The sequence below is a fragment of the Trichosurus vulpecula genome, chromosome 1 (assembly GCF_011100635.1).
Source record: "Trichosurus vulpecula isolate mTriVul1 chromosome 1, mTriVul1.pri, whole genome shotgun sequence".
Lineage (NCBI taxonomy): Eukaryota > Metazoa > Chordata > Mammalia > Diprotodontia > Phalangeridae > Trichosurus > Trichosurus vulpecula.
This window is the reverse complement of record NC_050573.1, coordinates 437,180,891-437,252,979: the sequence shown is the minus strand read 5'-3', so window position 1 is coordinate 437,252,979 and position 72,089 is coordinate 437,180,891. Positions and strand designations below refer to the sequence as shown.

Sequence of the window (72,089 nt, the reverse complement as noted above, 5' to 3'; positions counted from 1 at the left end):
ACGTTCTTGCTTTTTATGAAAGGAGGTGGGAAGTGAAGAGAAAGGAGTCTGTCCCCTCTTGGCTGGGCCTCTTAACTTACGCTCTCTCCCACAGTTAGAGAAAAGAGGTGGGGAAGACCAGCTCGCTTTATGATTTGTTCAGTGTTAAAATTTATCTGGTTGGCAAAAGAAAAAGAGATACAACCAGCTGTCTTCTCTCCTGGATAATTAACAGATTCATGATTTGCTGGCTTGGTTTTTGTACAAAGGTTAACCAGCTTACATTGCACTAAAAAAAAAGGCCTGTCTGCATTAGTCACTCTAATTTTAAAGCATAACATTTTCTATGATAAATCTTTAACAGTAACACTATAAATCACTTGAAATGGTAGGGGGTTCCACCCTCATTCCAATTAAGTCAATGGAAGGATTGAATCAATCAATCTTGTGTATAAACTAGGTATCAAAAGTCATTATTTGTATAAACCAGGTATCAAAGGTCTTTAATCAGTTTTATAGGAATAAAGTGCTCTGGTCATCAGATAAAGATAGGTGGCCCCTGGAAGTAACTTGTGATTGGCTGAAAGAATAATACACACAAAAGAGGTGTTCCAGCGAATTCCCTGAGAGGGACCCATTTGGGGGAAGGAGAAATAGAGAGTTTCTGCCTTACAATCGTGGAAATCTGAGAGATCCTCAGAAACTATCAGAGGTCCCATCAGTAATGAGGGTCAGTAGCAAAGTCCACCAGACCTGACAGCAGGAGCCACCAGAAGTGAGGACAGGCCAAGGCACCAGCTGTCTTGCCTAAACAGAGAGAGTCACACCTATTGGGCTGTTTGTGAGGATTCCAAAAAGGGAGGAAAGGACTCCCAGTAGAATAAGAGCTGTGAATTTAACCTTTGGGAGTGATAACAGTGGGAGTAGAAAAGAGGTAAGTGTCTGGCCAAGTTGGCTGCCTGAACTAAGCAGAAAACCCCTTTCCCACAAACTGACTCCAGCAAAAACCTGAAAATCACAACAGACCAAATAATTATTGAGAAATCCAATAAGAAGCTGCCGTAAGAAAATGTTTCCACTCCAGAACTGTTAGTCAAAAGTCCACCAGCAATGGGAACAGGGGCTGCCAATCTAGGCAAATAAGCCCTCAGCAAAGAGAGAAGTCAGAAACACTTGTAGCAGCAAGCACCCTAGCATACCCAGGATGGCCTGCTAGCACAGCTTCTTAGATCTGCTTTTAAAGAAAAACAACTTTAAAGGGGTCAACAATCTTCTTTAATTACATTCACTAGTTCAGGGGGAAAGTCAGCTCCCCCTAATGTTAGAGAAAATACAAGCAGAGAAATTAGCATAAAGACCAACAGACAGGGCTCTGACTGCCTTATCAAAGCAATATTGCTATACACTTTACATACACCACTGGATTGAGAGAGCCATTACATCTGAGCACTCGGGGGTCTGAATATATGGCTACCCAGAGTCTCAACCAGGGAATCAAAAGGTCCTACTCATAAGCGAACACCCAAAGCAAAACCTCACCTCAGAGTATATATATACTTTTGGCTAATAGGCTCAGAGCCAGAGGGCATCACAACCCTCATGAATCAGTGCCTAATCAACTTAGTACCAAAAGGTGTAAAAGCCTTCCTACAAGCAAGCCTCCCCTAAGCAAGCTTCTCTTAATGGGCTCCAGGTGAGGCCTATTAATGGGTGGAGAAGATCTTCATATCCCATTAACATTACAACACTCGAATCTTCAAAGGTTCTATATAAGGGGAAGCAAGAATGAAGGACCCCCAGAGAAAGCCCCAAGGCCCTGGGGAGTAATATCAATCAGAATCATGTAGGAGCAATCACACTGGGACAATTTAGACTCCCAGGGCCTTTGAAGTCTCTAGCGCCCTGACCTGATGTGATTTAGAGGGTCTTAGAGATCTGGCACTCTGAACCTCAAAGATTCAGGGTAGGGCACCTGACTCCAGGAGGTAGAAGTCAATATAGGAATCCAGAGGATCCAAATTAGGACCAAACCAAGATGACTACCCCATTCAAAAGCACAGCAGGGGCAAAGCCTGTACCTGGCACAAAGCTCCAAGTCAGGAGAGATGAGCAGGCCAAAGAAAATGCCAACCAGTAATAATAATAGCTAACATTTATATAATACTTTGAGTTTTTGCAAAGCACTTTACACACATTATTTAATTTTATCCTTATAACAACCCTGAGAGAAAAAGAATATATAAACATGGAAGAAGGGGTAGGGAAGGCATCGAATGAATCTCACTCTAATCTGAAATGAACAAAGGATAGTTGAACACAGACACACACAGACACACACACACACACACACACAGTCTGGTGTAGAAAAACATCAAACTCTACAGGTGAACAAACAGTCTTTTACACGAAGCCCTTCCTGATCCTTCTTAATACTCAAGCCTTCCCTCTGTTGATTATCTCCAATTTAGCCTGGATATGTCTTGCTTGCTGTTTGCATGGTGTCTACCCCATTAGACTGTAAGCTCCTTGACTGAAGAACTGTTTTTTATCTTTCTTTGTGTCCCTAGCATTTTGCCTGATGCATAATGAGTGCTTAATAAATGTTTATTGACTGATTGACTCTTTCTTGGATATCATGTTATTACCCAATAGCCTTACCAAAATAATAGTGCTCTTATAATAACAGATTTTTGTTTTAGAGAATCTCTTGAAAGAATCAAAAGTGTTGCAAAATTTTGCAAAAATAATCTAGCCTACACTCTTCTTCCTATGCAATTCCCTATGCAAGTCTAGATCCTGCCCCACCCTGCTGAAAAAACCTACTCAACACTGGAGCCAGCACTGGGGAAGAATGATTGACTGATGAGTAGGGGTAGAGGTGAACAATGCCACCACTCCTAACCCTCCCTAACAGAACCAGGCTCCAGGACTCAGGCCAGACCAGACACCAACCAATGCTTCCTTTTAACAATCAGATAAGACCAGGTATAGGTCATCTCTCCTGGTACTCATACTACCTTACACTACCATCACTACCACCACCATCCCCTCTACCTCTTGCTTAGGGAATGATAATTTACCATTTTATGACTGCTTTTAGAATCCCTGTAATTCAGAGTCAAAGGTTACCTAGGCAGATGGTCTCTTCTTTTGCTACTATTCTCACTTCTTCCTACCCATCTATGTCAGTCCCATCCCTCCCTTATCCCCATCCCATTGTATCCTACCCTTCCATTGTGCCCTATAAACTTCTGTTGCATAGCTAATAAACTGCCCTTCGTGTCTGATTTATTTCTTTTAAGTTTCTCCCAGCCCCTACAATCCCAGAAATCTGACTCCCCAAGATAACACTGAATCTCCAGCCACTCTCTCCCATATTGGATACACCCCTTCCATGACTCACTAAGGCCAGGAGAAGAAATTCTTGCAACTTACTGCAACTTCTAGACTCTCCTCCTACCAGCATTGCTTAGCAACCTTTCATTTCGCTTTCTCAGTTGACTCTAAACAAATATAGCACTTCCTTCAGGTTCCGATGGCTATTATCTACTGATCTTCCTAGGTCCTCTTCCTCCTTTCTCAAAGAGTTCAGTGCCAGCCTCACAGTCTTCTCTATCCCCACTCCCAGATCTCAATATACACGTCAATGTCTCTTCAAATGCCCTTGCTTCCCACAGGATCAACTTCTTCACCTCTTAAGACCTTTACCTTTTCTCAATTTCAGCCTTAAACACACACACACACACACACACACACACAGAGAAAGAGAGAGAGAGAGAGAGGAGAGAGAGAGAGGAGAGAGAGAGAGAGAGAGAGAGAGAAACCGAAAGACAGAGACAGAGAGACACAGACACACAGAGACAGAAAGGGGGGGAGGAGAGAGGGAGAGGGAGAGAGAGAGACAGGGAGAGAGAGAGAGAGAGAGAGGGAGGGAGGGAGGGAGGGACAGAGACAGAGAGAGAGAGAGAGAGGGAGAGGGAGGGAGGGAAGGAGAGAGAGGGAGAGGGAGGGAGGGAGAGAGAGAAAGAGAGAGAGAGAGAGAGAGAGAGAGAGAGAGAGAGAGAGAGAGAGAGAGAGAGAGAGAGAGAGAGAGGCATACTTGTGATCTTATTATTTCCTACAAGCATTCCACCTCCACCACTGATAATTGTGAAATTCCCCTGTCTCACATAACTCCCCCTCTTTCCATCTCTCCTTGTGTTTCATTCCTTCTAAACCTATTCTACATCCTCACTGAAACCTTTTGCCACTCCACACCTCCCTACTTTACCAAGACATTTCCTCTGCTCTTACCTCACTTTCTTCCTCCTTAAAATCTTGACCTTGTATTTCACAAGCTCAACTTTATAATATCCTTTATCTTTGAGTTCATTGTCACTTTCCATCCCTGTCCTGGTCCTTTTACTGCTTATTTCAAAAATTGTTTTTATAAATAAACAAATAAATGTTTGCTATTTATTTAAACAAATAATTTAAATTTAAACAAAAAATTTAAACATACAAATTTTTTATCACCTAAATTTCCCCTGCATTCTTCTCCCTTCCTGTTCCCTTATCTTGGGAACCATGTCATATAACAAAGAATACTTAAAGAAAAAGAGAAAGAAGAAAAAAATCGGCAAAACAAATTTTGAAATATCAAAAATATGTGCAATGTTCCATTTCCATTTACCTCTCACTTCTACAAAGGAGTGTGGGGTGATGTCTTCTCACATTTTTTCTTTAGCGCCAGGCTTGTTCTCTGTAATTTTGCAATATTCATATTCAATTATATTGTTTTCCCATTTACATTATTATAATCATCATACACATTGTTTCCTTGGATCTATCTACTTTGCTTTGCACCAGTTCTTTTAAATTTTTCATTCTTGTCTAGATTTATGATATTCATCATTTCCCATAGCACAGTACTATTCCATTACGGTCACATACCACAATTTGTTTAGCCATCCCTCAATCAATGAGCATCTCTTTTCAACCACAAAACTGCATTATACTCTGTGTCTGCCTTCTCTACCACTACTCAGGAGTTGCTGAGTACCAATGAGAGAAATCACAAAACTGTGCCTACTAGGTCCACTACAAATATTTATTATGTAATCTCGACTAGACCCTCGCTGCTTCATGCCAGTCTGTTTACTTTACCCTGGATGACTATCTTTCCTCCTCCTCAGAGAGTCTTCTCTCCCTCTTCAAATCACCTATAGCACCATCATTCCTACCCACTCCCATTCCCCGATGGAAGAAGACCTCATATCATTCTTTATCATACTTAAGGTGATTTTTTTAAAAATCAAGCTTCAGGAATTCAACTGTGTACAAACTACTTTCACACACATTACCTCATTCAATCCTCACAAAAACCATAAGGAAGAATCAGTCAGTGGAAGTAGAATTATCTTCATTTTAAAGGTAGGGAAACTAAGGTCTACAGGGACTATGAATTACCTATGGCCATAGAGGTAATGTGTGGCAAAATCTGCTCTTAAAAAACAAACACTTTGGGGCAGCTAGGTGGTGCAGCGAGTAGTGCACCCACCCTGGAGTCAGGAGGACCTGAGTTCAAATCCAGCCTCAGATACTTGACACACTTACTAGCTGTGTGACCTTGGGCAAGTCACTTAACTGCAATTGTCCTGCCTTTCCCCCCTCCAAAAAAAATACAACACTTTATGATTAAAGACTTTCAGAAACTTAAAGGATGATGAATTTTTTAAAAAAAATTCCAATATGCAGCAATGAATTTTGATCACGATAGTGTTTTCAGCATATTGCTTCCGAATCTCATTTTTATAGAAATTCAATCTAAAAATTTCCCACAGAACAAAAATAATATTAATGTCATAAATTCTACTGTACTATATGTATATACAATATATTGTATTTATCTTTTGAACTGTTCAAAAATACAAAATACATTGTAGAATTTCAGTGTGACACCCTAACTCACAGAATGGGTCCCCCAGACGGTGAGTAACTCACATTCATTCTGCAGGTCCATAGCCCTAAAACTCTAGCTCATGAGATATACCCTCCCCACTCCACTGCTATCAGTTTGACCATTAATATTCAAAGGACACAGCTCAAAGTAAAAGTATTTAATGTTATGGTATAAAAAAAATAGCCCCAAATCTTCCCACAAGCTTGGTACACACTCTCCAACAAGTTTACCAAGAATCATCTGAGAGAGTAGATACAAAGAGAGGATACAAGTTGAGATGCTCATATGTATGACCAATGTATAGGCATAGAGGAGCACACATGTGGGCAACACGTGGGCAATGCAGATGTGAAGTATAACATCTAATGCCTCAAATTCTTTAGGATTATGGAGCTGCTGATTCAGGTTGCTTCCAATGGCCTTGGTCTCATTGTCTCCACTAACTGCTGCTCCACTGCTCCTGACGGATATCATCTTGTGGTCTCTATCACCTCCAGCTTCTGACTGGGATGAAATCTTATGGCATTGCTATGCCTTTTTTAGCCGTCTCTTTGGCAGCCTTATCCTAGGACCACCAGAAGCCTCCCCTATTTTGTACCCTCAGAATTTTGATTTTAAGGTCCTCAGAAGGAGAGTCTCAACCCCAGCAGGTGCCAAAGCTCTTTACAACAAAGAATAAGGTCATCCCAAGGAAGCTAACAGCCTTAAACCTAGCCTTTCTTCTCTAGGACTCTTCCTGGAACAGGGTTTGGTCCCCTAGATTCTCAGAGAACTCACCTCAATTGACAGTGACTATCCAAAGACTTTTCAAATTTTCTTCTCTGCAGGCTAGGCCATAAACCAAAAATGGTTGTTTGCCTTATAATTATCAGATAGTTCTGGGTTTTTGGTCTCCCCAGTTTTTAAATTGTCTCCTTCATTTAGTCATGTAAATAATAGGGTAGAGAAGTTACAGTCCTTATCTATTCCCAAGGGATAAAGTCATTCTTTCAATTAATTGGTCAGACTCTTTCCTGGCCTTTTCATATTCAAATGCAGCAACTCAAAATCTGAAAGGACTTGTTGGTCCTCTGTATATGACATGTGACTGTCTAATATGGGGAACATGGGAAGATGACCGTCAATCCATACACCCTACAAATCTGACCACATGGAGTCTGACGGAGACACACCCTTACATCACAAATGAATTTCATGAAGAATCTGAGTTATCAAGGGCTGATGCTGATCAGGTTTAGGAGGTTAGAGATTGTAAGTGAGAAGTTCCTACAGAGGAAGGGATCAGAATACGCGAGGGAAATTCAGGAACAAAGGGGATGAATTATGAAGCTAAAAGGAACACTGGAGGGAGGAGGTGTTTGAAGTAGAAGAGTAAAAAACTGGAATGACAGCAAGAACAGAGCTAATGGTGAGATCCTGGCTTCATTCTGCAATTAAGTAATTCAACAAACAGGGCAGCTAGGTAGCTGCAAGAACAACAATTCAACAAACAAATTTAATAAACATCTCTATAAAGGCTCTATGCATATTTTTTTAAAAGCCAAAATATTCCCTGCTAGAAAGGACTTTACATCCCCCTCAGAGAGGGAAGACAAAGCATAGGAACAGCTTGTATAAATTGAGAAACCAATGCCAGGCCCACAGGGCTGGGCTACTACGCTTACTCCCTAAGGGATCTATTTTGTCTGGTCCCAGGCCTGTGGTCTGGACTTCATTCAGTTCTGGGGAGTCTGGTCTCTAATGAGAACAGGGCTAGACTTGTTGTTGAGTCTTGGCAGAAATACTGGAGTGGTTTGTCATTTCCTTCCCCAGCTCATTTTTACAGATAAGGAAGCTGAGGCAAACAGTATTAAGTGAATTGCTCAGGGCCACACGGTTAGTAAGTGTCTGAGGCCAGATTTGAACTCAGGAAAGGAGTCTTCCAGGCCTAGCATTCTATCCACTGTGCCACCTAGCTGCTAGATAGACTCACTTTTCTCAAACTCTGTGGCTCATCAAACACCCACTCCAATTCCCCAACAACAAACTGTTTAAAGCTTGGGTTTAGATTCATGACTAGGATCCCCCACCAAAGAAAAGAAAGAGGAGAAAGAGAAGGAGGAGGAGGAGAAAGAAGAGAAGAAGGAGGAGAAGGAGAAAGAGGAGGAGGAGGAGAAGAATGAGAAGGAGGAGAAGGAGGAGGAGGAGGAGAAAGAGAAGGAGAAGATGAAGAAGAAGAAGAAGAAGAAGAAGAAGAAGAAGAAGAAGAAGAAGAAGAAGAAGAAGAAGAAGAAGAAGAAGCAGAAGCAGAAGAAGCAGAAGCAGAAGAAGCAGAAGCAGAAGCAGAAGCAGAAGCAGAAGCAGAAGCAGAAGAAGAAGAAGGAAGGTCTTGACTTATGCATTCCCAGCACCACATGGTTGATCAGAACTAGTAAGGGCTACTCTGATCATACTTCAAGGGTTAGCCTTCATTGCACAAAGATAAATAAATATCATATAATTTGTAGAAAGACCAAAGGGACATTCAGCTAGACAAGCAATTATTTGAATTTACTGCCCTCACTTTGTCTATATATGCCATACATGGTATAGACCTATATGCACTTGGTCTATATACCCAGTCTTCTTCCTATAGCTATCACTGTCCTTTAGTCCCTCAGCCAAATAGCTCCTTCCACTATCACCCTCATTTTTCACCACAGGATTCATGTAACAATGGGCCAATATTTCTTTCTCCTGCAAGTGAATTTTCTTATAGTTCTGACTCAAGCATCTTGAGCACATGCACAGCAAGTAAATATTGGTTTAATATTTTGTGAGACAGAGATTCAAAAGTCTGGCTCAAAGTTCAGTTATTTAGGTGCTTGCTTTTAATGGCTGTCAGCAATGAAAAAAAAAGAAAGGATGACTCACAAAGATAGGTAGATCCAAATGGAAGGAGTGCATCGTTCACTGTCCTCATTAAATTGCAATACTCATTTTTCAGTGCAGCTAGGTGGTACAGTGGATAGAACCGCAGGCCTGAAGTCAAGAAGACTCATCTTCCTGAGTTCAAATCGGGCCTCAGACACTTACTAGCTGTGTGACCCTGGGCAAGTCACTTAACCCTATTTGCCTCAGTTTCTTCATCTGTAAAGTGAGCTGGAGAAGGAAATGGCACACCATACCAGTGTCTTTGCCAAGAAAACCCCAAATGGGGTCATGAAGAGTCAGACACGACAGAAACAACTGAACAAGTCAACTCATTTTTTCAATTCCATTCATCAATTATGCAAAGAGTTTTGCTGAAATTCAGCTAGTAAACTTCCTTCTCGGCAGCTAGGTGGTGTGGACAACTAGGTGGCACAATGTGTAAAGCTCTTTCTGAGTTCAAATCTGGCCTCAGATACTTCCCAGCAGTGTGAACCTGGGCAGGTCACTTAGTCCTGTTTTCTTATCTGTAAAATGAGAAGGAAATGGCAAACCACCCCTGTATCTTTGCCAAGAAAACCCCAAAAAGGGTCATGAAGAGTTGGACATGAACAACAACAACAACAAAATTTCCATCTCTTCTGATGTCAATCGGTTGTTCTTGCTAACTATTTGAAAGGTGTTACATTTTCATATTTTTTAAATTGGTTAAAAATCCAATGAAACTCTTTAGAAGATTTTGTTTAAAGATTAGAAAGTTCTCGTTCCAAATCTTTTAAGTGTGTGGATATGAGCTTTTGATGGGTGACACATCATTTTTGGCAACAAAAGCTTATTTTTAAATGTCTTGCTAATTGTGATGGCTTCATACTGTTATTACCTAGTCTCCCAAGATACAATATACACTTAAGGTGAGATTCATCTTAACAATAGTGAGTATAAATCCATACTACAAATGATCTTCATAATTTTGAATGTCTTAGATTATCTTGTCAGATCTAGATTGTTTATCATTGCTTTTACCTCTTAATGTGTCTGATGAAGAGCTCGTCCTAAAAGCAGAAATGTTAGCCCTGCCATTTTCTCCTATAGTGCTCATATTGTCGGGATTATCTATATAATAATCCCATGAACTCTGTGTCCCAGAGCAAGGCCAATTCTATCTCTCCTAGGTGTTCTAGAGTAGACCTGAAGGGGTAAAGTAATTCTCTAATGCAATAGCCTCCAGTCTCCATTCAGATGTGTTTCCCCCACTGGTAAGTACCAATACTTAGCACCTTGGTTCCAGTTCCATTTAACCAATTAGCATCAGCATTCACAAAAAGAAATTTATTACCAAAGACAGAAGTACAAAAGTTTCTCCTACAACACCTAGGGGTACATGCTCTCCTCTATAACATCTTGGTCTCTGAGGACATTAGGCTCAGACCTAAAGTATTTCTATATATCATTCACCCCAGCAAGTTCATTTCATAGCTAATGGATGGATGGGTTCACATCTCTCCTAATGCTGGACTGGACCAGGTAAATCACTCAGGACTTTGCTCCTAATGGTCTGGTTTCCCAGCAAATTCCGGCATGGACTCTAGCTCCTGGACTTCTGATGGCTCCTCTCCTGAGCTTTCAAATCTCACAAGATCATAGGTATCTCCAATGTCCTTCACTCTAAAAAACAGGGAGAGAAGAGGAAAAAAACCATGATAGAAACGATAGCAGCGCTTTGCACTATTTACAGGATATATGGCCCTGTTGGGAATCTAAAGGCTTGAGACCTCTCTCACTTCCTTATTTGAAGTACAAACCTTCAATCCAGTATTTCTTTTGATGAACCTTTACTTGCTCATTTCATAAGGGTTAGTTTAATGAAAATTAGGTATCACTCATAAATTCACTTAACTAGGTACATGGAAGCTGCAATACATTGTAATTTACTGAAAGCAAACAAATGAGGAATAATGCCACTGTCACCACTCTGAGTTGTAGAAATCCTATTCTTCCTCTGCACATCTCCTCATGTGCTGTATATGAAGCACGACTGTCTGACATATAGACCAAGAATGCAATGGCAGATCATATATTAAATATTAGCAGAGCTAATTGATGTTCTATTTCCATAAGATAGAAGTTTCTTTTATTTTTATATTCCCAATGTGGTTGGTGGTTGTTGTCCTTCATTCTCGGAGAGGACCAAAATGACATCACTATGCTAGGATCAAGTTACGGTATGTCCAACTGTGGCTGACCAGACCAGTATGAACTTGCAATATTCTACCACAGGTCAGGCACAAACATTCATGTGAACATTTGGGGTGGTTCCTCTAAATTTGCACATCTAGCATTTCTTTTGAGCTACTTCAATTTTGCTTTGCTCATGGAGCTCAGCACCTTCTCTGATGTGGGCACACCATGCTGGGTGGTCCTGTGCCAGTGTCTCCCATGTCACACAATCAATTCCAAAGTTCTTAATAGAGACCTTGAGAGTGTCCTTGTATCGCTTCTTCTGACCACCGTGTGAATGCTCGCCCTGTGTGAGTTTTCCATAAAATAGTCTTTTCGGCAAGTGTACATTTTGCATTATAACAACATAGCCAGTGCATCGGAGTCGCGTTCTTTCCTCCTAGGAATGTCTATCCTACTTTGGGAGCCCCAAATCTAATCTAGTCTCCTTATTTTTACAGTGAGAAAAATGAGGCCCAGAAAAACGAAGACTTGCGCAAGGGAACATAAAACTAGAGTTTTACAAAATCACATTGTATACATTTCAAAGGCTAAAATATGTCATTATTAGAATGCCTACTTAAATAAGAAATATAATGGGAAAATAATTTTTAAAACCATGTACACTGGACTCAATTCTAGGAATGTGTTTAGATGTACTTCAGAATAAAGTCTAATGTAGGGGCTTTTTGCCAGCAGGGAGGTGGAGTGATTCTGTTTTTTTCATAAAATGCAAGATTTGCAAGTGGAACAACTTAAAAAAGAACTGGCTGAAGCTAGTTCATTCCAGTTCCACAGCAGATGTTGACTATGTTTTTAAAAATAAATAAATAAATGGAAGTCAGCACATAATCCTCTGATAAAAGCTGCCTTGCTGATAATGTCAGGAACTGAGCCCTGTCAGTGACTTATGCAAAGATGACCGGCAGTGAGCTGAAGAGATGAGTTGAAATAAGGGGTGAAGGTTAGCTAACAAAGAAGATTCCTGCCTCATAAGAGTCCTATGCCATTGCCCTAAGTCATAAGCCAAGTTAGGCAATCATTTTGGCTGAACAGTGGGAGCTGTTCTCTAAGCCAAACACATCCCTTGTTCAATCAGTAATGAAAATGCCTAAGAAGTTTTTGGAAAGGTACTATTTTATCTGAAATCATCGTGTGTGTGTGTGTGTGTGTGTGTGTGTGTGTGTGTAAATATCTAGTATGTGTGTGTGTGTGTGTGTGTGTGTATGTGTAAATATCTAGTATATAATGATATTGACAAGGCTAACATTTATGTCAGCATATTTAACCAGGGGAATAGGAGCAAAGGAGACAGCATCCTAATTGAGATGGAATTTCTTTTTCTATCCCATTTGTCCCAGCAGGAGGGCTGGTCCTTGGTGAATTGGGGTAAAAATAGTCTGTCTTTAGTGACTCTTGAAACCTTTTTTGTTACCTCCAACTCCCATGCTGTCTCCGTTGGCCCAAGTTCTCTTATGGAAGACTTCTTTTTTCTCTTTCCTTCCTCTCCCTTTCTATCTCCATCACCTGACATTTCAAAACTTCTGCCCTTCCTTCTGTCCTCTTGTGTCCATGTTCTCTGCTAGCTAATTTGATAAGCTCATTAATAATAAGGTTTACTTGAATGATTTTGTGATTTACCACGTCATCTTCCCAGAGAACGTATCTGTCTGTTAATAAGGGCCTTCAATGTCTTAACTTTCAAAAATCATTTTGCACCCCTAGTCCATTACGTCTTTGTCAGGAAGTAGCTGATATAGTTCATCATTGGTTCTCTGGCATCACGGTTGGTCATTGTGTGGCTCAGAGTTCTTAAGACTGTCAAAGTTGTTTGTTATATAGTGTTGTTGTTCTTATGTGAATTATTCTCCTGGTTCTGCTCCCTTCACTTTACATTGGTTCATACAAACCTTCCCAGGTGTGTGTGTGTGTATGTGTGTGTGTGTGTGTGTCTGTTGCTCATGTAGGATATGTGTATATCCACATGAGGTTTTTTTAAATATAGCTTTAAGGGAGGTGTGAAGTGATATCCCTGGGGGCGGAGCCAAGTTGGCCATGTGAAAACAGCATCTTACCAGAGCTCTCTCACAAGCTCTGCCAGATATCTATAAAAAAGTGAATCTGAGCAGATTTGAGAGAGTTAGAAATCTCTAGCAGTCTGAGGGGGGCAAATTTGCAAGCCAGGAGAGTCTGAGAGGTCAACAGGGCGGATCTGTAGGCTGGGAGAGCGCTCAGCGTGCTGAGCTGCCAAGACAGCACCAAAGCGGAAGCAGCTGCGAAATCCAGCCAGCGACTGAGGCTGGGAGAAAGCTGGGTGCTGGAAACCGGCGGAGATCCTCAGGCCTCCCAACACAGGACAGGAGTCTGTAGAAGCAACGAGGGGCAGCAACGCAGGGCCACCAGGCCGTGAGACATCAACTCCTGAGATTTGCAGCCCAAAGGTATGAAACTCATCTTCTTGAACTTCCAGGAGACATAATGTCCAGGTAAATGGCTCTAATCCCTGCCCCACCCCACCCAGAGAATTCCTTGGGGGAAAAAATGCTGGAATAGAGGAGACAGAAGTGAGGCTTCAGTGGCCAAGCAGTGGGAGTTCCTGAGTCCCAGAGGGGCAGAGCCATCAGGGGTCAACACCAGGAGCCCAGATGTACCCTTGCATCCCCAGGGGAAGTGGCAGACACCAGCACAAATAACAAACAGCTGAGACCATTGCTGAAGAGCAGCAGTGCTGGAGAGCAGCCCCAGGGGAAGAGGAGACTTCAGGCAGCCAGACCCCTCCCCCACACCTCAGGAAACTGAAGGCTATAATACACAAAGCCAGTAACTATACTCACAATCCCCAGAACAAGAAATCTGAGACAGAGAGCCCTGAGCCCCTAAAAGCAGAAATTCACTGCAAATCCAGGAAAAAGCTAACCAACATGAAGAACACAAAAAAACCGAGGACCATTGATTCTTTTTATGGAGACAGCCATGATCAAAATACTAATTTGGAAAAGAACAGCATTGACACTATACACACATCTGATACCTCAAAAGGGAATGTGAACTGGTCTCAAGCCCAAAAAGCATTACTGGAAGAACTAAAGGAGGATTTTAAAAACCAAATTAGAGAGGTAAAAGAAAAAATGGAAAAAAAAAAAACCACTGATGAAATCAAGTCATTAAAAAATAAGATTGGTGACATGGCTACAGAGATTCAGAATCTAAATAGAGAAAATTACACCTTGAGAGGTAAAAATCAACCAATTGGAAAAGGACACCCAAAAGCAAAAGGAAGACAACAACTCATTAAAAATTAGAATTGAGCAAATGGAAGCTAATGATTCTATGAGGCATCAAGAAGTAGTAAAACAAAAGGTAAAGAATGAAAAAATAGAAGAAAATGTGAAACACCTGATTGGAAAAACAACTGACCTGGAAAATAGATTCAGGAGAGACAACTTAAGAATTATTGGTCTACTGGAAATCCACAATGAAAAAAAGACAGTATTTTTGTAGAAATTATCAGAGATAACTGCCCAGAGGTCCTAGAACCAGAGGGCAAAATAGTCATTGAAAGAACCCACCAATCACCCCCTGGAAGAGATCCCAAATTGAAAACACCAAGAAATATTATAGCCAAATTTAAGAATTACAAAGTCAAGGAGAAAATACTGCAAGCAGCCAAAAAGAAACAATTCAAATATCGTGGAACTATAGTCAGGATCACGCAGGATCTTTCAGTTTCTACATTAAATGATAGGAGAAAGTGGAATATGATATTCCAAAGGGCAAAGGAGCTGGGTCTACAACCAAGGATCAACTACCCAGCAAAAATGAGCATAATTTTTCAGGCAAGGAGATGGACATTCAATGAAATAAGGGAATTCCAGACCTTCCTGATGAAAAGGCCAGAACTCAATGGAAAATTTGATCTTCCAATACAAAACTCAAGAGAGACACAAAAAGGTAAACAGGGGGAAAAACCCCCACAAGCCTTATTAATCAATAAGGGCAAATTATTTACATCTTTATACAGGATTATATCATCTTATGTATGTTTTATATATATATATATATATATATATATATATATATATATATATATATATATACATGTCAATCTTGAGAATAGTACAGTTATTCAGTTATTATGACAATTGAAAGGGATACACATAGACTGTGGAAGGCTGTATAAAACAACTGATATAAGGATAAAAAACATAATTAAGAGATGTAAAGGGAGAGTTCTGGGAGAAGAGGCAAGGAGGTAGTAGAAAAAGGTAAATTACATCAAATGAAGAGGCACAAAAACACATTATAGTAGAGGGAAAGAAGGGAGGGAGAAGAGCAGTATTTGAGCTTTACTCTCATCAGATTTGGCTCAAGAAGGGAATAACATACCCTGATAAGTATAAAAATTTAACTTGTCCTACAGGCAGTAAGAAAGGAAAGGGGGAAAAAGGGAGGGGGGTGATCAGAAGGGAGGGAAGAAATAGCAAGTGGAAAACGGTAAGATAAGGGAGGGGAATCAAGAGGGAGAATTAACTGAGGAAGGTGGTGATCAAAAGCAAAACTCTGTTGAGGAGTGGAAGGGGAAAGGGAGAAATGAAAGCATAAACAGGGGGAAATAGGATGGAGAAAAAGACACAGATAGTAATCACGACTGTGAATGTGGATGGGATGAACTCTCCCATAAAACGGAAGTGGATGGCAGAATGGATTAAAAACCATAATCCTACAATATGCTGTTTACAAGACATGCATTTGAAACAGCAGGATACACACAGGGTAAAGGTAAAAGGCTGGAGTAAAATATATTGTGCTTCAGCTAAAGTAAAAAAAGCAGGGGTAGCAATTCTAATCTCAGACAAAGCAAAAGTAAAGATAAATTTAATTAAAAGAGATAAGGAAGGACAGTACATCCTGCTAAAAGGCACCATAAACAATGAAGCAATATCATTGTTTAACATATATGCACCAAGCGGTATGGCAGGCAAATACTTAGAGGAGAGGTTAAGGGAGTTTCAGGAAGAAATAGACAGCAAAACTATAATAAGGGGAGACCTCAACCTCCCCCTCTCTGAACTTGATAAATCTAACCTCAAAATAAATAAGAAAGAAGTTAAAGAGGTGAACAGAATTTTAGAAAAGGCCTATATGATAGACCTCTGTAGAAAACTGAACAGGGATAAAAAGGAATATACTTTCTTCTCAGTGGTACATGGTGCATACTCAAAAATTGACCATGTACTAGGGCATAAAAACCTCACAATCCAGTGCAGAAAGGCAGAAGTAGGCAAAGCATCCTTTTCAGATCATGATGCAATGAAAATTATTTGCAATACAGAGCCATGGAAAAATAAGCTAAAAATTAAGTGGAAACTAAATAATGTAATTCTAGAGAATGAGTGGGCCAAAGAACAAATCAGAGAAACAATTAATAACTTCATTCAAGAAAATGACAATAATGAGACAACATACCAAAACTTATGGGATGCAGCAAAAGCAGTTCTTAAGGGAAGTTTTATATCTCTAAATGCTTACATGAATAAAATAGAGAAAAAGGAGATCAATGAATTGGGCATGCAACTGAAAAAGCTAGAAAAAGACCAAAGTGAAAATCCCCAAGTAAATACCAAATTAGAAATACTGAAAATCAAAGGAGAGATTAATAAAATTGAAACCAAGAAAACTATTGAATTAATAAAGAAAAGAAAGAGCTGGTTTTATGAAAAAACTAATAAAATTGATAAACTTTTGGTCAATTTGATTTAAAAAAAAGAAAGAAGAAAATCAAATTACCAGTATTAAAAATGAAAAGGATGAATTCACCTCTAATGAAGAGGAAATCAAAACAATAATTAGGAATTATTTTGACCAATTGTATGCTCACAAATTTGGCAGCCTTAGGGATACAGATGAATATCTACAAAAACACAAATTGCCCAGGTTAACAGAAGAGGAAGTAAAATTTCTAAATAACCCCATCTCAGAAAAAGACATTGAGCAAGCCATCAATGAACTCCCTAGGAAAAAATCTCCAGGGCCAGATGGTTTTACATGTGAATTTTGTCAAACATTTAAAGAATAACTAATTCCTATTCTTTATAGATTATTTGGGAAAATAGGTGAAGAAGGAGTCCTACAAAATTCTTTTTATGACACAAATATGGTACTAATCCCCAAACCAGGAAGAGTCAAAACAGAGAAAGAAAATTATAGACCAATTTCCTTAATGAATATTGATGCAAAAATTTTAAATAAAATATTAGCAAAAAGATTGCAGTAACTTATCATGAGAATAATACACTATGACCAGGTAGGATTTATTCCAGGAATGCAAGGCTGTTTCAATATTAGGAAAACTATCTGCATAATTGATCATATTAACAACAAAACTAGCAGAAACCGTATGATCATCTCAATAGATGCAGAAAAAGCCTTTGACAAAATACAACACCCATTCCTATTAAAAACACTAGAAAGCATAAGAATAAATGGAGCCTTCCTTAAAATTATAAATAGCATCTACCTAAAACTATCAACAAGCATTATTTGTAATGGGGATGAGCTAGATGCATTCCCAATAAGATCAGGGGTGAAACAAGGATGTCCATTATCACCCCTACTATTCAATTTGGTACTAGAAATGTTAGCTGTAGCAATAAGAGAAGAAAAAGAAATTGAAGGAATTAGAATAGGCAAAGAAGAAACTAAATCATCACTTTTGCAGAGGATATGATGATTTACTTAGAGAATCCTAGAGAATCAAGTAAAAAACTACTTGAAATAATAAACAACTTTAGCAAAGTTGCAGGATATAAAATAAACCCACATAAATCCTCGGCATTTCTATACATTACTAACAAAGCTCAACAGCAAGAGATAGAAAGAGAAATTCCATTCAAAGTTACCGTAGGCACTATAAAATATTTGGGAGTCTGCCTGCCAAGACAAACCCAGGGCCTATATGAACATAATTATGAAACACTTTTCACGCAAATAAAGTCAGATCTAAATAAATGGAAAAATATCAGTTGCTCATGGTTAGGCTTAGATAATATAACAAAGATGACAATTTTACCTAAATTAATCTATCTGTTCAGTGCCATACCAATAGAACTACCAAAAAATTGTTTTACAGAGCTGGATAAAATAATAACAAAATTAATCTGGAAGAACAAGAGGTCTAGAATATCTAGGGTATTAATGAGAAGAAATGGTAGGGAAGGTAGCCTAGCCAAACTAGATATTGAACTGTACTATAAAGCAGCAGTCATCAAAACTACCTAGTACTGGCTAAGAAACAGAGTCATGGATCAGTGGAATAGGATAGGTACACAAGATGGAGAAGTCAATGACTATAGCAATCTACTCTTTGATAAACCCAAAGAATCCAGCTTCTGGGCTAAGAATTCACTATTTCACAAAAACTGCTGGGAAAATTGGAAAATGGTAGGGCAGAAACTGGGCATAGACCAATATCTTACACCATATACCAAAATAAAGTTGAAAGGGGTTCATGATCTAGAAATAAAGGCTGATACTCCTAGCAATTTAGGAGAGCAAGGAATAGTTTACCTATCAGATTTTATGGAAAAGAAAAGAATTCATGAAACAACAAGAGATAGAGAGCATTACAAAATGCAAAATGGATAATTTTGATTATGTTAAATTGAAGTGTTTTTGCATTAAAAAAGCCAATGCAACAAAGATTAGAAGGGAAGCAGAATATTGGGAGGAAATCTTTACAACTAGTGTCTCTTATAAAGGCCTCATCTCTAAAATGTACAGGGAACTGGACCAAATTTATGGGAATACAAGTCATTCCCCAATTGAGAAGTGGTCAAAGCATATGAACAGGCAGTTTTCAGAGGAAGAAATTAAAGATATCTATAGGCATATGAAAAAATGCTCAAAATCACTACTGATTAGAGAAATGCAAATCAAAACAACTCTTAGGTACCACATCTCTCCTGTCAGATTGGCTAAAATGATAAAACAGGAAAATGATAAATGTTGGAGAAGATGTGGGAAAATTGGAACACTGTTACATTGCTGGTGGAGTTGTGACCTGATCCAGCCATTCTGGAGATCAATTTGGAACTATGCCCAAAGGGCTATAAAAATGTTCGTACCCTTTGACCCAGTAATACCAATGCTAGGGTTGTATCCCAAGGAGATCACACAGGTGGGAAAGGGACCCATATGTACAAAAATATTTATAGCAGCTCTTGTTGTAGTAGCAAAGAATTGGAAATCAAGGGGATGCCCATCAATTGGGGAATGGTTGAAAAAGCTGTGGTATATGAAGGTAATTGTGTGATAAGAAATGGGGATGATACAGACTTCATAATAACCTGGAAAAACCTACACAATATAATGCTGAGTTAGTGGAGCAGAACCAGGAGAACATTATACACAACCACAGATATATGGATTCTGTGATGACTAACTCTGATAGACTTTGCTCTTCTCAGCAATACAAGGTTCAAAGACAACTCCAAAGGACTCACGATGGAGAATGCTATCTACATCCAGAGAAAGAACTATGGAGTCTGAATGCAGATCGAGGCACACTTTATGCTCACCTTTTCTTTTTCCCTTTGTTTTTTTTTCCTCATTTGTTTCTTCTTTCTCATGATTCATTCCATTGGTCATAATTCTTCTTTACAACTTGACTATTGTGTAAGTGGGTTCAAGGCAAAGTTAGATTTAAAAGATATATTGGATTCCATGCCATCTTGGGGAGGGAGGGGGGAAAGGGGGGTAAAGAAAATCTGAAACTCAAAATTATGTAGAATCAAGTGTTGTAAACTATAAATAAAAATATAAAAAAAAAAATAAAAAAGAATACAAAATTAAAAAAAGAACAAACAGAAATTACAAACAGAGAAAATACCAACAGACAGGCTTCTAGGTGTCTGACCAAAGCTATACATACATAGTTAACAGAGAGAGAAGCACCAACATCTGGGTTTTCAAAGCCAGGGAGCTCCTTAACGGCTACCCAGAGTCTCCTCTGGTCAAATCACATTACACTCTTGTAACCAGAATGGCCTTTGTTTTCTTTGAGTGACTCAATTTATCTCAGTGAGCTTTATACTAGGTGATAAGCCCCAGGCCCAAACCCCATTAGGTGTTAATGTAATCCATGTGGATGTGAACATCCCAGGGTCCTGAGGGGAGGGGCCAACTCAAGAACCAATCACCAGAGCCTGAGCTCTGGTGATTCAGATGATGTTTGATGTCTGAAGCCCTGTAAGAAGGGAGGACAGAGCCATTGGTGTGGGGCTCTGGAGATGGTGTTGATGAGGAGACTCCGGGCAGCTGTAGTTAAGGAGCCCTCCAGCTTGTAAACCCGGATGTTGAAACTTTGTTGAACTCTGGTAACTATCTGTTGGGACTTGAATCAGACAAAGTCTGTTAATGTCTGTAATTTGGTGGCATTTTGTTTGGAAGTTCAGGATGCTGGTTTTTTTCCCCTGAACTAACTGAATGATATTTGAATTAAAAGTAAGCTTGTCAACCCCTTCACCTTGCTTTCCTTAATTAAGCAGATCGAAAGAACCTGTGCTGTTGGCAGCTTTCTGGGTGCTGGCTGTGGGTGAATCTTATACCCCCACAGAAGCTGCTAGCCAGGTTGTTGAAACAACTCTTTCAGTGAGTGAACCCTCAAACACAATGCTAACCTAAGAGTATATATGCCCTTTTTCAGGGTCAGAGCACTTAGCACCTCTTGAGGGTTTCACACCTCTCATGACCTAATTAGCAAAAAGGTGTGGGCCTTTCTACAAACAAAGGCAACACTCAATCAAAGGCATCATTGCCTTAGTGCTAAGAAGCACTCCAAAACAAAAGAGAACAAAAGTCCCACTTTGCTTGCCCTTACACCCTCCTTCCTTCTTCCCACCCCTCCCCACTGTGCACTGTGGAAGCTGTGAACCTCGTCCACAGATTCACTCTGTGTATTGTCTGGTATATTTTAATCTGTATAACTTTTCAGAATTCTGTTTGGTATTTTCTTTCTGTGATGATCTTTGTGTAATAAGCATGTAGTGGAAAGGGAATCAAGCTTTTAGATATAGTTTGGGGTATTCCATCCCTGTTAAGGGATAGTGACATGAATCTCAGATTTTCCTCAGCCTAGCTATATTTAGGGAGGCAGATAGATATAATTGTACTCCTGGATTCTCTCTTTGGGGAGAGTAGAGTGGGCCAGCCTCATGATCCCAAATCTCCTGTTCCCTTCTAGGCAGTAATCAATCTCCTCTGGAGAGGTGTGGATGAAATTTCAGGGATATCATTTCTTTTTTTTTTCCTGAAAACTGCCTGTGTGATGATAATTATTAAAGCACCAATCTGTGACAGAATCAGGAATGACTATCATGTCCCTAAATCCAGAGTAATACATCTCAGGTAGAATTTCAGGTTTGTAGTCACCAGTGAACTAGGAGAAATGCAGAGTCATCTTGAAATACTCTTTTTTTTAAACAACAGTTTTTTTTATACTATAAAACAACTGAAAACCAAGAGGGTATCCATCAATTGGGAGACAGCTGAACAAATTATATGAATGTATTAATACACTATATTGTTATATGATGAATGGGACAATTTTCAAAAACTATGAACCAACACAGAGAGAAGTGAGAACTAGAACAATACAACAAACAGTATAAAGACAAACAACTTTGAAACACTTAAGACCAGCCATGATTCCAGAGAAGCAATGATGATGAAGCAAGATACCCACCTCTGAATAGAAGTGATTGACTCAAGGAGCAGAATGAGACATATAATTGGACAAAGCCACTGCAAGAATTTCTAACAAGTTGTTGTTGTTGCTTTCCTTTTTCGATAGAAGGGGGAATAACATACTACTGTTATTTTGTTATTAAATTTTAAAAAAGGCACGGCTCCAATTTCTATTAAGATATAGCAGCTAACATTTACATAGGTTTGCAAAGCATTTTATATATATATAATATATATGTATGTGTGTATATATATATATATATATATATATATATATATATATACACACATATATATCTCATTTTATCCTCACAACAACTCTGGGAGGTGGGTGCTATTATAAATGAGACAAGCCGGTTATGTGACTTTCCCAGAATCACAGAGCTAATAAGTGAGAGAGGGCTTAAGTCTTCTTGATTCCAAGACCAGCATTCTATCCACCAGGCAGCTGAGGGGCTTCACGTACTCAAAGGGCTGGTGTGCAGAAGACAGCTTTATTTTGTTTGGATCCAGATGGCAGAACAATCAATCAATGATTTATTCAGTCTCTACTTTATGCCAAACACCAGGGATACAAATACTGAAGTGAGACAATCCTTTTCCTCAGAGAACTTAAATTCTATCAATGGGTGGAAATTACAGGTAGTAAATGTTCCCTTGAATAAGGAAAAGCTTAATAAATGAGCTTCCTGGGAAGGCAATAGGACCAATAAATGGAGTTTCAAATATAGGCAATATGACAACTTGCCAGGGAGGGTGTCACAGGTACTCTATAGGTACAAGTTGCAATTCCATGATATTTTCGACTAGTACATGACATTTTAAGCCTTATTTAATGTGTGTCTTGGTCCGTGCTCACAAAGAACATAAGATTATAGCTGCCTGACAGCACTGTGGTAGACTCAGTGAGATAACACCAAAACCCACTAGCCCATGTTGGATGTGACTCTTATACCAGCACTCAGTTTAGGGTTTGATACTGAGACAAAATGAGGCACTTGAGTCATTGAACAGTTTGAAACAGGAAATTTACTTTGCCCTCACAGAACAGGGGGATACAACAGAGATACTGAGACTCTTAGTTCTTCTAGATGCATGGCCATATAGAAATAAGTCTGGTTATCAGACAGAATATAGTGAAGGGCATGGTGACTTGAATGGTTTTCAGAAATCCACCAAGTCCAAAGGGCCTAGACTATGTGTAGCTTGAGCTTTTTATGCTCTTAGGTGACCAAGAAGTTGTGTTAGCAAAGCCAGGGCCAATCAGGTCCAGGGGGTAACTTTGCTAATCTCTGATGCAGAAGGACAGGGGCTGGGCCATATTGTGAGGTAGAAAGAAAGAAGAAAAGTCTTATCACACCATTTCAGCAAGCAGGAAAGAGATGGAGAAACAAGTGATTGTTCACAAATAATAACCCACAATAGCCATACTCTGTTACAGATGAAAGTTTCAATGTGGGTGACTGAAAGAAACCAATTTGATGTGGATATAATTAATGCTTAGAGATATTCCAGTCCACTGCAGGGTGCCCACCTGCTGGATTAAAATATCAGCACACAACTACCTGGTGGGAAGAGCATTGAATTTAGAGTCAGATGAGTCCTACTACTGCTACTTATTTTCTGTATGAAATTATACAATTTGCTTAATTTCTCAAGCCTCAGATTCCTCATTTGAAAATGAAAGGGTTAACTGGATTATCTCCAAATCTATGAACCTCATGACCACCCCAGCCAAAAGGTAGAGATTAGCTCTCCAGCATGTTCTTCTAAGGAATGTTATCAGTCTTTTACTAATTGAAAGGTTGAACTATAGAAACTGAGGCCCAGAGAAGGCCTAGCTGTATTGCTATGTAAGTTCAGTGTACTTGAAGACCACTGTTGAACAGTGAAATGATCTTTGGTCATATAGCAGTGTGAGAAAACAGAAAAGCCACTTGTTAAATATTAGATTTCTTTTATTGTCCCAAACTTTAATACCTGCCCATATGATGTATATAATGTACCCATGTAAAAGAACAAAGGGCCACTATTCAAAATGGTGCATTAAAAATAGAACAGTTTATCTTTCTTGGTTTTATTGGTTTGATAACTAGATAGAACCAATGGCTTGTTTTCATGAAGGAGACTTTTGAACACTCTCATATGTATACATTCCTCCTCACCAACATAAAGTAGTTTTTTCCAGCAACCAGTTGACTTTTAAATTCCATTGTCTTAAAAACTGGAAACTTCCTATTTTCTTTCTCTTCAAGTCTTTACCTCATCCATGATCTGCAGCATTTCAGCTACGGGCCAGTTTGGCAGCTGAAATTCCTCCACACATCATCCATGCAAGTTCAGCAGTGAAGACAGAGTCTTGATGGGGCTGCTATGTCCTGTACTTCAGAAACAAGATGTTCTGAAGAGTGACAGGCATGCCCCTCATTCTCTTGGCCACCTCTCTGAGATTCCTTGTATACCCAGCCAAACGAAAGGGATTTACTCAAATAAACTAGACCACTGCTCTGCTGTAGATTTGAGATCCACCAGGTTCTTTTCTTCCCTTTTTTTCTATGCTTTGTGTCCAAAGGATCTGAAAGGTCCAGTTTCAGAACCCATTATAGTATCTGTGAGAGACCTTGGAGGCCTTCTAGTCCAAAGTTTTTTTGAGGACAGACCCCTGTAAGTAAATGACTCCAGTGCCACCTCCATGTAAAGCTATAAGCTCCAACTGACTTCTCTTTGGCTGGAGAGGCCACCATTCTTCTGACGCATATGGCCACAGCTCCCCTTTTCAACTTCTTAGTGCCCCTGAGTACATACATATCTGTCCCACAGCGCTGAGAGTAAGGGTCAATAGGACCATTGCCAAGATTCTTCCTTTTTTCCTAGAATTCTTTGGCCATTGCTAAAACTGTCTGGTAGGGAGGGAAGGCAGGAGAGAAGGGGAGAGGAGGGCTGGTGAGGACAAATATCTTTATTGGAAAAGTAAGATAGCTACATACCATAAAATATCAATACACCCACTCATCCAGGACTTATATGGAACAGTCACTTTGTTCTTCCACTTAGGCCACATCTTACCAACTACTTATCTTATGGATTGGATCAGAAGCCACACGTTGGAGATTTTAACCCTTTCATCTAGTCCCACCTATTAGAATCTAAGTTCCTTGATGGAAGGCATTATCTTTGCTTTTATATTTGTATCCTCAATACTTAGCACCTAGTAAAGTCATTCATTTATTATTTTTTAAAAACCTCCCTAACCAACTTGCTCCTGTGCCCAAATTTTGTGCTTAGAGTCATAACCTTGGTTAAGAAATTGAAGGCTGTCATTAAAATATAAATAAATTCCATGAGAAGGTGATACCTTCTAATAGCTGTGATGTGGCCAGAGGGTAATAGTGAAAGGAAGCCCAGCTGAGCTTTGCCTAAAATAGTGGAATATGAATGTGGGGCAGGTACCAGTCAGAACAGGGTGAAAGTCCCTGAGATGAAGCTGTCCATTATATTTGTACTTTCTGTCCTTTCACTTATTTTTCCAATATTCCACCAAAGTAAGCTGGGGGTTAGTAAGTAGTATTTTAGTATTAACACTGCTAAATCAGTATTGCTCCATTATGTTGCTGAGCAGCTTCCTTCTTGTATATATGGAAATGCAAAATAGCCTACTCTAATTTTCAATTTCTACTTAAGAGATGTTCTTTCATTTCCTCTAAGACAGTCTTACTTGGTTTTGAAACAAGAACTTGGTTTAGAGTTATTTAGGAGTCACTACAGAGCTGACCTCTTGAATCGCATGTTGCCTGTTGCCAGATGTAATATTTGAGATTGCAAGGCATGTTTGAGTATGAGAGTACAAGGTCAGCCAAGGGGGTAAACATGGCTTTATTGTTTGCGCGGCCAGTTGATACCTCCACAAAGATCTTACTTGGTCCCACTGCAATAGCTATCATTAGCTCCTGTTGATATAGGGGATAGCTAGGTACCATGTTGGTATGTACCATATTGACAACCAACTCTGTTGACCTCCTCATCCACCACCGCTATACATAAAGAAATTTAGGGGGAAGGCAGTAGCTGCTGGATGAGACACATGCAACAAGAAAGACTTCATGAAAAGGAGATGCCTGAAACAGGATTCACCCCATGAACAGCCACAGGCAGCGCAAAAGCAATGAGAGAAAATGAAGTTTCGGTTGTGTAACAGCAAGAAGGCTAGTCTCTCTGCGCCCTAAGACTATGAGATGGGGGGCAATTACAATAAAAATTATATAATAAGAGCCCATATGGAAAGTTAGAGGCATGACGGGGAGGTGAGTGATTGTGACGAAGGAAACCAGTTCAGGTGAAGGGCAGCTGTAAAGGGTTTCATGCCTTCATGCCATGGGCAATGTTGATTATTGCAGCCCGGGGGGTCTGCGGCACACCCTGCTTCGATTTCTCTCTTTCAAAAATATTGTGAGCCCTATGTTCACTAAACTAGCTTAACCCCTAATCTGATTAAGGAGGAGACTGGGGGGCGTGTTCCTCCACCCACCGTTGGTGTTGGACAGGAGAGGTCCCACCCCATTCGAAAGAGACCCACTCCACCCACAAGAAAGGTATAAGGACGCAGGCCAGTTGAGGGGGCTTTGCTGCTTCTTGCTGCTTCCCTAGCCAAGACCGCGGCAATTTTCCCCACCCGGACCCAGTGAAAAGCCAAGGTACAGATCTGAGAGATGGTACCCGCCGGAGGCAAAAAGGTGAAGAAGGTGAGTCCCGTGGCAGTATCGCGCTTACTCTACTCTGTCCATCCCTCCGTCTGTTTAATCCGTATGTCTGTGATTTTGCCTTCTCAGTCGCTCCCACGAAGTGTCCCCACCCAGATCATCTGTCTCTCTGGCTTTGGGCTCTAGACGTCTCATACTCAGCTACTACCCCTCAATATCCCCCCATTCCCCATGTCCTCGGATCTTGAGGCTCCGAAATCTTTCCAGAAGTCCGGGGTGGCGGTGGGGGGCCGGCGAGAGGGGCTGTATTGCAGCTCCTTGAGAGCAGAGGGATGTACTCGGCCCGTTTCGAAGCTTCGCTCCAGGACACAGAACAGGGAAGAAAGTAGGTCCCTGGTGGTGGATTCCAGGACAGCCCGAGAGGCAAGGTCTTGGTAGCTGACGCTGGGAGAAACCAGAGGTCTGTGGCTAGAGCGAGGGGGAGAGAGGGAGCAACGGGGAAACGATCTAAATAGGTTCACCGCTAAGGTAGGCGAAGTGTCCGACTGAAACGTTCTCAAGCTAGCCACTAAAGTAGATATTGTCAGGATTGAAGCTCAGGAACTGGTTCTGTCCAGCCTGCTGAAGAGATCACGTCTCGGGGGGGCGGGGGGAGGAGGGAGAGGGAGACAGGGAGACAGGGAGACAGAGAGGGAGATAGAGAGAGAGAGAGAGAGAGAGAGAGAGAGAGAGAGAGAGAGAGAGAGAGAGAGAGAGGAAAGAAGAAAGAAAGAAAGAAAGAAAGAAAGAAAGAAAGAAAGAAAGAAAGAAAGAAAGGAAGGAAGGAAGGAAGGAAGGAAGGAAGGAAGGAAGGAAGGAAGGAAGGAAGGAAGGAAGGAAGGAAGAAGGAAGGAAAAAGAAAGATCATTCTCGGGACAGCAGTCTCTTAAAGAAGAGGCTTCCCTTCTCTGGTCTTCCGTTTTCTGACTGTAAAACTAACGGGGAAACCAGAAGTTCCCCGGGCTCCACCGGCGTTGATATTTGATGTACTTTTCGAGTTGCCGTTAGCTCAGAAGTTGAATTTCTCGGTCTTCCCATTCAGGTTGGATATGGGGCTAGCCAGAGAGCTGGGATGTCTGGCAGGGGTGAGGTTGGCGTTGGTGTTCAGGGGGAAGCTGAAAGTGGTAGCAGCGCAGCTCAGGGAGTCCCATGACTTCATCCCTTCTGTTGGTGTACCCAAGGCACACCGACTTCTTGGGGGCAATGGGTCGGGGAGATAGGGAAAGAAAATAGTTTCTTAATCAGAAGATACTTTCCTAAAAATTGTATACACTTTTTCCTCAGCAATCCAGATCACACCTTACAAAAATAATATACAAAAAGGAAGTACATGTGGAAATTGCTTTCAGGAAATTTGATAAAACTCCACTTTGTTCTCTTCCTCTTTATTTTTAGGGAATTCTCCAGCGTTTGGATTCTGGAGAGATTGTAATTGGAGATGGGGGATTTGTCTTTGCTCTTGAGAAAAGAGGATATGTGAAAGCTGGACCCTGGACTCCAGAAGCTGCAGTTGAACACCCAGAAGCAGGTCAGTTAATGGGAATAGCTATCTATCCTGTGTGGAACATCCTTCCCTTGCTAATGGCTAAGTAAGCCTCTTTTTTCCACCCTTAAAAAGGAGAGGAGATATCTACCTTGCGGATACTGCAGAAAAAAAATACCATGGATCCCATCTCTTCCCTAGCTTCTCTAGAAATGTCCAGATTGGATGGGACAAGAGGTGCCATGGTCTTTTCTGCTCAGTTTCATCTAGAGAGGTCAGGACTTGAACTCAAGACCTAAGTTCCAATCCAGACTCAGATACTAGCTATGTGACCTTGGACAGATTACTTAAGCACTATTTGCCTCAGTTTCCTCATCTGTAAAATGGGGTAATATTAGCACCTACCTCCCAGAGTTGTTGTGAAACCAAACGGTAATATTTATAAAATGCTTTGCAAAGTGTAAACTGCAATACAAATGTTAGCCATTATTATTGTTACTGTTATATGAAGGAATTTAGTGGCTTAGAAAAGAGAAGGGCAGGAGTGGCCAAGAAAAAATGAAGAAATTCCAAAGCAACAATGAAATAAACTCTTCAGCTGGGGTTTTTAACTAATTAATACTTTTTTAAAGTTTATTTTTTATTTTTAGTTTACAACACACAGTTCCATAAGTTTTTGAGTTCTAAATTTTCTCCCCCTCCTTCTCTCAGCACCTCTACCCCCACCCCAAGACAGCATGTAATCTGATATAGGTTCTGCATATACCATCACATTAAATTTATTTTCACAATAGTCAAGTTGTAAAGAAGAAATTATAACCAATGGAATGAAACATGAGAAACAAAACCGAAAAGAAAAGAGAGAGCAAATAGTTTCTTTCTCTGCATGTGAATAGCTTTTTCCATCATGAGTCTTTTGGAGCTGTCATAGAACCTTGCTTTGCTAAGAAGAGTCAAGTCTATCCAAGTTAGTCATTACAGATATAATTAATACTTCATATTTTCAAACTAATTAGCACCACTTTTAAACTAATTAACACTTACTAGTCAATGAAAGGACTTTCCCTCTTGTTTGGTTACTCATAAATTCCTACTTTTATCCACTGACTTTATTCAGGTGTAGTAGCAATTAAGGTGGGACTTTTTCTTTTACTGTTTTCTCTTTTAGAATGCTAAAGTAATCAAGTGTCTTTAAGCCTTACTAGGGGCAAAGCCCCAGGCCCACACCCTTTTGCTAACTAGGTGTAAAGCCCCAGGCTCACACCCTTTTGCTGATTAGGTGTGAACCCTTCAGGCCCTAAGGTTGGTGTTTTTCCTTTGGGGGCTCTCACTCACTGGAAGAGTGTTGGTGTAGAGACTCTGGGTAGCCTTTGTTAAGAGCCTCCCCCACCACCCCCACCATCCCTCCCACCCCTCACCCCCACACCACCCCCCACCATCCCCCCCATCCCTCACCCCCACCCTTTTGAAGAAACCCAGATGTTTTGTTTGGGACTCACTCATAGAAGGAGTGTTGAGACTCTGGGCAAGCAGTGGTAACTGCCCCCCAGCTTTGCTAACCCAGATGTTAGTTTGTGTATGCTCTGTTTATATAATGTATGTTTGTAATTTGTTTGTATTTGCTCTGAAGTTCAGGGTGCTGGGGCTTTACACCTAGTTAGCAAAAGGGTATGGGCCTGGCCTGGGGCTTTGCACCTAGTAAGGTTTAAAGACAGCTGATTACTCTAGCATTCTAAAAGAGAAAACAGTAAAAAAAAAAAAAGTCCCACCTTAATCACTATTACATCAGGGGAGGCTGAATATCAAACAAAGCATTTTGTATTTGCTCCTGAAGGTAATAGGGAGACATTGGAGTTCATTGCATAGAGGAGGTAAGATACAGGACACACTTTAGGAAAATTACTTTAGTGGCTGCATGGAGGGTTGACTGGAATAAGACTTGAGGCAAGCAGACACACCAGCAGGCTATTACAATAATCCAGTCAAGAGATGATGAGGGCCTGTACTAGAGTGGTGGCAGTGTCATAGGAGAGAAGGGGGAATATCAGATATTTCAAAGGCAAAATCAAAAGGCCTTGGCAACAGCTTGGATATAGGGAGTGAGAGATAGTGATGAATCCAGGATGACTCCTACATTGGAAGCCTGAGGGACTGGAAAGATAGTTTTGTCCTCTATAGTAATGGAAAGATAGAAGGGGAGGTTTTAGGGTGGAAGATAATGAGTTCTGTTTTGGGGATATATTTGAGTTTAAGATGTCTGCTGTACATCCAGTCTAAGATATCTGAAAGGCATTTAGAGATGTCAGATTGGAAGTCAGCTGTCAGATTTGGGCAGGAAAAGTAGATTTGAGAATCATCAGCATAAAGATGGTAATTAAATCCATGGGACCTGATGATCACCAAGTAAAGTAGTAGAGAGGGAGAAGAGAAGAAGGCCCAGGACAGAACTCTGAGGGAAACTTATGGTTAGAGGGCATGATCTGGAAGAGGATCCAGCAAAGGAGACTAAGGAATGGTCAGTAGGTAGGAAGAGAAGAGAGTGATCTCCAGAAAGCCTAAAGAGAAGAGAATATCAAAGAGGAAAAAGTGAGCAACAGTGTCAAAGACTGCAGATGTCAAAAAGAATGAGGATTGAGAAAAGCCATTTTATTTGGCAACTAAGTGATCATTAGTAACTTTGGAGAGAACGGTTTCAGTGGAATGATATGGTTGGGAGCCAGGTTGGAAGGGGTTAAGAAGAGAGGGAGAGGGGAGAAAGTGGAGGCACCTTTTGTAGATAGGCAAAAGAAGACTTTAGCTACAAAGGGCAGAAGAGAAATAAAATGATAATGGGGATAGAAGGATCAAGTGAGAGTTTGGTTTTGTTTTTCAGAATAGGGGAGACATGGGCATGTTTGTAGGCAGTAGAGAAAGAGCAAGAGATGGAAAATAAATGAGAGAGTGGGGATGACAATTTGTTGGAGGAGACAGATGGAATAGGATCTCTTGAACAAGCAGAGAAGTTAGCCTTGGTAAAGAGTAAGGCCATTTCATCATGAAACAGGGGTAAAGAAGAAAAAGTAGTAGAAGTCATCTGAGTGATAGGAAATGAGGAAGAAAGGAGGAGTTCACAGTGAATGGCCTCAATTTTTCCTGTAAAATATGAGACAATGTTCTCAAGATGAAAGAGAAGTGGGGAGGAGAAACCATGGGAGGTTCGAGGAAGGAGGAAACCGTTTGGTAGAGCAGCTGTGGAGAGTGAGATAGTGAGTTGATAAGGGAGGTGGTATAGTAATAGTGAGTTAGTGGGAGTTAGAGGGAAGTATAATAAACTTGCTTAGCAGCAATGAGAGCCCAACCAGGGCTGTGTAACATAAATTTGTAGTGGACCCAGTCAGAATGGTTGCATGATTTTTTTCTTCACCTTTGTTCAGCAGCATATGTATGGACACAAAGACAATGCATGTGGGAGTAATCCAAAGCTGAAGCTTAGCTGGCCTTACCTGGTGATATAATGAGGGGGCAAGGGATTCAAGAGAGGAGGACAGTGTAAAGTCGAATTGTTTCACCAGTGGGTCAAGATGGGGAGAAGTGGAGAGAGTGACTGTTGCAGAGGAAATGATTTAGGAGAGAATTGAGGGGTCAAAGGATTAGAAGTCATGGTGAGGATGAAGAGTAGGATTACCTAAGGGAGGTAAGGCAGAGGGAGAAGTGAAAGGTTAATAAATGATGTTGTAGTACAGGCAATGAACTATGGTTAAGAGATATCTGTTCAAACAAGATCACAGATTAGCATATTCTTGCTTACTTAGCAAACAGCATGAGTCCTGTTAAAACCAAGATGGAGTTACTTTGGCTCAAAGTTAAATAAACTCCATTTCCATTATGAATACATCTATGTGGAAATTATTTCAGCTCTTCAGCTTCTGCTCTTTGGCTGCATTTGAGATATTCTTTTCTGTGACTTAATAGCCACTAGTGGTTTCGACAATCCTTAGATTGTCAAATTCTGCTAGAATATAAAATGGTACAAATCCTGCTACACCATCATTTAGTTATGCATTCTGTTGCCAGCAGTGCATTAGGAGATGGGCAAGACTTATGGGTACATTGCTATGTGGTATTCTCCTTGTGGTTTACATTGTTCTTAATGTCAGGTGGTGATATGGTTAGGCATGTTTTATCATCTTAAAACAAATTTGCTGATTCTTTTAATTTATACAGGGCTTGCCTTTGTCGACTCAGTGGCTTCAGGAGGATTTTAGAATGATGATAAGAAATTTATTTTAAATAAAATTATTTCATTATCAATAAAATTGTTTATTATTAAGATTATTACCTTAGGATCACGATAAAAAGTTAGAGTAATAAAACCCTCAGAAATAGGACAGAGGTTTCTAAGTTAGTTTTTCACCTTATTATTGCATGTGATAATAAGTCTCCTGAACTAATTATGCACCAGATAAAACATTTGCATTTCCCTGCATTCATTCTTGAATTCTCAAAAATCACAAGCTGTTATCTTTGTTCTTATCCTGTGGGAAAGGGTAAATAATAAGGAATATCTTACCTCTGGCATTTCAAATACAAATCATGAAGCTGAAGGATATTAGCTCTTCAACGTAAGCTACCATAAAAAGGTGTTTTTAAAGAGTGATGCAGCCTTGTGTTTTTGGTATTTAGAGCATATTCTTTATTCCAAGGTGCCAAGGTTCTTCTCCCCAGGGGGCTGGGGCAGCAGCAGGACAAGCAGACTATTTTTCATAGGTGTCCCCACTGCCCCACTGTCACTGCTCCTGTTCATGGTCATGTATCTGCCTACCATCCACATAATTACTTGTAGTAAATTAGTAAATACTAATTAGGTGCCATTTTTAAACCAGTGCCAACAACCTTGTTGAATATCTGCCTGGCACTTTAGCATTTGGTATAGAACTCAAAGAACTTTCTGATTTTTTAAGGGAAGTTAAAAATAAAAAGGTTACCCTCTGACTTTAATGATACAACAGGATTTTAGAGGAAATACTTCCAGAATCCTGTGATGAAGAAATTTAGACTGGTAGGATAGGACTAGAGAAGACTTGGGAAGACCAGGAGACCTCATTCTGTTTCCAAGTATTCTAGAACTTGAGGTTTTCACTTCCAATGGAAATAGAAAGGTACAGTTGTAAGTGTACAACTTGGAATCAGGTGAAGTGGGTTCTATAAAATTGTTCCATGTTATGTTATTGCTGTTCAGTCATTTTTAATCATGTCTGAGTCTTCTGTGACCTTATTTGGGGTTTTCTTGGCAGAGATACTAGAGTGATTTGCTATTTCCATCTCCAACTTATTTGACAGATGAAGAAACTAAGGCAAGCAGATTTAAGTGACTTGTCCAGGGACACACAGCTAATAAGTGTCTGAGGCCATATTTGAACTCAGGAAGATGAATCTTCCTGACTCCAGGACTGGCACTCTACCTGCTGTTTTCTCATTTGTAAAAGAGGGAGAATGTCACCTACAGTAATAACCTCACAAGCTGTGGAAATCAAATGGAATATGTGAAAATCACTTTATAAACTACAAATGCTAAAAACATGTCAGTGGTTCTATTCAGTGTTGTTGGTACATTAATAAAGTCTATGCCTCAAGTTATAGTGATTGGTGCACAGTTGTTGAAATGTTTATACTTTATTTCCATTTACAGTGCGACAGCTTCATCGGGAATTTCTTCGAGCAGGCTCAAATGTCATGCAAACCTTCACCTTCTATGCTAGTGAGGACAAGCTGGAAAATAGAGGGAATTATGTTGCAGAGAAAATATCTGTAAGTAAGATCCTTTTGTGGTATTATTGAAATGATGTGATATCTCTGGAATTCTCACGACACACTGGTGCTCTTCGGGACTCTTTAGAATGACAGAAATAACATGCGTCTGTGAGTGTGTCTCTGTGTGTCTGTCTGTGTGTCTGTGTTTGCGTGTGTATCTGTGTCTGTGTGTCTGTGTTTCTGTGTATGTGAATAAATAGCCCCATAACTATGGAGTGCCTCAAAGCAAGAGTCATTAGATGAGAGAAGTAGATTGAAGATTGCAGGAAAACCTGCCAAATGATGGCATCTGTCTTGTTACCTGTTACGCCTTGTTTTACATGAGATACCCTTGCCCTTCATTTAACTCTAAAAGAAATCTCTGCTGAAAGGAGCATAAATTTAGATGAATGTCATTCCCCATTGTTAACATACTAGGTTTTAAATGTTCAAGAGATTACCATTTTAAAGTAGGAGGGTAGCATCTAGGTGGCTCCACAGATAGCACTGTTAAGTCAGGAAGACATGAGTTCTAATCCAACCTGAGACATTTCCTGGGCAAACTCTGTCTGCCTCCTTTTTCTTAACTGTAAAGTGGAATAATAATACCTTCTGCTTCCTTAAATTGCATTTTTATTTTAAATTCCCAATGGAAATTCAATGATAACATGTGCTTTCTCATTTTAGGGGCAGAAAGTGAATGAAGCTGCTTGTGACATTGCCCTGGAGGTGGCTGCAGAAGGAGATGCTTTGGTGGCTGGTGGAGTTAGTCAGACACCGTCATACCTGAGTTGCAAGAGTGAAACTGAAGTGAAGAAAATTTTCCGTCAACAGTTAGAGGTCTTTATGAAAAAGAAGGTGGACTTTCTGATTGCCGAGGTAAATACTGTCCCCAGATAGAGCCCACCAGCTCACTTGACACCAGGTCAGTTGGGCTGACTCTTCTGCTTTCTGCAGGATGCTTAAGGCTGTTTCAAAGATGCTCAATTGGAGGCCAATAATTCCTATTGCTTTTGCAACCCTCTGTGAAGCTTGATTAGAGAGATCTAGTACAGAGTTTCTGAACGTTTCTGATGCCATGGGCCCCTTGGGCAGTCTAGTGAAAACCTATGGACCCCTTCTCAGAATAATGTTCTTAAATGCATAAAATAAAATATATAAATTACAAAGGAAATTAATTATGTTGAAATACAGTTACCACAATATTTTTTTAAAGTTCCTGAGCCCCAAGTTAAGAAGCCTTGACCTAGTAGAACCAAAAGCTGGGAAGCAGCAGACTTTTACAATATTTCTCTTGGGCAATAGGGGGAACACTGAATTTGAACCAAATTTTCTTTCAGTATTTTGAGCACGTTGAAGAAGCTGTGTGGGCAGTTGAAGCCTTAAAAGAATCTGGAAAGCCAGTGGCCGCTACCATGTGCATTGGCCCAGAAGGAGATCTGCATGGTGTGTCACCCGGAGAATGTGCAGTGCGGCTGGTTAAAGCAGGTGAGGGGCAATGTGGACCTGAGCTCTCAAACACTTCAACAGGTCTTTCCATGCCATGAAAAAATGCATTTTGATGAACCAAATAATGTCCTGGCTTTAGCTACTCGGAAAATCAGACCTCAAGAGCCCCTCTCTTCAGGAACTCACATTGCTATTAAGAGGCAAACTTAGTTGCAATTAGGAGGTGGAAACCAATGCCAGTGGTAGAAACATTCCTAATGAATCACTCCCTAATTAAACCCATAGTTTTCTTTTCTTTTAAGACAGTAACCAAAAGTCACAGTAATTTGTGCTAAATTTCAGACTTTAGTTGCTTTTAAGCCAGGGTCCCAATGGCCAAGCTGGATTTCCTGATTCATGAGGATATCTTGTTTTGAGTAATAGATGTACCTTTTAAGTATAAAATAGTCTCCTTTGGGAAATAATCTTCTTCCTAATATATCTTTATACTTTCATTTACTGGATTTTTCATATACTGGGACACACATGGGTACAAACTAGAAGCTATGTTAAAAGGTTTATAACCATTGATTTTCTAACCATGAATATAGGGTAAGTAGGAGAAGATTCTGAATTTCTATGTTATTCTATAAACTACTACATATATGCTAAATGTATATATGTGTGTATGCATAGTTATTTATGAATATTATATTCATATATTTAAAGATTTATATATAGTGATCCATCTATATTTATATAGTAATCTATAGTTACATAGCACTACATATTCATATAAGCTATATAAGTATGTATATACTATTATATGTATATATGAATATTATATATTTGTGTGTACACACACATATATTTATACATCTCCAAGGAGATATTTGGACCAGGGTTTATACATACATGTGTATATTCACATATAAATATAGTATGTAGATATGCATATATTCATATATACTGTACTCACATATGTGTGTATAAAAGTATTCTGGCAGTTAGGGAAGTCTTCCGTAGGGCTGCCACTTCCATATATGTATGTATGTATATGTATATATGTGTGTATGTGTATGTATGTGTGTACTATATTCACATATATACACATTCATATACATACACACATATATAGATATAGATAATATATCTATTCTTATACATAAAACATTCCAGCAATTAGGGAGATCTGTAGGGCCACCAGTTCCATCTATATCTATATCTATCTATCTATATATACTATAAACATTCACATATGTGTACATATACACGTACACAATATAGATATAGACAATATATCTAAACCTATATATAAAACATTCTAGCAGTTAGGGAGGTCTTACATAGGGCCACCACTTCCCAATATATACTATAAAAACCTTGGCCCAGATACCTCCTTGGAGATCATTTCAAGGTGATTTCAGAACATAAGAGAAGAACCGCCACTAACCTCCAATTCTGATGCATTGCCATGGCCCCGCCATAGCAAAGGTTACAATAGTCTTGCACGTTGTCTCCCCAGCCCTACCTCCCATCATTCAAATGAGAGCCCCTTCAGAACAGGTACTGTGTTTTTGCTTTTCCTGACTTCCTCAGCTCTTAGCACAGTGCTTGGCACACAGTAAAGGCTTAATAAATGCTTGCTGAATGACTAACCTAGGTAGGTCCTACCGCCCCGAAAGGGCTTGGCAGCAGTACGGCCACTAGGACCGGCCTAGCTCCATTCCAAGCTCATTTCTCAACAGAGGGCTGGCCAATGGACAATAATTTCAGGGCCTTTACCCCTTAGGAAACTGCCTAGTGAGACCTGGAGTGCCACAGGGTAGGAATTACCCTGAGAAAAATCTCAGATGTTCTTGAACTGTTGAAGAATGGCAAGGTGATAAGAGGGAACAGACTTTCTCTCAAACACAGAAATAAAATGGTAAAGTCAAAATGTTCTTCTTTCTATCTTTAGGAGCTTCCATTGTTGGTGTGAACTGCCATTTTGACCCCACAACTAGTTTGAAAACTGTGAAACTCATGAAAGAGGGTTTGCAGGCTGCCAGATTAAAAGCCCATTTGATGACACAGCCATTGGCTTACCATACTCCAGACTGTGGCAAACAAGGATTTATCGATCTCCCAGAATTTCCATTTGGTAAGATATGGGATGCTAACAAATTATCTCTTTCAAAAATCAATGGCAGAAAAGCTATTTGTGATCTCTTTTTAGGTTTATGATAATGCTATGAAGTAGATCAGTATTATAATTATCTTAATTTTTATGAACAAGGAAACTGAGACTCGGAATAAGTGACTTTCCCTTGGTCACTCAGCTAGTAGGTTTCAGAGGCAGGATTTGAACCCAGGATCTCCCAACTCCAAATCCACTATTCTGTTAACTATACTATTCACTATATCCCACCCCATTTCCAATTTTTTTTCTTCCTTTAGCCAGGCCATGGAATTGGGTATAAATGGAAAAAGAGAGAAAAAAATATATTAGACTTTAGTGATAGATAAAAAGTAAAATAAAATCCAGAATAAATACCAGAATATTCATCCTTTTAAAAATAAATATCTCTCTTAGATCCTCTAGAAGTCTAGAAGAAAAAATATCACTGGAATAATTTTAATTCTATCAAACTTTGTGGTGCAGTAGGAGAAGCACTAGATTGGAATTCCAGAAACCTGGGTTTGAACTTTAACTTGGTTATTTATTACCTGGGTGACCCTGGACAAACTATTTAACTTTCCAGGGCCTCAGCACCTTATCTGTAAAATGAGGGGATTGTACCAGATGGCCTGAAATCCTTTCCAACTCTAAATCTATGATCCTACGAATGAAAGTAATTTATCATTGAATACTTCATAAGTTTATGGCAGCTAGGTGGCACAGTGGATAGAACACAAGCCTTGGAGTCACGAGGAACTGAGTTAGCATCAGACACTTAATAGCTATGTGACCCTGGATAAGTCACTTAACCCCGATTGCCTCCAAAAAAAATTAAAGAATTTGGCTTCAACTCTTCCACGAACTCCTTTGCAAAGGTCAGGAGGAGGAGGGGACAGGGACTGGGAACATTGCTAAAGGTATAGAACATTGTATGTGAAGTATAATGTCATCTTTTTTCAATGTGTTGATAGGTTTTTCTGGTTTTTCTTCCATTTCCCCTTCTTTCTCTTTTTTTCTAGTCTTTATCGGAAGGGATGGCTGTTAGGAGGGAGGAGGGGGAGAAATATGGAAGAAATTTGAAATTATTTTCAATTGTACTTGACTAATGAATTTATAATTCATTAAAAATGATTCTTCAATTATGTTTCTGGCTTTGGTAGCACACTCTTTTTGGGCAAAGTGTTTAGATTTGTTTTTTTAATCAGATTTTTTTTGATGTAATCTGATTTTTTTTGGTCAAGATTTATCCTCATTAAAGATATTCTTGAAGTTAAAATAAAACCATTTCCATTACAGGTCTGGAACCCAGAGTTACTACCAGATGGGATATTCAAAAATACGCCAGGGAAGCCTACAATTTGGGTGTCAGATACATCGGGGGCTGCTGTGGATTTGAGCCTTATCACATCAGAGCGATTGCAGAGGAGCTGGCTCCTGAAAGGGGCTTCCTGCCTGATGCTTCTGAAAAACATGGCAGCTGGGGAAGTGGTTTGAGCATGCACACCAAGCCCTGGATTAGAGCAAGGTAAGTACAGTTCACCACCCTCTCTTTCTCATTTTTAGTTGGTTACGGGATTCCGGTAACCTGGTCTGGCTAGAACTGATTCTCTGGGAAAGCATCAGAATTTTTAAAACCTCATATAAATGTGCCTTGTATATCTCAAGGATGGCTCTGCATCATTAGATGATTATGAGAAGTTGCTGCCATATTTTCTCCCCTTTACCAGATGCAAGTTATTTCATGGAACCATTTTCGTAAAAACTCCTTTAAAAAATGATGACTAAAGACTTCAAGGCTATTAGGCTTCTCAACAAGGCATAATTGAATGATGTGATAGCATGCTCTGATAATGCCATGCAAACAGTAGACATTCAAATATTAATGGGAGTATTTTAGGTTATAAAGATTTGAGCATGATAAAACTAATTAATTTTTAAATACTTGAGGCTATATTGGGATCATAATTTAGAGCTGGAAACAATCTCAGAAGCCAACTAGTCTGCACTCTGGGGAAAGACCAAAGGAACAGCTGAGCATTAATGCAACAGAAGGAGGCCACAACTGACCACTACCTCATTTCCCACCACCAATTTTGCAGATGAGGAAAATGGAGGCCCAGAAAGATTTAAGTGCCTCGGGTCACAGGCATGATTTGAACCCAAGTTCTCTGATTTCAGAGGTCTTGCCTTTGTCATGCAAAGGTCAACAAGAGAAGTTATTCATTTTACATGCTAACGTTCCACCCAGAATAGAAGAGGGACCTTCCAGAGCTTAAATTTGTTAAGCCAAAGGCAATCACAATGATTGGGCTTCAATGTGTTTTGCAGGCATGGCTATCTGGGGCTTAGGATGTATCGCTAATTAACAACTCGAGTGGGGAAAATATTGAGGCTGATTTTTGATCCCTGCCTTTGTGCTAGAATTGCAAACCAAAGTTGGCTCAGAAAACAAATACGCAAGCTTTTATCTGCCAAAACCAGCAAATTTGCTGGTGTATCATATATCACTCCCTAATACCTCCTAGACCATAAAATGGATTCTTAAAGTCACAAGAAAAGCTCATCCCACCAACAATTCCTTTCTTTCACACAGGGCAAGGAAAGAGTACTGGGAGTCTCTACTTCTGGCCTCTGGTAGGCCATACTGTCCTTCCATGTCCGCACCTGATGCCTGGGGAGTGACTAAAGGAACAGCTGAGCTAATGCAACAGAAGGAGGCCACAACTGACCAGCAGCTGAAGGAACTCTTTCAGAAACAGCAATTCAAATCTTCAACAGCCTAACCTAATGTGCATACTTAGATGTTTTGGGTGCATTAGCACTCAGAATTTGTAAGCTTGCTCTCAGATTAAATAAAAATGGAACTTTAAAAACAAAAAAATTTTTGAAGTTTACGTATTAGGGACAATGGGGCTTTTCTCATTTCTTTTTTGGTACTTTTGGGGAGATGATGAAAGAGATGTAGGAGACTTTAAGTATGAAAGAAATACATGCAGCAACTGAACAGGTTTGTGTTACTATCTTTTGGATTATATTAATTATATCTAATAAGATCTAACTTTAATTGTTCCCTCTCAATCTCTCTGACCCACTTTCAGCATTGGTACCTTGGGATGTATCTGGGATGAAAAAAAATCTCTAAACTTTCAAAGGCCAAGTAGTCCAAACCTCCCATTTTATAGATAAGAAAGCCAAGCCCTGCTCTGGGAATTGTAACCAAATTAACACTATCATTCCTGGCAATGATCAACAAATTGCCATATGATGCTGCTTAACATCCTCGTGTCTTCCCAGACCAAAATATCCCTCCCCAGTCCACCATCCCCTTGAGGGCAGAGACTGTCTTGAATCTTGTATTTGTGCCCCCAACACTTAGCACAATGCCTGGAACATAGTAACCAACTGATAAATAAATGCCTTTTAAAAATTCATTTATTCACTCTACCATGGTATTATATTGACATACACGTAACTTGTAATGACTCCAGTTCTCCCAGCAAGCCCACAGTTCACAATATTTAAAGAAAGTTTCATTTAAAGTTAAGGAAAAACATATAAATTTCATGGAAAATGGCACTCGCCAATGAGCTGACACAGGCACATGTTCCCAGCAGGCCCTGCGTAGTCTGTTTCTTAATATAAGGCTCAGCCTGTAGTTCTCGCAACTCCCAGCAGGTGGCATCAGTGCCACTCCCCATTACACCTGTGATGACTCAGGACCAGTGAGACTGACTTGGTGAGATTTGCTTTTTGAGTTTGAAAACACCCTAAATTAATAATAGCATCAGCTAGTTGGTGCAGCCAACAGGGCGTTGGACTCGGAGTCAGGAAGAGCAGAATCCAAGTTTAGCTGCTTTTGCAAATCTTAAAGTACTATATAAACGTTAGCTAATATTAATACAAAGGATGGAGAAAAATCACCTGGACTCCCTATATCAGCTTCGCCATCTCCAAAAAAGACAGGCATGCCACTAGCTACACACAATGTAAGAATCTTACATATTTATTCAGGGAGAGGGAATGCAATTGAAGGTACATAAGAATTCTCATGAGAAGTAACATGGCAAAACAGATGGGCAGGCAGCTTTGGAGTCACCAAGAACTGAGTTCAAATCTTGTCTCTCACACCTAGAGTGTGTGACCCTGGGCAAGTCATTTAACTTATTAGAGAGCTATAAACTGCAGGAAAATTGTCCATCTCTATTAATAGAGGGAATTCCTTGTATTGATGCAATCACAGATATGAAGTAAAAAGGATTTCTGTGGTTTCCATAATATTGCTAACATTTATATAGTGCTTACTATGTGCCAGGTACTGTGCTAAGTTCCTTTCAGTTATCTCATTTGACCTTCACAACAACCCTACAAAGTAGGTGCTATTATTATCCCCATTTTGCAGACGAGGAAATTGAGGCAAATGGAGCTTAAGTGACTTAATTCACACATCCAAAATGTTCTCTCCTTTCAGTAACTGCTGCTAAGTCTTGTGTGATCCTCACCGTGCCGCTTAAATTCCTTCTTTATGACAGCTTGTAGTATTTTTTTTTTCTTTGACTTAGAAGCTCTGGATTTTGACTATGAAATTTCAGAGTGTTTCAGTTTGATGTTTCTTTTGGTGATGATCAGTAGATTCTATTTTAGGTTTACCTTCTGGTTCTAATAGCTCTGGACAGTTTTCTTTTCTGATTAAAAAAATGTATGCTATATACACATACATGTAATGGCAATTCTATATCTCGAAAAGATCAAAGCAAGATGAATAGGACCCATGTGTACAAAAACATATGTATATTTATAGAGCTCTTTTTTGGGTAGGAAAGAATTGGAAACTGACAGAGTATTCATCAGTTGCAGAATGGCTGAAGAAATTATGGTAAATAAATATGATAGAATACTATTGTGCTATAAGAAATGATGAAAGGGAGAGCAGTTCCAGACAAACCTGGGAAGACTTGAATGAATTGATTCAGAATGAAGTAAGTAGAACCAAGAAAACAATTTATACAATGACAACAATATTATTGAGACAAACTAATCTGAAAGCTCTAGGTTCCTAAATCAGAATTCTCTGGTCAACGCAATGACCAACCACAATTGCAGATGACTCATGAAGAAACATCTACTGATAGAGAGGTGATGGACTCAGAATGTAGATTGAATTGAACCTTTTTTGGACATGGTCAATGAGAGAATTTGCTTGTAGCAGGGGTTATTGGGTTTTTTTAATATCTTAATTGGGAGGCAGAGTGAGGAGCAGGGAAAGGGGAAGAGAAGATTTTTTATTTCAAAAGAAATTTTTTTTAAAAAAAGAAATATAATGACCAGGGTTTTATTTTGCTTTATTGATCATGGTTTTCAAGGAGTCTGATGATTCTTAGCTTATCTCTCTTGAAATCTTTCCAAGCCAGTTATTTTTGATAGTTTATTTTTTTAATAGTTTTGATATTTTTGACAGTGTGATAGCTTATGTTTTCTTCTATTTTTTTAAGTCTTTGACTTTCTTCTACTATTTCTTGTTTTCTCATTGAGTCTTACTTGTTTTATTCTATTTTTCAGGAAGTCCAACATTTGGGCAAGTTTTTCTCCATGTTGTTCTAAGCTATTTATTCTCCTTTCAATTTTTTTCTCTTGAACTCTCATTTCATTCATTATTTAAAAAAACTCATTTTGTTTCAGCCAACCAGCCCTGTGGTGCTTGTGGTCCCTGTTTTCCTCTGAGGTTCTGCTTGTATTGGTGTAAGTGACTCTCATCTTCTGGGTTTACCTCTTAATCTTCTCTTAGCCCAGATTATTTCTTAATTGTGCTCAGTGTTTTCTTCTGTTTTTTCATATTTTCAGCCTTAGTTCTTGGTTTGGGATTTTGTGCTTGGGCCAGTACCCCTGACCACTCTTGGATGAGTAGGGTATGCTATGTTTCAGCCTGGACTCTCAACAGTCTAAATGTTGCTGGCAATCTGAATGGGGTGGCCCCACTCTCTGCGTCTCTATCAGTCTCCCTGTGGTCCACGTCAGATCCTCTCTTCCTCCTTCTCTTTGCACAATAGTCAAGTCAGAGTTGGTTCTATTCTCTGCTATCATCCTAACTGGTGAAATGGCAGAGATCCTATCGGACTCAAGCATCCTACACAGGCTTCCTCACAGAGATGCCCTGGAGCTAGGTTTTCCCTTTTACCCACTGTGGCTGCAACGCGTGCCCTGTCAGGCCCTGTCTCCCTGAGAGTGACTTATCTAGGCCACTTTGGTCCCCTCATTGTATTCTAACAAGCCAGGGTCAGGACCTGGCTTCAGGCACCTGATAATTGAAGCCAGTGCTGGCTTGTAACCTCTTGGGTAAGTGCTTTCTGACTTCAGGTCTCTTCGTAGAAGATTCTTCTGGCTTCTCTAGTACAGCAACTCTTACTACTTCAGCTAATTCCCATGTCTATTAGAAGAGTCTGTGCTGCTCTTACAGGCTCAGCCTCTCTCAACACCTCCATCACTTTGGCATGTTTATCTGCACTCATGTTGCCTTCCCTGGTGAGGTCCTTTATCCACCTCCAGTAGCTTCTGGATGGCTTATTATGCCATTGTAGACTGGGTAGGGAAGCTTCAGTTTATTTTTGGATTTCTTTATCTTTGGTCTGTGGGGTGTGGGTAAGGGTGTCCATTTTAGATCTATGCTAGAGTCAATGTGTAAGAGATCCAGGCTTCTCTGTGACCTTTCATTTCACCATTCATTTCAACTAGAAGCCACCGTCAACATCATATGTGAACTTAAATATTATAGCTAAGAAAGCCCAGAATCAAACAATGTTTGAAAAACCTTTGGACAGGGAACATTTCTCGGGGCTTTTGAGGAATGCTGGAGCTCTAGGGGATTTTAGAAATTACTTGTTCAAGCCTGCCATTTTATGGGTGAGGAAACTAAGGCCTAAGGAGTTCATAGTTCTAGAGCCAGAAGGGACCTTGGAGGACATCCAGTCCATCGTCTCATTTTACAATTGAGGAAATGGAGGCATAGAAAGTTAGATGATATGCCCAATATCACACAGATAAGTAAGCATCAGAGGTGGGACTGGGGTCAAGGTGCTCTGACTCCAGATCCAGGGTTCTTTCCACTGTAGCATGCTACTTCCCTAAATAGTCAAAGTCAAAATTAACAAATATTTATTAAGCACCTACTGTGTGTCATGGAAAAGGAAATGGCAAACCACTCCAGTATTTTTGCCAAGGAAACCCCAAATGGCCTCACAAAGGGTTGGACATGACTGAAACAACTCAGCAACAAAAACCTATGTATTAAAGCAGATTCATCAGAATCACTACTAAGCAACATTTTGTAATCATTAGTTTCTGTTACTATAAGGACTCAAAATCAATAAAGCTGAATTTCATCAGAAATATTCTACAAATCTTACTTTTCTTCAATTCACCATGGCCTTCTTTTCCATTGCTTTGAGTCTATGAGGTTTTACTATGTCTTTAATGTGATGTCTTTCTCCACACCCCAAATATCTGGCCTGGATCTGATATCAGAGGACTTGGGTTCAAGTCCTGACTGCCACATTCTGTGTCAATTGGACCAAGTTAATTCAGCCTGTTTCCTCAGCTATAAAATCAGGATAATAATATGTGTATTTCCTACCTAACAGAGCTAGAGTGCAAAGATTTAAAAACTTCACATACTCTTTTAAATGTATACCATTGGGAGCTGTCATCATTATTAATTAGGGGACATAGCTCTTCAATCATTGCTTTAAAATGGTAATGAATTCACTTTGGACGCATAGGCAATCAGGAACGACAACAAAGTCTGAGTGCCTCCCTGTGGTGAAAATAAGCAGCCATCACACTTGCTAATTGGTAGCTACACAGGCTAGAGAGGCAACAGATCTAATTACCTGGGTTCAGAACCCCAAAACTAATCATTGTTTTAGACTAGATCCTCCTCATCGGAGCTTGAAAATGAAACTCATTTAGTCCACATCCCATTCTCAATGAAAATCGATCTCTTTTATGTTTCATTTTTATTTCAGATATGTGATTTAATGACCATTGGAACTCCCAGTGTGGAAACTCCCTCCACTAATGCAGTTCGGGAGACTGTCAAATTATGAACTAATCCTAACTCTAGCGCAAATAGTTAATAATAACTTACATTTATAATAATAATACCTTGATATTTATATTGCATTGAATTTATATTACATTGAATGCTCACAAAGGTCTCTCATTTGAACCTCATAACAATCCTCTGAGGATGGCACTATGGGTATTATTACCATCTGCATTTTACAAATGAAGAAGCAATGACTATTGGCAGGCAGTAAGCATCAGGGAAGGTTTGAATCCAGATCTTCTTTATTACAAGTTGAGCCCCCATACGCTGCATCACATTACCTCACTTTTTGGTGCAGATCTGTGATTTAATCCATGAAGGAAATTACTGGAAGATAAGCACACATCAATAGCTTAAAATCGTGGACAGTTGTCTGGGGCATTGAGATGTTAGCTGACTTGTCCATGGTACCAGAACTAGTGGCTGTCAGAAGCAGATCTCCTCAGGCCTCCATCCACTATAGCACCTCCTTTTACTTCTCGGCTAGTCCAGTGTTCTTTCCTTTGTGATTTGTGCAGTCCATGGGAGTTCCTAAAGCCTTCCTGTTGGATAACACCATGTTCAGGCCTATTTTGTGGCAGAACAGGTTCTTCCACATTCTTAGGAACTCAGAGAAGACAATTCCCTCTTCTACTGAAACTTCTTGCTGTGGACAAGACTACTTTTATATTGGTGATTTACTGGGAGACTATTCGGTTTCCAAAGCAAAGCCATGAATTTGGGGACCTATGGTTCCTTTATATCAATTAAACTCATGTATGTTAAGTAGTTTCAAATCTTAAAGCACTATGTCTATGTAAGTTGGAAAGGAAAATCTGCCTCTGATGCTAACCACAGAAGATTGCTTTCATATGAGCACCTTTCATGGAGATAGAGAATTAAAGGTGAGTGCTAAGGGTCCCCCAGGAGGTTCTTTCCCTCTATGATAAGATTTTCAGCCACTTACTTGATGGACTTATGTGTAGGACTCTCTTTAGAAAGCAAAAATCTTAAGCTGCAGAAATAATTCTCTAGCTTCTGCAAAGGAAACGTAGAGGAGAGGTGGGGTAATGCAGGAAATTCTAAGTCTACGATAGAGCCAGTTTGACCATAGTGAGCCAGCTTGTTTTGACTGGTCTGCCAAATTGCACTGGAATGAAAATGGAATGAATGCAATTTCTATGCAGAGAGCAAGCTATCAAGAAAGGATGCCATATACGGAACCTCTCTGCCTTTGACTTCCTTGAGATATATGGTTAGCAATAGTATCTCTGGGTAGAAGATTATGGACATTTTAGTCATTTTCTTAGCATAATTCCAAATTACTTTCTGAGATACTTGGAAAAATTCAGTTTCACCAGCCCTCACTAGTGGGTTTGTTTTTCCACAACCCCTACAAAACTTTCTTTAAGAGAATTACTTAAATAGTTGGAGGGATATTTACTGCTTGTAATTGAGTTGTGTTGATATAATAATCATATAATATCTAAATTCATTCAAAGATTTAGTGCTATACCAATCAGTCTGTCAAAGGGATACTCTATAATGCTAGACAAAATGATAACAAATATATTCACAGGGGCAAAAGGTCTAGAATCTCAAAGGAATATTTTTTTTAAAGTCAGAATGAAGAGGGAAAAGCATTTATAGGCTTTGAATAATACTGTAAAATATTTAATTATTTACTACCAGTTTAGGGAATTTTCGAGTATTGCAATTAATTAAGTGGTATAAGGAACACAGGTCTGAATTGCTTCTTTTCCTGATACTCAAAATCTATTCACAAAGTGACATTAAAGTCTGCTATCCATGATTGCCAGTCCTGTGGGGCTTAGATGGACACTTATCTATGAAGTCCATAATTTTTAGAGAAAAGGAGACACCTTCCCAGTTTGTTAAGGAATATAAAGCAAAAATACCAAGAAACAATTGAATCTACATAGCTATGCAGAATAATAAACAATCATCGTGGGCACAAATATCCCAAAAGAATTCTCTTTACCTCTGAATTGCTTGGCATTTCCAAGAAAATGGTTTCTGGACTTCTTATCAAAGACCTTTGATGAAGAGGATTTATGACAATCCTTTGGGATCCTATACATGAATGCCTACCCAGACTTTGGAGGAGAAAGTGATTTATGCATGGGAGAGAAATAAATACAAGGACTATGATATTAATAGAAACAGGATCACAATGCAGCTATGCATTAAGGTGTGTAAGTATGTATACATTTTCTAACAAATGATGTCAATTTATTTATATTCACAAAGAAAAAGAATGACATAGAAAAATCCTAAGGTGCAAACATATCCTTATAAACATTATGGAAAAGGTCATAGACACCAGCCAGACATGATGGAATTAATTGCAGCCAATGTAGTTTAGCAGACCCTGCCACACCACCGAAAAATAGCAAATTGGGAAGTTACAAAACAAGTTTTTGGCCTTCTCAGAGCTCTCATGTCTAAACAGTCTCTTCTTGACAGTATCACCAACTTAGGAATAGGTGCTAGACTTGAAATTTCACTGGTATAGGCATAACAGTACTAATATTAGGTGGCCCACAAGAAACAGAGATGTATAAATAGCTCTGAAATGCCCCACTCCATGTCTCAGGGAGACCAGGGTTCCTTCCACTTGTGCGGGGAGTAGGAAGATGACTACAGCTAGGTCATCCCTTCCTTACTTGCCTATCTTCAAGAAGAGTACTGGGTTTTTTTGTCTGTCTTATTTCACGGCATGACTTACATGGAAATGTGTTTGGTGTGACTACACATGTATAACACGTCAAATTGCTTGCCTTCTCGATGAAGGGGATGGGGAGGGAGAGAATTTGGAACTCAAAATTTGAAAAAAAGAACATTAAAGTTGCTTTCACATGTAATTGGGAAAAAATAAAATAATAGATTTTTTTAAAAGAAATATATTAGGCTTAGAATTATATTTACTTATTACAAGATATTTGAAGTCTATGAGTCTGATTCTTTTGGGGGCTCAGGATAAAAGCTTGCTAAAACCTTCGTTCCTCAGGGGACTAGTTCTGCCCCAAATCTAGAATATAACAGTTAATTCAATGTCTTATTGCTTAGCTTCCCTCCAGACAAGTGCTTATTACATAAAAGACAATAGAAGATATTGATATCTTTAGCAAAGCAAGCAAGACAATCATCAGGAAAGGCATACAGATTAGTTTAGGTGACAGAATACACAAGAGTGAGGGGCTCTGACCCAAGAGCAAGATGAAATCTCAGCTCATCTGGGAAAGGGAACTATCTCATTCAATAAATTCACTCTTAGCAGTCTCAGGCCCTGGGAATCAGGGACATGTTGGGGTGCCAGCTTTTCCCTGTGGCTCTCCTGTTGGCCATTCAAAATCAGTGCCTTTCCTCTTTTTATCTCATCTCTCATTCTTTTCTCTGCCTAGCCAACCAGGAAGGAGCCATGTCTTCCTACATGGTGACTGACATAGTCAAAGACATCTGTCTCTCAGAGTATCCCCAAGGCCACCTTGGAATGAGGTTATATAGAGAATTCTCAAGTAAGGAAACTCCATCTACCAGTGTAGGTCTGTGCCTTCTCTGCAATTCACAGTCTTAGAAATTTGCCTGGAAAACTAAGGTTAAATGACTCATCTAGGATCATACAACCAGTATGTGTCAAAGACAGGACTTCAACCTCCAGGCATTGAGACTAGGTCTCTATCCACCATGCCACACTGCCTGGAAGTCTTTTGGGGGAGGGGTTGGGAAGATAGGAAGAGACATGGAAGGAGGGAATCAGAGTTAAGTGATTTGCCCAGGATCACACCACTACTAAGTATCTGAGGCAAAATCTGAACTCAGGTCCTCCTGACTCCAGAGCCAATACTTTATCCACTGTACCACCTAGCTGTTCTGTAAGTCTCAATGAATAGGTTTGAGAGAGAGAAAACACAGGGAGAAGTAGAATAATAGCAGGTTCTGTCATCTTGGGGAATGTCAGAGTTTCCCATTCAGGAAGTGGAACACTTATGGGTAATGATACCATCGTGTGTGTAACCATCCCTATGTGTGGCTAAGGTGTAGTTAAAGTCAGCCACGGGATTAAAGCAGACTGAGAAATTGGTAGGTTAAGGAGTCTGAGGGCTATTAAAGTTCCTAATATAAAGGCAGGAGCTGAGAAGGAAAGAAAGATGGTGAGCCAGATACTGAACTCCTTGAGAAAGGATGAAGAATGACCTAAGGATTGGAATACCCCAGTTACCATAATTTGGATTGGGTAGAAAATATTAATTGAATGGACTTTACAATGCAAGTGGATGCAAGCTGTCAAGCAGGTATCAAATACCCACTTCATCGATGGTAGAGAAATGATAGTGCTTTAAATGGTGCTAACAAATCAAAGGACATTAAATAAAAGCAGTGAAGATTATGGCAATTTTCTGGAGGGTGAGAAAAGCACTTGGTAGAAGGCTGCTTTGGCCTTTGTTTCAATAATTAAATTTTGCAGAAATGCAGCCAGGCTATGTTGCTTAGAAAATCATGCAGTGATGTCAGCCTTATAAGAAAGAGACAAATAATTTTTAAAACCAAGCAGACATCAGGTGTTTTCAAGGAAGCAAGTTTCAGGACCACGGATGAGGTCAGTGTCCATTTAGCTAGTTCACATCTACATCTACAACTGCATCTTCAAGCATCATAATGATGACACTGAGTCATTAAGAAAATAGTTTGACATGTTGGGTTTAACAAGGTCAGGAAGTGCACATGTGTTTTATAAAGATTTCCATTCAGTATTTCAGTGTTTAAAAGCTTTGTTTACTCACAAAACTCCCTTCCTTGGAGGATCTCTGAAGCTGAAAAACAAGATTTTGCATTATGAGTAAACTTTCACTGAGATTTATTTATCCTTCTTCCCAAGATGAGCTATATGCATAGGTAATCATCTGTCTGGTTAACTCCACAACCTGTGAGCACAGTATGCCACAGTGCCCAAAATTCTGCTATTCATTCATCAGTCACCAGCCAGCAAGCCTTTATTAAGTACCACTATCTTTATCTTTTAAACTGTTTCCCTTTTTGAAAAGCAATATGTTTTAAGGGTCCTAAACTAGTTAAGTCTGTGCTTACCTTTCCTTCTACTTTGAGGGTGGGTTCATATGAGCAAGTAATGCTGAAAGACTTCCCATTAGGCCAACTTCTCTTCTGCCTTGGAATTAATACACCCCATGTTTTTCTTTCAAAAGTTCTTCTAAGTTTGCTGCCTTTTAAGGAGCGGGGAACATGTGACCTAGCCTAGTGTTAAACCTTACATACAGTTGCTCTTTTTTAGGAGTGTTAGCCCTAAGCTAAGCAGGAGGAAGACAAGATACCCTCTCCACCACTACCACTACACTGCAAAGATGTTGTTATATGCCTCCAGCATTTCTCAAAAGTTAATCACAAATAGGAGAAACAACCTTGAAAAACACAAATTCAAAAACCGTTTTAAGGGCAATGGTGATACTTAACTCTGTTGTGATGAGAATTTACTATTAAATAAACAAAGGATTTGTGCCAAAATACAACTTGAGTATTAGCTAAGTACTGGGTTTGAAATTGTTTGTTTCATAAAAACCTAAGCAAGCTGTTGCCTCAACTGTTAGATAATTATACCTCAATAAAACTTAATGTGGGCCATATACATATATAATTCATATTATATAAGTATCTATACATATACACACTTGTGTGTCATTATGTATTTTGTTTTCCTAGTTCTGCTTACCTTGCTTACTTTACTTTGTGTCAGTTCATATAAATCTTCCCATGCTTCTCTATATTCTTCATATTCAGCATTTCTTTAGGCAATGTTCTTTTGAAAAACAAATACTATTGTAAGGAATAATACATTAAAAATCATAAATACATTTGTATGAATTTGTTTGGTCAGATCTATTTCCTTCCTGAGAGAAGGGACAGAATGAGGCAGAATGAGAACTGGAGGTTCTTGGGATGATAGAGCAGGAAAGGGACTGAGGAGGACCAGAGACAAACTTCCCCTACTTAATAATTTTGCCTTGGGCTAGAACAGTTCCTTCATATAATTCAAATATTCGCTCATATTCTTGCCTGCAAATTTCACTATCCATTATTCAGTGTCCTTATAGAGTGTTGATTTCAATCATTGTGCATGTAATTGCTCATACTTCATAGGATTTAGAATTGAGAGATATCTTATAAATCATTTAGTTCAACCCCTTCAGTTCAGTTCAATTCAATTAACCAAGCATTTATCAAACACCTTCTAGGCTCTGAAGCTGGGGTTGAAGCCTATAGAACCCTTCTCAGAATAATGTTTATAAAGGCATAAAAATAAAATACACTGGATTACAAAGGAAGCCAAAGGTTAGTGAAAATAAAGATGCAATTTTTTTGTCCCATCCTAGTGCATCTGAGACCTCCTGAAATCTATGGATCTTAGGTTAAAAACCCCTGCTCTTGGAGATATAAAGCCAAAGAAAAATGTTTTTATAACAAAATAATCGCTGCCCTCACAAGTTTGTAACTGAGATCCAAAGAAGCTAAGAACTTAACCAAAATCACATGTGTAGTAAATAATAAAACCAAGATTTGAGTCCTTCCACCATACCACACATTGGTGGGTACATAAATTAATGAAACTTTTGGAGAGTTTAAAACTGAGCCTCCCTGGTAGGCTATATGATACAATTAGATAAACAATAATAAAATTTATTTTTTAAAAGCAAATGAGGATGGCAAGGGGAGCTATGAAGAGGAAAGAAAATTAAAAAAGGGTGGCTTGGCACTGACAAATCGCAAAGCATATTGTAAAGCAGTAATTATAAAAAATTATCTGGTACTAGTTAAAAATAAAAAAAATTAATCAACGAAACAAAATAGAAAACTAGAATTATAATCAATGACATAAAATATTACTATTTCATAGATCCAAGATCATAAAACTTTAGGGAAGGGAATTACAAAATAAAAATAATTTGAAAAATTGGATGACGGTATTGTCAAAAAAGTTTATCATATTTTATAATAAAAATATTATAATTGGTTCACTGACTTAAATTTTTTAATTAAAACACTGAAGACAAGCATTTATTTCAATTATAGACAGAAGGAATTTTATTAGTCTACTTATTTGCTATCATGATTTGCTACTAATTTTCTATCTGTTATATCCCACAACTTACATTGTGCCAGGTGTGGCATAGGTGCTTAACAAATGTTTACTGAATTGGATTAGAACAATGGAGAAACTTATTAGAGAGAAATAAGTAATAATAATAAAAAGGGTTTTGGTACAACAAAAAGCAATTTATCCAAAATAAAAAGAGTGAGAAAAAAATCTTTGCATAGTAGATCAGATTTTTTTAAAAATCTACCGTCTAAAAGTAACTGACACAAATTTACAAGAATAGTACCATTTCCTTCAGTAGTTCATGTTTATATAGTGCTTTAGATTTACAAAGTGCTTTCTTCAGGTGAACTAGTCAGTGCTTTCTTATTATCCCATTTTCACAGGTGAAGAAAATGAGGTTAAGAGTGAATTAAACTCACACCACTAGTGTTAGGACATACATGTGAACCTAAGTCAACTGACTCAAAACCTGGCATTCCTTCCATGAGACTTGAATATACCACTCTCAAAGAAAGAAACAAAATCACTTAAAATCTGCTCAAATATTCTAATAATCAGAGATATGCAAATTAAAATAATTTTGATGGACCAGCTAAATCCATTGCATTGGCAGATTTGACAATCATTAAAATTCAGTGTTAGCACTACTGGGTGGTATTATGAATTAAGCATATCTTTCTGGAGCACAATCTGGCAATATTCTCTTTAGGCACTAGGTGGCACAGTGGACTTGGAGTCGAAAAGAAGAGCTTGAATTCTCTCAGATACTAGCTGGGTGACCTTGGGCAAGTCATTTCCTTATCTTTAAAATGGGCACAATAAGTACCTACTTCACAAGGTTTTGCTAAGGACCAAGTGAGAGAATGTATGTAAAGTTCAAAGTGCTATGCAAATACTAGTTATTATATTCAATAAGCTTCCAAACTATTCATATTATTTGACCCAATGATGCTACTACTATGATTACGTCTTAATGATGTAATAAATAGAAAAAAGGCCTGCATTTTGGCAAATTTATCTGCTTATATTCATAGTGGCTTTGTTCATAATAGCAGGCAATCAGAAGCAACAATTGGGGAATATCTGAATTGTATCATATCACATTCATTCAGTAGCATCTTACTGGGTTAAGATTTTTTTAAAACATGAGGTCTAGTCCTAGTACACTAGATGTAAGACCTTAGGAAAGTCATTTACCCTCGTTGATGCTCATTTTCTTCATTGGCAAAACTGGAATAAAGATACTTGCCATGCCTCCTTCAGAGTGTATGTGACAATCAAGTGAGGTAGATATTAAAATCATGTTGTGAATTGTAAAGGACTAGACAATTGTAACCTGTTCTTACTAGCAACAAAAAAAGAAGAAATAAGAAAGATCCAATATATTTAAATTCCTTAATATTAGAAGAACAAGTTTCTCAATTGGAGGAAATCCACACCATTATCTATAAAAATGTATTTCCATAATGTATTACCAAACATAATTACTTGAATTTTGTCTGCTTCAATAGAACATGAATGACTTCAGGAGAAGATCATTTTTTTGCCTTTCTTCATATCCCCAGCTCTTAACACAGGGCCTGACACATAGTAAGCACTTTTCAAATGCTTATTGGCTGACCAATTGACCATTACATTATTATAGCAAATAAGAAAATGGCCACAGAAATGTGAATGATCTGGAATGGTAAAAGGCATTGTGGCATAGTAGAAAGAACATTGGATAGGGAGTTGAGACCAGAATTCCAAGTCATTCCACTATTAGCTTAGCTGTATAACCTTGAACAAGTAAATTCCCCATACAAAGTCTCAGGTTCCTTGTCTAAATGAGAGTTGGACTAGATGACCACTATGAGGCAACTTTCCCAAACCCCACTAGCATTGGCAGGCTGTGTCCCTAGAACTGGTTGACTGCCTCTCCCCTTATAATGATACATCTGAGCGGTTGAGGGTCAGCTTCTACTGCTATAGCTTATGAGACCCCATCAGGGTGCTTCTCAGTTGATATCAGCAGATTTAACTAGCTTTTAGAGAAATGTATTTATTAAGATGTTATAGTAAATATTACCTTCCAAAAGTCTATGACACTCTGTTCTGGGGATGTTTTTGGGACTTGGGAGTCAATAGGAAGACCAAAAATCTTCCAACCCTCAGAAGTCTACAAGGTCCTCCTCTCACCAAGGGCAATGGTGGAGAGAGGAAGCTAACATACTTTCCCTTGCCAAGTGATTTCTTTTCAGGAGCTCAGCTAGAAGTACTCTACTACTAAACTGTCAAATGCTCAAATCCTCAGTTCCAAACTAATTTGTTGGATTTATATAAACCCCACCAGTCATGACCAAGTCTCCTCAACTAATTGGAATATATTTCCTAAGTTACTTGAGTCCATTTCCTCTAAATGTCTTTCACAGACTTCTAAATCGATCAAAGACTTCTCACACTTAGTCCAAGGCCCTTTATTGATTGATTCAATAAGAGGCTAGGCCTCCTTCACACCTAGTTCATACCTCCTGTAGATAGATTAGTAAGATGTGTTCTCACCTGATAAAAGTATCAAGACCAAGTGAGGTGGAGTGATTGATTGATTCAATCACCTCTGTCCTTACAGCTATACTACTTTATAGTACTAAAGTTGAATTCCTATGGTCTAAAAGTGTAAAAGAAATAAAGTCAACTGCTAATAAACAGGGAATATGGAAACAGCCTAAACATATTCAGGATATGACAAGAGATGAAGTCACACCTGCCTCAAGTGATACACGAAAATAAGGATGATGCATCTTATAATACTGTCATAAAACATATTAATTGCTAAAGAAAGGTGTGTCCAGATGACTGCCTACAGGTAACACCTGTAGGAAGCATATAGCAACAAATAAAAATCTACACAGTAGACATTAGTCAGCGGGTACATTGTAGGCACAAATATGTTTTAGAACAGGAAGACTACAGCCCTTCTCCTTGTATTTGTGAGTAGGAGTGGGTGTGGAGGGAATGAGAAAGAATAAGAGCAGAGAGCAAAACAAATTCCTAATTCTAGGGGGTTTGGAGGAGGGCTGGGGTGGATGATATAGATTCTGCCCTTAGGCTTTAATGTCTAAACCTGGAGTTCTCAACCTTTTTCTGGGGGTTCTGGACCCCTTTCATAGTCTGGTGAAATCTATGGACTCTTTCTCAGAATAATAGTTTTAAACGCATAAAGTAAAATACAGAGGATTACCAAGGAAACCAAAAGTTAGTGAAAATAATAACATCATTTTTTTCCCCATCCAACTTCATGAAACTTTCTATAGGCTTCTGGGGTTGGTGGACCACAATTAAATAATCCTTGGTCTAAAGAAAAGTTTAGAGTGATAGATAGAAAATATTAATACCTCTTGGGGCCCAAAGAAAATATTAATACCTCTTGGGGCCCAAATCATCCTTCATGTGTGAAAAGGATATATAGCAGTTGCAACAAAACTTAAAAGGAGAATGCTGTCAAATACATAGAAATTCTGTTCAAGGTTTAGATTTTCTTGAAAGGTCAGGGTTTTGAATTCAGTATCCAGAGATCCCCAATATCAGTTTTTAGAATACGCCCAGGGACAAGATTGAGGAAGCCAAACAGATCACAATTCTATTGAGAAAACTATTCTGCCTTACCATGGCCAAGTTTGAGGGGAGTAATAGTTAGGTGATAGAGTAGATTAGGTTACCCTATTAAATAACCTTCATCATGCTATATTAACATATTTTAACATATGTTATGTTATTAACATATATTATAAACAACACATTAAATAGCCAAGTAACCCTTTTCTTAAATGATTAAAAACAATAAATAAAATCCAAGCCCATTTAAACAACAAATTAAAACAATAAAAATTTAAACGACACAGAACAAACAGGATATGGGCTACTAACAATTCTCATTTATTAGACTTGCTGATGTAGTCATTTTTTCATATCCTATCATCACTGGCTTGCAGGGTGTCCAAGTCATTGAGATCAGCAAGTATGAAGACAGAGAGAGGAGCAGAAAGAGATGACTTTGAGAAGATGGAACATAAATCCAAAGGAAGAAAAGGAGCCCCACTTAGCCTAAGCTGACCCGGTTCCAAAGAAGGGATAAGTACGATCAATGAGGCTAAATGGTATCCCTGATAATTATGTTAAAGTTTTACTAAACCAGACTCTCACCTCATTTTTCCCTGCAGGGAAAAGGGCGGAGTTTCTTCCCCACTGGATCCATCCATTCCTCAGAAAGAGAGCTTCTTGCAATTATTTTGAATAATTTGAAATATCAAATACTCTAACATTAATTTCAGAGACTTAAGCCTCCAGTAATAAAATAGGATACAGAGTTTTCCGGAAGTAAGCTCTGTTAAATATTTGATAAGTAGAAGTTCAATTCAAATGGAGGGAAAGGAGTCTAGCAGAAAGAATGCTGGACTCAGAAAAACTGGGTTGAAGTCCCAGTTTTCCTACTATTGGCTCTGCAATCCCAGGCAAGTTATTTAACCTCTCTTGGCTCCATTTTCCTCATCTGTAAAACAAAGCATTTGTTGCTGTTGTTGCTCAGTCTTGTCTGACACTATGTGACCCCATGGATATCACCCATGGGGTTTTCTTGGCAAGATATTGGAGTGGTTTGCCATTTCCTTCTATGGTATATCCCCATTTTACAGATGAGGAACTGAGGCAAATAGGAGTTAAGTGCCCAGGGTCATAAGGCTAGTAAGTGACTGAGGCCAAATTTGCACTCAGGTATTCCTGACTCAGGCCCCGTGCTCTATCTGCTGTGCCACCTTGTCGCCCCAGGGATCCCCTAGGGATCATAGGTCCTATCATTCCTTTGTTGACTATAGCATAAATCAGAATAATTTATGACTCCAAATGCTGGTTTTCATTTATTTCAGTAATGATGGAGTCCAGAAGAAGCATGAGGAATGCCAAATCATGGCCAAAATGGATTTGAAGAAAGTAGGCTTACACAAAATAGTCAATATACGTATAATATATAAAGGTCCATTCATAAAACATAACCTAATCAATGGAAGCCTAATCAAAGGAGCACCATTTGCTCCTTCTCAAATGTCTCAAACTGTTCATGCACACTGAGATTTTAGGTGAGATTCTCATGGAATCAATCCAAGGGTTAGCAAAGTAGCTCCCAATGGAGTAGGTCCAGGTCTTGCCAGACCTATTCTTGACCTTTGTAATACATGCGTTCATTTAAAGTAAGCAGCATCTAGGCAGTGTGGTGGTTAGAGCACTGGACATGGCGTTAGGAAGATCTAATCAAATGCGGTCTCTGGCTCTTCCTACCTGTGTGACTCTAGGTTTGCCTGCCTCAGTTTCCTCATCTGTAAAATGGTGATAATAATACCACCTACCTCACAGGCTTATCATGAGGATCCAATAAGGTAAAATTTATAAAGTACTTCGCAAACCTTAAAGTGCTACATAAATTCCTAGTTACTATTAATTAATAATGAGAGCTTTGCTTAGTAGAAATACAACTGTACAACCTATGAGAGGACAACCCATGAGAACCTATGAGAAGTACAAGCTTTACAACCTATGAGAGAAAACAGTGTGCAATGGTACAATGAAGAGGTCCTTCACTGAGATGCAGATGACCAAAGGCGTGGTCCTTCTACTGGCCAGTTATATTTTCTTCAGTGCCCAGGTTTCCCATTCTGTAAAATGAGGATGTGGAGCTAGATGAGCCCCAAGGCTCCTTCTAGCTCTAAATCCTATAATCCTATAAGTAGGTTTGTTGTTTCAAATCTTAACTCAAGAAAGAAAGCAATCCATTTGGATGTCTGGTAAACATTGTCACCAATTCAAAAAATCAACCTATTAGTACGTTGAGCTTTTCCTATGCATATATTTATTTATTACTAGAGTATGTATGTACATTTGTAAGTGTATATACACATATGTATGTATATACATATATACACATATGTTCTATATATACAAATACTGTTGCTTATCCTTCATTTTTGAAGAGGGCCGACATCACGGGTAATGTCTTGACTTGCTTGTGAATTGGATTTCAGTGAGGCAGAGTTCTACAAAGTCATCAGCCTCAATCTGTCTTCCAGAGTCAATGAAGTCCAGTGGCAGGACAAAAGTCAAGATGACAGGTGATGGTCCAGGATGCAGTAGATGACCTTGGTGTACAGTGCCTGCTTCAGCTGCCTTCATGACCTTTGGAACAAATTGTTCCCATCTGCCCAGTCCACTGGGGAAAGTCTTCATGTGCTTGGAGGGGACATACCCCTGACTCATCAATAGGTGAGTTGCCTGTCAGTCACCCTCAACCTGGTTTAGCTTGTCTGCCTAGAAGGTTCACTGGGGTGTGGCCACTACATATGCTTCAGTTTCTTGGAGCCATAGGTGAGAATTGGATGAAGGTGGACACCAAAGGTGGATGAGCAGCCCTGAAAAGGGATCAGCAGCTCTCACGCCAGAGGTGCTAGTCCTCCTTGAACACCCATATGCCCCCTACACACCCATACATGCATGCACACATACATATACACATATATACATATACATACACATATACATATACGCCAAGATCAGTGAATTTGACTCTTTTGCAGATTCATGACTCAAATATTTATCTAAGAACTCTTGAAGTTCTAACATTTTAGAAGACTGACATGATTTTCTATTTACCATAGACTACCTACTAATTCACTTTTAAATTAATTTAAAAATCAACAACTATCATCAGAGATGCTTGAGTTCAAACATAAGATTCTTAAGTTAAAATTCTACACTATTGCATTTAAACATTGAAATATCTCTGTAACCATGTTCACGCAAAGAATCCAAGAACTATTTTGATAATCTAAACTGAACCATTCCAAAAGAATTTTCTTTTAAAGAATACGCATATGAAATGTCTTTTTCAATGACATACATTTTATGACTGGAGATTTTTTTGTACAAGACACTCTAATAAATATTTTTATGTTAACTACTTCAATTTTTAATTTTTTTGAAGACCTGTATCCCTAACTGACAATGAAGAATGCTACCTACCTCCTGACAAAGCTGATTGACTCAAATTAAAGAATGAAACACACATTTTTGGACATGGCTAATTCAGGAATTTTATTTGTTTGACTACCCATATTTATTACTAGGGTTTTGATTTTTTTTTCTTTTTCCCCCATTAGGGAGGTGAGGTAGGAAGGAGAAAAAATAAATGCTTGTTAAATGAAATAAAATAAAAGTTTTTTTTTAAAATTAAATTTAAATTTTTCAAATTTAAATTAAAAAACATTTTTAATAGCAATATCCCTACTGACAAGAGATAAAAATTGTATTTTGTGTGGAAGAACTACTTCCCCTTAGCGGCACATAAGAGATACAGAGCAATTTGTTCGTTCATTCATTCATTTATTCATTCAACAATACTGATCACATGCTATTTATATAGTGAGTACTATGTTACAGTGGAACTCATCTTCCCCCACTAAACCCATCTTTCCCCCATTTTTCTCTATTTTTTGTGGGGAGTTCTGCCATTTCAACTCTAGGCAGAGAAGATTCAGTAGAAAGATGATTGAGCATCAAATCAGTATTGAATCCCATCCTATTCTAACCTACCATTGTTCTAAACACCTTGCTTTGTCCGTTAAATGCAATCCCCTCCCACTCAGCCTCAGTCCCAGGCTCTGTCCTATTCCCCAGTGCCTAAGTTCGTGCTTTTGTGATCTGCCCAATTTCTCAGGGAATAGCCCTCTCTGCCTTGTTCCTAATACTCGAATTAAGGCTTCACTACAACTCTAACTGAGCCAACAGGCCTTTGGGCTGAAATTCTAGCACCTGCTTTCAGATCTTCCTGGCACTGAGTGCCTGACAGCTATTACTACATTTATCATTATTACGATCTCATTCTTTCATCTTTTTCAATGGATTGAAGGTAGAAAATGGTCCTGGGAAAAACTGCTTTCTTGCTATTAATCTTTTACATTTAATGTTATGCAGGTTACTACAAAGATGAATGAAAGAACTTGTTTTTGTTATTGAATACAATTATTTTTCTATAAGTTCACCTTCTGCAGGTTCAAGGAACGTATCTTCAGGAGTATCATTATTCTTATTGTCAGACTTGTTTGGCATCACAGTCTACTGGCCTGCTGCCTACCACGGGACCTCCTTGACACCAAACACCTAGTTCTCCACCTGGGGCCTACTGTCCTCCTCCCTTGATTCTCCACCCACTCTTCCAGTATTGTTCCTATCTCCCATTGCTGGACTACCCCCAGGTCATCTGCCTGGCCCCAATATGTCTGGCTAACATCCGGGACCAGACCATCCTGTCTAGCCAGTTCTGTGGTCTACCCAGGAAACACATGGGCCCCCAAGCAAGATATCCAAGTAGGCCTCTTTTAGCCTGAAGCCCCCAGAAATGCCTTCAAGCTTGTCAAGGCTGTTTAGAAATTAGCAATATTCTGTCAAAGGTTAGTAAATTAGTGTAGACATAATGCTTCTTAGTTTCTTCATAAAGACCTTCAGCAGGTTCCTCCCCACTGATGGTAGAAAGTGCTTAGGAATGTGTCCTGATACTTTGACAAGAGGGAGTTCACAACTACAATGATGTAGTTGCAGGTAAACGCCTACTACCATGAATTTTATGGGACTTACACATTCCTTTTTACTTGACTGGCAAGTCATCAAAATGACTATAGGAACGTTGGAGCTTAGAGCCGAAAAGAAACTTAGAGATAACAGAATCCAACCCCCTCATTTTATACAGGTGTGGGAAGCAAGCTTCAACCTCCACACCCAAAGGTCCTCTTCCCTGTCCTCTCCTCCTGTGCTCCATTCCTTAAGGAAGGAATGAAGGGCCTCCACCTTCCTAGAGTTCACCCCTCTACCTGTGCCCTTTGTACTCTCTGCTTCAGCTTTCTTCCAAAGCTCACTCTTCCTTTTTATCCAGTCTCTCCCTATGTCCCTACTAGTTCCTTTCTGCCTACACACTCAGAATTCTGCAGTCATTAAAAATCCTTCACTGGATCTTGCCATCCCCTCTGGCTATTGATCTAAATCACTCTTTCTTTTCACAGCTAAATTCCTAGGAAGACTAGTCTATCCTCACCACCTTCCACACACTTGTTTCTTAATCCCTTGTAGCCTGCCTGATTTCTGAGTCCATCTCTGTCTGGAAACTACCTAAGGAAACCAGCCTTCTTCATCTCTAATTCCAATAGCCCTTTCTCAGCCCTCGTTCTCTTGGACTTTCTTCAGCTTTTAACACTGTTGACCACCCCTTCTTCTGGATACCATCTTCTCCCCTGGCTTTTTTGACACTCCTCTAATCTTTCTACCCTGGCAGCCTCCTTTACTGACACAGCCTCTTCCCACTCCCTAAAGATTGATGAGACAGAGAAGAGGGAGGGAGGGAGTGAGGAAAAAAGGGGGAGAGAGACAGACAGAGACAGAGAAAGAAACCAAGACAAAGTCAGAAAGAGTCACAGAGAAGCACAGCTTCTTTGAAAGTTGCATGTCAAATCTATTCTATCCATAAAAGGAAAAGTAAGCTCTACATAATGGAGACTCAGTTTCATGTACAATCTTCCCCTTCTGTTCTACAATGTTTATTATGGGGTGCTTGTTAACTTCAGAATAATTTCTTAAGAAAAATACCTTCCTCCCTTCTTCCTAGCTGGTATGAATCCCCAATGTTTCAGTGCGTTGTATACAGAAAATCACTAATTCAGAAAAGGAGTCAGTTGATGAGTCAGTCATCTAGCATTTATTAAGTACTTCTATATAACAGGCTCTGTACTATGTGCTGGAATTTAATTTTCTTACTTTTAAGTACACTACATAGTATGAGCCATAATATCAATGACTGACAAGAAATATTAATTCACATTAGACCTAGTTAGAAGATATCCTAAGAATAAAAAGTTTTAACACATAAGAATTATAACAGCTGACATTTTTATGGAGCTTAAAGGTTTATAAAACACTTCACATGCGTTATCTCACTTGATACTTAGGCCCACCCTGTAAGGTAACTACTTGAGTTATTAGTATTATTCATATTTTACAGATGGAGAAACTGAAGCTCAGAGACACGTATCTTGCTCATGGTCCCACAAATAATGTCAGAGGCAGGATTCAAATCCAGATCTCACCTGATTCCACATCCCATATTCTTTCCAGTATACCACATTACCTCTTGAATTAACCTAGATTCAGAAGTTAAAGGATATTAATGACATTCTCATTATTTTAATTTTATTGATGTATAGTATCTTGTTTTCAAGTCAACAGTCATTTATTAAGTGCTTTATGATGTGTCAGGCACTGTGCTAAGTTCTGGGCATACAAATACAAGCAAAAAAAAAAGTGCCTGCCCTCAAGGAGCTTACACTCTAAGAAGAGATGAAGGACTCAGAGCTAGGGAATTGTAGAGAATGTTCAGGAGAGTCAGGAGTGCAGCCTGGAGAGAAATGAAGACATGGCTGGCCTCCACCTCCTTCTTAAAAGAGAGGTTCTGGGAGGAACCAGACAATCAAAGGGAGAGTCCTCAGAGCCACTGTATGAAATCCAAGGCTAACCAAGGTGAAGAAGATTCTGGGGCACTGTAGAATAAGTCCAAGAGAGTCAAGAATGCATCCTGGAAAGGAATGGATGTAGGATGAATGTTTCTGACTAATCATTTCCAAACATACTGCTCTGTATTCTGGGTAGGGGAATCCCCTGTAACAAAGAATAAAAAAGAGAAACCAAAAAAAAAATCTGGTTCAATGAAATTAACCAAAACATTCACCAAATCTGGCAATATATGCCTCAATCCTTAAGGAGTGGGAGAAGGATGAATCAATAAAAGAGGGTGAAAAAGAGTGACAGAGAGTTAGGAGATCCAGAAAAAAGACAGGGGAGGAGAGAGTATCCAGGCATCATTCCCCTTCCCCCCAGAAAGAAAGAAAAGTACATTTTTTCATGTCTTCTTTGGGGACAAGCTTTGGCATTGGTGAAATAGTTGAGTTTTCAGTTCATTTTTTAAAATTTTGATTAAATTTTTTATTTTATTTATTTTTCATTTATTGGATCCTCCTTGTTTGCCTAGGATAATGCAGAGACATAAACAGTAAGACATTTACCTACATTTCAATGAAGCAGAAAAAAGAAAAAAAATTACCCTATTTTCAAACAGTTAAGGAATTCTAAGAACTCTAATAGTTTTCTATGTACAAGAAAGAACCAAAAGGAAGAAATAGGATTAAGCTACAACTATAGGGCTTGGCTAGACACCATAGACACTGGGGAGAATTCACTGCCAACGGGAACTCATAGGGTCTGAAATACTACATATCCTCCACAAATAGTCCACACATCCTGCCTGGAGTGACTCAAGTGAGTTTTGTCTGAAGGTAGCAGGTTGTATGAATGAGATGACCTCCTAAGGTCACTTCAAATTCTATGAATTATATTCATTCCCCTTGACCGCACAATCATAGAATTTTCCAGAACTAAAGTCTTAAGCAGTATGTGCAATGCTGTGGACAAATGAATCTTTCACCAGGATTCTTAATGCCTTCATTGTCTTCCCCCTGTTTAAATGAGTAACCCGAGAATTACCTTAGCAAACTTTTTTTTTTGCATGACTCTATAAATAACCCAGCGAGATGTCCAATAAAAGTCAATTGTTCTACTGCACTGCAATGGAAAATATGCTTCAATTCAATTAGCTGGCAGGACACCAACAGATGTAGGTACAAACAGCGAATATTGTAATGCTCTGTCAACATGTCCTGTATTGCTAAATAGGTGTGAATTATTTTAAAATAAGTCAATAATTTATTTGGATTTAGAGCTAGAAGTTATCCTAGAGGTCACAGAGACCAATCACCTCATTTTGCACTTGAGCAAACAGTGGCTCAAAGATTTACCACAAGTCACAGAATCGTGGATTCAAACTTAAGTTTTTTTGGTCGTGTATGCAATGTTCTTTCAGCATAGAGTGAGTAGTTCATAAAGCACTGGACTTGGTTTCAGGAAGACCTGGGTTCAAATCTTACCTCAGATATTGTGTGACCCTAGGCAAATCACTAAATCTCTTATATATAAAATGGAGATAATAACAGCATTTACCTCCCCGGATTGTTGTGAGAACCAAATGAGAAAATGTATGTGAAGAGCTTTGCAAGCTTTAAAGTGCTGTGTAAAGGTCAGCTACATTGAAAACGCTTTGCTTCTTAGTTACGGAAGCAAGGAAGAGCTCAGCTTCCTTCCTAGTGGTATTTTAAGTAAATCTTATATATTCCTCCCCCACCCCTTCTAATTCCAGGGCCTTCTCTAGGTTAATTGTCTCTTGTTTGTCCTCTATATCGCTTGCTTTGCATATATTTGTTTGCATGTTGTCTCCCCATTAGCTTGTAAGCCTGATCAGTCACAGCTGAACTCAGAGTACCCTGACCCCAACATTTTGATGTCATTGGTTGTCTTTGAAAACAAAGGATGAACACTAAGACTGTAAGCTCCTTGAGGGCAGGCAGGGACTTTTTGCCTCTTTTGGCATCCCCAGCACTTAGTAGAGTCCTTAGAACCTTGTTGTTGTTGTCCAATCACATCATGACTCCATGGACCACAGCATGCAAATACTGGCCACGGGGTTTTCTTGGCAAAGATACTAGAGTGGTTTGCCATTTCCTTCTTTAGTAGATTAAGGCAAACAGAGGTTAAGTGACTTGCCCAGGGTCACACAACTAGTAAATGTCTAAGACTGGATTTGAACTCAAGTCTTTCTGATGCCAGGCCCAGTGCTCTATCCAGAGTCACTTAGCTGCCTGCATATAATAGGTGCTTAATAAATGTTGATCGACTGAATACACACCCGGTAAAACAGACATACTGTGGGAAGAATCTATAACTTAGATGAATCAAAATTTCTTTTTAAAGTATCATCTCAGCAAGGTTTGAACTTTAAGGTTAAAGTCTCTATAAACATTGGCAATATCCAAAGTAACATCGTCTACACGATACAGCCTTTTTTCCCCTATACATACTAAAAGATTCCAGGCATCAAGCAGACACTTTATCATCTTCAGCATTTTGTTGGGATCCCTGTAGCAGGAGCTCATCTTTGCATCCTCACTCGTGCTGTTTACCATGCCTGGGATGCCTCGTACTCTGAGGGCTTTCCTGACTAATTTAGCCCACTCTGATTTCTTTCTTTTCTGACCTCATCTGTACCTTTCAATTTTTCACTTGTTCTCTACTTCATGTGTGTCTGTCTTCTCTAGCCAACTTGATTGAAGCTCTTTTGAGGCTAAAAACTGTGTCTAAACTTCTTTTGTATCTTTGATAGTTACTAACTCAGAGCTAAAGAATTGGTAAAAAAAAAAAAAAAAGATTTTGAGCTGGTAGGGATTTAAGGGACCATGAGTCCAACCTCCTTTTGTACATATGAGAAAATGGAGGCTCAGAAGTGGTTCATCCAAAGTCCCTTGGATAATAAATGGCTGGAGTGGGATTTGAACCTTGGTTCCTCTGACCCCATGTTACTTGATCTTTCTACTATTCCTCATTGACTCTCACATAATGTGGGTTCATTATGTGGTGTTCAGAAAGTTCAAGAAAACATAATTTCTGGGTAATTTAATAATTTCATTAATGTTTATTAATAAAAGGGTGGTCATTTGGCCATCTCCCCCTTAGACCAAAGACAATCACAGCTGTAGGCTCACAGCTTTTATGTCCATTGGGAGAGGGGTGTTCCCAAGGATGGCAATCAACTCTGATTGGTTAGCAACTAATGAGAGAATGAATATTACAAAGAGGAGCTGAACATATTCAATGAATTTTGATTATGTCATTTACTTCTAAGTTACCCCCAGCCTTGGGCAACCTATTCAAAGAATTTATCCACACCCAAACCTGAGTAGAGCATGGTGACTTCCTCATCTGGCTGGGATCTGATAGAGAAGTTTAGCTCAACCTTCAGAGACTGAAATCTTGAAAAATGAGGGTAAAAGAAAAGGGGAAATCTGAATCCCCCCAAATTATTGGTTATTAACAATCATTTCTCTCATTATTACTATTTATTATCATCTTATACTTTATGGCATTCATTCAGAAATGTTTCTGGGACAAGTTACAATGCTACTATTGTTTTATTTTATCTAATGCTTGGAAGATTATTTTACATAGCTGGGTATAATAAATTCATTATGTGATTGAATTATAGTGTTAAGATATAAACTCATCTTCTGTAGGCTCATTGAAAGCATCCTAAAGATAATTCCAATGGCATTCTGCTTTGAATCTCATCCTGCTCTTAAGTAGTTTTGAAGTCTCTTGTTGCTTAAATGAATAAGTAAATGAAAAAGAAAAACGTTTATTAGTGCTCATTAAGTGCCAAGAACTATGCTAAATGGACAGCTAGATAGTACAGTGTATCTAATGCTGGGCCTGGAGTCAGGAAGATGCATCCTCCTGAGTTCATATCTGGCCTCAGACACTCACTAGCTGTGCGACCCTGAGCAAGCCACTTAACCCTGTTTGCCTCAGTTTCCTCAGCTGTAAAATGAGCTGGAGAAGGAAATGGTAAACCACTCCAGTATCTCTTCCAAGAAAACCCCAGATGGGGTCAAAAGAGTCAGACGCGACTGAAAAAAAAGTCCTGAACAATGCCATGTTAAATGCTGGGGATGCGAACGTAAATGCAAAGACAGTCTCTGACCTTAAGGAATCTGTATTTAAAGGGGTGGGGGTGGGGGGACAATGAAGTTAATGGTTCTTTGTGTAGAGACAGTCACATTTAGGACTATCTCTATATTTTTGAAAGTTTTCCATTCCATATAGTTTGAAGGTTACTAAATATTCACTTTGGAAGTTGCTAAGTAGTCAGTGTGATGACATCTATTAAAAATATTATTGAATATTATTGTAATACTTGGGAGACTGTGGGCAACAGTTTTGTTTGTGATAATGTTCTAGTTTCAATGCAATTTATTTGGTAAGTTCTCAAGGATATTTTAGGATTTTCATCTATAAAACAAGTACTTGTCATATGTTAATTTATGAAAGAGAACAAGCTTCTGATGCATAATTTCTAGATTTATGCCAGTTGCAGTTCCTATAATGTTCTATGCAGGTGATCATGGGCAGCCACTTGATTTGTGATAATGATATGGCCCTTCTACACTTTGTTGGTTGATTTCTTGAGGATCTTTTGAGTTCTACATCTGTAGTATGGGGATTTGTGAAATGAAAGACAGTGAGCGTCTGATATAGAATCTAACTACCAGATTATGTCTTGTTAGATATGGGATAGGTGATAAATATTTGCAGGCTGCATTGATATGTTGTACTTTCAACCATTTCCTTGCATAATCTTCATTGATCACTAAGTCTGGGCTTCTTAGAAATAACCCTTATGGACTATCTGGTGGCGATAGGCTGGGTCTGAATTGCCATCGTAAACCCCTTTGTGTCCACAAACATATCTGGATGTTGCCGCGGAGCACAATGGAAAGGGCGCTGGACCTGGAATCAGGAAGACCCAACTTCAGACTAACTTCTATTACTTACTGGTTGTGTGAGCCTAGGTGCCTCATTTCATCTCTGTCTGCCTCAATTTTCTCAATTGCAAAATGGAAATAACAGCACCTACCTTCCGGAGATATTGAGGGCATCGAATGAGTTAATACTTGTAAAGCACTTTGCACAGGACCTGGCACATAGTAGGCATTCTATAAAAACTTTTCCATTTGCTTTCCCTCTGTGCACATATTGTTGGATGAGTTCATGTAGATGTCAGCCATAGAAGGCTTCTGACTCTATTCTTGGATCTTAGCCAATTTATAGGCTCCATCCAGAGTTAAGCCATTTTTAGTTTTATTCAGCTATTCAGGGATGGGTACCAGTTGTCAGCCTTTACTACTGTTCAGTGATGTTTGCTTGTTCTAAAAGTATTTCTGAAGATACTGTTGTTATTATTATGGTTAGCACCTTAATAATTACTTTTTGATTGGTGACTGGTCATCTCGGGCAAAACTGGCAGACCAACGAAGATATATTTCATCATTGGTAGACAGAAATTTGAACCCAGGAGCACACAGATGGAATCATATTTGGAGCAGAAGACCCGTAGCACTCCTACTTTGTCAAGGTTTTTGAAGGTCAAATATATAAGATAGTCTAAACATCTCCAGCTATTTAAAGGCCTCCTGAAAATATCTTTTTATAGTCTTTCTTCATACCCAAGCTATCTCTCAGCAAGTATTCAGTTCCCTGAAACTAAGAAGCTGGGCACCTTAAGTAATCTGTTTACCAAGTATGTTTAATATACTCGTTAATATAATGTCAATAGATTGACCATCTTTTGTTTTTCTCTCTATACACTCACACCCACTCCTGGATGACAGACAGCTGTAAGGCATCTTTTTTATTAATTTGTAATGAGTCCAGGAGGGGCCCCTTATGCGGAATGATATCCTCCCAAAATACATTCCCCAGATTCACTGAGCCTTAAAATTCCATTAACAAGGCTTGAAGTCCACAATTAAAGATGTAACTTAAAATGCAAATACTTATGAAAGCAACACATCCAAAAGGTGTAAAAGGTAAACAGCTGATATTGTGGGTCAGTCCTTACAGCACATTCTGAGGAGGGCAGAAGGAAACACTACAGGGGAGGAAAGGACAGAACAGAGGAAGCAAGAGGCACTACAAGAAAACCAAAACAAAAAATAAGTTACCGACTTTGGAACTTGACATAGGGTGAGCCTGTAGGTCACAGCCCTTTTACCTATTAAGAAAAAAATAGTCAGCTAAAAAGGAAGGAAGGAAAGAGTTTTAGGTGTTGTACTGAAACAGCTTCTATCCATGTGTTGGGTGGATTTTGAAGGAGTTCTGTGGGGGAATGAACAAGAACCACACAGGATAGGAAGGAGGGCGGGGGGGGGGGGGGCGGGGTAAGGATATGATTTGTGTCACTGGAGGGAGAGAACACACCTAGATGAAATCATAGATCAAAACTGCCTCGCTGACAAATTTCTCATCTCATCTCATCGTTAAAAAAAAAACGTAGGATTTAGGCATTTCAATGCTTGTCGAGTGATTGATTTTTCTGTCTACCAATTACTAATCCTTAGTGTTTGACACTTAAAGATACACTAGAGGATAACAATTTGCACCCAGATGACAATACTTAGCTATAGCATTTTGCTCATGACAAACTACATGCAAAAACCTGAGTAAAAATCATCATCAGGGTGGGTGAATGGAAAAGAAAATGGGACGGATATGTAGCAAGAACAAGTGATAACAGAGGGACAGCTCATGAGCTTTATTGGCCATTATGTAATACTAAGAGACCCGGAGGAAAGTCCACAAGATATTGGGGGGAGCCCCTGTGGAGGATCTATGGAAAGAAGGACATGGACAAGAGTCATGATGATGAGAAGCATGGATGGGTCATGACCTACCTGTGATGGGCTTTCCTGCACATGTCCAGATCACCCAACATGGAGACACCCAGCTTCTGGGAGAAGGCATTACGTGTTCCCCTACTACATGGGTGGCAAGAATCTCTTTACATTGGCTTCATAGACAGAACAGACTGCAGCTTTAAAACTACGAGACTAGGATAGTCATGGTCTCTTTCTCCATGGCATCCAGAAAGGGGGAACGATTCTGTTCATCCATAGGAGGATGCTAGGTGGTTCAGTGGCTAGATTGCTGGGCCTGGAATCAGAAAGAATTTAATTCAAAACTAGCCTCAGACACTTACTAGCTGTGTAACCCTGGGTAAGTCACTTAGCCTCTGTCTGCCTCAGTTTCCACAACTACAAAATAGGGATAATAATAATACCCACCTGTCATGCGTTTTGTGTGAGGATAAATGATATAATGTTTGTGATGCACTTGGCACACAGTAGGTGCTTCCTTCCGTCTGCATCACAGGTACCATAAATGGAACTAGTAAGGGAGAAAGAGCTGCTTTCTCCTCCTTCCCCTTTTCACTCGGTGGCCTTGAGAAATAGACTCGAGTTTGGAGTTTTGGTCTGATACCTCTCATTTGTCCTTTTCCGTTGTAGAAGCGGGCAGTAAAAAACCCAGCAGACCCAGAATCCGATCATGGTGACCTTAAAGCCAAGATTCCAGGCTGGATATATAACCAGGCAGCTCACCAGGGAAGTCCCAAGAAGTCAGGACTCAAGCCCAAGGGGAACTTAGGACTTGGAACGTGGTGGGACTATGCCACATAGGAACTATACAGGAACTTAGAAGTTAAATTCCTTAAGCTAAGCTACAAACCTAATCCCCTTCCCCTCCCCAGAGACTGAGATAGTATAAGTAGGGGATTATACCTCCCCCCCCAGGTTTTGGGAGGATATTTGTATGTTTGTTTTTGTCTTGCCTTTTCAATAAATATTCAAATAATATTCTAAGAGCTACTTAGACAGTTAAAGGGTTAAATGGACCTGGGGAGCAGAGGACCCTTAAAATTGGGGAAAACATCATCAACAGGGACTGGAGTCAATGACAGAAAGACTAGAGACCCTCAAACCCCCTTAAGAGTCTTGGAGAACCTTGGAGGAAGGGTGAAATGTAATACACCTGGCTTACAGGCAACGGGGCCAGGGTAGGCACTGTTACATACACCAATGGAGAGAGTACCCACATTGATAACACTGATGTTGAAAATATTGAAATGCGATTATTCTCAAGGATCAGCACCAACTTGGAGGGCCTTTGACACTTATGATTATTACAAAGCAAAATGAAAAGTTGTTGGATCTCTGACAGCTTTGTGATGGCTCATTTCTTTTGATGTAAAACCTAAACTCATCATACCTGATCCTTCCAAGGACAGCCAAGTGAAGCTGGCCAAGGATAGGCCAAGAGCCAGGTGCTCAAGCCTACTTTTGATTCTGCTTGTAAAATGACTTTCTTTGAAACATCAGGCAAGGCATTGGAGCAAAGGATCGTAGATTCAGAGCCAGAAGGGACCTTAGAGGCTTCCATGTCCAGCTCCTGCATTTTACAGATGAGGAAACTGAGGCACCAAGTGCTTCAAATGACCAGCCTAGGGTCATGCAGTCATCAAGCATCTGAGAGAGGATTTGAACCCCACCTCTTCCTGAATCCAGTTTGGTGTCCTAGCCACTACAACATACATGGAATCTCTTGATTTAGAGAGGGTCATGAGGAAAAGACCAGCTCATAGATCACAAGACTCAAAGCGCTAGCCAGCTCTGATTCTAACTGACCTGGGACAAGTCACAACCTCTCTAAGCCTCAGTTTCCTGATTTGTGAAGAGAGAGGTTTGTAAAGAAAGGTAGCTTTTTAAAGTCATTAACAGCTGTGATGTTTTACGATGCCTGACTGATTTTCCCTACCAGTGAATGGGAACAAGCAGCCACCTTCACAGTTTGCAGCGTTCTGTGGCTCATTGACCCAGTTACGCCGCTGGGTGGTGGGGAAGGGAATCAACACACCATAAAGGTTGCTTTAGTATGGAAATAAGGGGAGGGCACAGGGGCAGCTAGGTGGTACAGT

At 39.3% G+C, this 72,089-nt stretch overlaps 1 protein-coding gene across 1 annotated transcript; it reads left to right on the top strand.

The window, feature by feature from the left end:
- Positions 1-26,355: 26,355 nt before the first annotated feature.
- On the top strand, positions 26,356-40,227 carry BHMT (betaine--homocysteine S-methyltransferase). The gene is made up of 8 exons (XM_036762732.1): positions 26,356-26,508; positions 27,901-28,033; positions 33,657-33,775; positions 34,445-34,636; positions 35,098-35,245; positions 37,146-37,328; positions 38,643-38,871; positions 39,940-40,227. The coding sequence occupies exons 1-8, from the start codon at positions 26,476-26,478 to the stop codon at positions 40,127-40,129; spliced, it is 1,227 nt and encodes a 408-aa protein (XP_036618627.1). The 5' UTR covers positions 26,356-26,475; the 3' UTR covers positions 40,130-40,227.
- Positions 40,228-72,089: the final 31,862 nt, after the last annotated feature.

Excerpts from the sequence above, each read along its gene's own strand:
- BHMT (XM_036762732.1), top strand. The coding sequence starts at position 26,476 with ATGGTACCCGCCGGAGGCAAAAAGGTGAAGAAG. Across the intron at positions 26,509-27,900 it reads GAGGCAAAAAGGTGAAGAAG|GGAATTCTCCAGCGTTTGGA; the intron begins GTGAGTCCCGTG and ends CTTTATTTTTAG. Across the intron at positions 38,872-39,939 it reads AAGCCCTGGATTAGAGCAAG|GGCAAGGAAAGAGTACTGGG; the intron begins GTAAGTACAGTT and ends TCTTTCACACAG.